Source organism: Magnolia sinica, chromosome 9, assembly GCF_029962835.1.
Source record: "Magnolia sinica isolate HGM2019 chromosome 9, MsV1, whole genome shotgun sequence".
Classification (NCBI taxonomy): Eukaryota; Viridiplantae; Streptophyta; class Magnoliopsida; order Magnoliales; family Magnoliaceae; genus Magnolia; species Magnolia sinica.
Genome location: NC_080581.1, coordinates 43989456 through 44061544, shown reverse-complemented (window position 1 = coordinate 44061544; position 72089 = coordinate 43989456). Strand labels below are relative to the sequence as shown.

At 39.4% G+C, this 72089-nt stretch overlaps 1 protein-coding gene and 2 long non-coding RNA genes across 8 annotated transcripts; all 3 read right to left on the bottom strand.

Moving 5' to 3' along the window:
• Nucleotides 1–25978: 25978 nt before the first annotated feature.
• On the bottom strand, nucleotides 25979–27045 carry LOC131256277 (uncharacterized). Its single transcript, XR_009176716.1, has 3 exons — nucleotides 26507–27045; nucleotides 26313–26410; nucleotides 25979–26154 (listed from the first exon to the last, which is right to left on the bottom strand). It is a non-coding gene; the product is annotated as an uncharacterized LOC131256277 (long non-coding RNA).
• Nucleotides 27046–41410: 14365 nt separating this feature from the next.
• Nucleotides 41411–41899, bottom strand: LOC131256275 (uncharacterized). The gene is made up of 2 exons (XR_009176715.1): nucleotides 41752–41899; nucleotides 41411–41636 (listed from the first exon to the last, which is right to left on the bottom strand). It is a non-coding gene; the product is annotated as an uncharacterized LOC131256275 (long non-coding RNA).
• Nucleotides 41900–55714: 13815 nt separating this feature from the next.
• Nucleotides 55715–58859, bottom strand: LOC131255404 (repetitive proline-rich cell wall protein 1-like). Of its 6 annotated transcripts, none has more exons than XM_058256104.1 (3): nucleotides 58244–58859; nucleotides 57734–58210; nucleotides 55715–56029 (listed from the first exon to the last, which is right to left on the bottom strand). In XM_058256104.1, exons 1-2 carry the CDS (start codon nucleotides 58839–58841, stop codon nucleotides 57744–57746), a joined length of 1065 nt encoding a protein of 354 aa, XP_058112087.1. In that variant the 5' UTR covers nucleotides 58842–58859; the 3' UTR covers nucleotides 55715–56029; nucleotides 57734–57743. The 6 variants fall into 6 exon arrangements, 5 of the variants coding, with proteins under 5 accessions (XP_058112087.1, XP_058112088.1, XP_058112089.1 ...); XM_058256105.1 differs by having other exon boundaries at nucleotides 57734–58202; nucleotides 58317–58859; XM_058256106.1 differs by having other exon boundaries at nucleotides 58358–58859.
• Nucleotides 58860–72089: the final 13230 nt, after the last annotated feature.

Below are 72089 nucleotides of genomic sequence, written 5' to 3'. Positions count from 1 at the left end.
AGTATGTGCAGAGTCCGGGGTCATCGGAATAGTAGTCGAGGTTGGCACATCCTCCTCAGTAAGAATGTCGGTCAGTGCATCAGTATCAATAGCTGAACGAGCTGACTTCATCCTTTTGATGCTGAGTTTGTTAAACTTCGGAGGAGGACGAGGACGATCAATGGTAGGGGAAAGTCAACATTCCAGTGATAATTGGCATAACACGTGGGGGAATGGGAGATATATAGACCAAGTACCATGAACGGCAAGAGCAAGCTGATGGACAATAATGGATGGAAGATACAGCCTGGTACCACGTACGATGAAATACATGATAGCGACCATAAATGGAGTCATATCTACCTGGTTTGTACCCTACAGTACACATTTGTAGTGAAGATGGTATGAAGTTGTAACGCCCTGAAATTCGGGGGTCGAGCATAACTCAGCTCCCGAGTTTCAAAACATCACTTATGCAACATATTGAATGATGGATGTATGTTGTCTGTATGAGTGCATAAAACATGGAATAGATTAAGCCAAACTGCAAACATAATTCAGGGATAAGTGAAGAACGCAAGCGAAAAACTTAAAGAAATATATGTGTACATGTGCAAATCCCTGAAATACATAAACATACCAGGTCATACTTACAAGTGTTACTATCAAAATTACAAGCATTAAATGACATCAACTATTCCCAAAAGAAATCCCAGAATCCCACGCATCAGAACAAGGCTCACTAGAACCCGCCTGAAAACTGCATGAAAGAAAATGCAGCCTCATCATCCTCGAACTCCTACTCTGCCTCAGGGGTCGCATCAATATCTACATCTAAGACAGAGTCTGGTGGGTGTTTAAACACCGCCCCAGAACGTGGGAGTGAGTGATCAACTTAGTGGAACAATAAAGCAAAGGTTAACATGTTATCAATTCAATCAAGCAGTAATGATAATGCAGAATAATCAAACATGTCCTAATTACTCTTGTTAGTGCAAGGATGTATGTAGAATGATTCATGCCCTCGCCGGTACACCCTCAGCGTCTTCATCTTACGTTACGCATGACATCACCTCAAAGTGCTCCACCTCTTCCAGGCACATGCAATGCGGTGCATGAACATGATTACTAGTTGTTATTAGTCCTTTTCATACAGCAGGATTGGGAAGCTAAGGTACCTTTCTCATATCAATTTCCAAACAGTGATCCATTCTAGGGTCGTCAGTCCTAGACATCTCATACGATCATATGGTTTTTAGGTCTCTACAAAGGGCTCGTCACCAATCAATGCACGCCTATCATACCTTTGTTACTACAATAAGACTCGTCACCTCAATGCGGTATCCAAGCATGCTCGAGGTCACTACAAAGGGTTCGTCACCAATCAATGTAGGCCGACAACACGAATATAGTGTCCCATACCACCATAATCGGCTCACGAGTTTGGTTGCTCACTGGTCACTACGGGGAGGCTCGTCACCCCAGCGTAGGCCGACAGCTCGACCACGGTGTCTCATACCACCATGTCCAACTCATGAGTCTTAACGGATCAAGGTACAATGGTTAATAGGATTTCATCGGTAAGTTTGGTACCTTAGATTCAAGCAATAGCGTCCATACATGGTGAACATACATCAGACAATCGAATTATTTGACGAACTCGACTAGCACGAGCGCACGTTGGGTTGAACGACATGGAGTGCGCAAACACTCTGTGTGGCCAAATCACTGCCGACAACTCTAATACGACTCGGGTTCGTCAAATCGCGTCCTATGTGGCGAAAGCAACCTCAGCCACGAACTCAAGGCGATTACCGATTTCCTAGACTAAATCAAAGTCCCACACACATTCCACTACAACAGATATTCATATCAACAATTTAGAATAGTAATGGAACAACAACTCAAATCATGTGTTACGTAAGCATTTGAAGAATATCAACTTAACGTGGATTTTCACATAAGTAATACTTGAAATTAAACAACAAGGAATATGACTTGCATGTGGTAAATCATACACATGAATAGGAGAGTTGAGAATCACTTCTCAACACCCACAATTAGGTTAATATGTTGCACTTTAGACCATTCAGACATTTCTACAAACACTTAGAATACATAGCACAACATACATGATGTATGTTGGAATGCACACATTTGGACAATTCCTTTTGCCAAGGAGTTGACACACATACAATTAGCATAAGTACATGACAAATAATCATGGCAAGTACATGTTCATATTTTATATGTATATGGTACTTTCTACATATACATAGTGTAAGACCCGTATTCTCGCCCGTACTGTTCCGTAAATTTTCACGGTCCTCCCAGTCGAATTTTAATGACCCGCAGGTAGCATTTGCGCACGCTCTTGAGTCACATCCTATAAACCCGAACTGACTCAAGCTGAGACCTATGTCATTGCGACCGCGCCGTTGCTGCGGTTCCGACGACGCGTCTCGTGCGTCAATGCGACGCTCAGATTATGAGATCCGGCCCGTGCATTATCTCAGCCTTTGATCGCTTGATCGCGGGACCTACCTATCCCTTTGGTTGTACTTTCCTAGAAACATAATTATTATGATGTCACCCTAGGGGTGACATCACCCTACCCTACCTTAGCCATAACTCATAAATAACCACCCATTCCCTTTTCCCCATAAGTCAACTCATTAATTACCTACAAACCATCACCTCTCTCTCTCTCTCTCTCTCTCTCTCTCTCTCTCTCTCTCTCTCTCTCTCCTATCTCTCTCCCTCCCTCTTTCTTCCTCACTCTCCATTGCAAAAGCCATGGACGTCCAACCATCCCAAAAATTCAACCACCATCTACCTTAGATCCCCACCAATCTAACCTCTAGATTGTCATCTTCACCGTTGAAAGAGCTTCATAGAAGCATTGGAGTATATGGGAAGAAGAAAAAGAGTAAAGTAGGTGATTCTCCTTCCCTCTCTCTCTCTCTCTCTCTCTCTCTCTCTCTCTCTCTCTTCTTCCTTTATTTTGTGGCCCACTCAATAAGATGTGATGTATATTTGTCCATCAGATGGACCCCATGGTAGTCCAAGCTATGTGAGCCCTATCTTGTGGGTGATGGAAAAACCACAAATATCAAGTTGATCCTGTAAGGTGGGCCACGTCAACGTGGGACCCACCTTAAAGAACTTTCATATTCACTTCGTCCGTCCAGCGTCATCCACGGACGCTGGACGTGCTTCACACAGCGTAAAAAAAAAAAGAGGAGATTTTAAGGCTTTTGGGAAGGGTTGCCTATGCAGGCCCCACCTTGATGTATCGGTCTAATCCACACCGTCAACCCCACTTCCCAGATCATTTTAGGCGTTGAACCAGAAAATGGAGTCAATCCGATAATCGAGCGGGCCATACCATAGGGAATAGTGAGGTTAACCGTTAAAACTCGCCTTGATGCTTTTACCCACCACAACACGCTGCATATTAGACTCGATGAGTCTGTCTCGAGCTATAAAATTCAATGGCTGGATTGGATTTATCTTAGGTGGGCCCCACCTACTAAAAACCGTAGAAAAATAAATATATATATATATATATTTGCATGCAGCAGCAGCGCTGCTGCTGTTAGAACGCAGCAGATGCTGCCTGCGGCTGGCGGACGGCCAGCGAGCTGGGCCTCACGGCTCCAGCTGTGGGCCCCACTGTGATGCGTGTCGACCATCAACTCCGTGCATTTGATGGGTCCCTACAAAATATATGTCCATTCCAAGAATCAGCCTTATAAGAGACTCAGGCGGGACACACCATATAAAATCATATGAAAACATGCCTAAACATATAAAATCATTTGGTGGGGCCTACCTGAGTTTTGGATGTGATTGAAACTTGGTTTGGACCTCTAACTTTATGGGACACATATAATGGACGGAGTAGATCTGGTTAATGTGGGTCCCAACTAGGATAAAAAAATAATAATAATAATAATAATATGCATGCATGTACATTGACGTCCAGACTTTCTGGACGTCCAACGTTAAGTAGGGAGGATCCCATTGGCCCCAATGGTGGACCCTACCATGATGTATGTTCTACATCCACACCATTCATTTGATAGGTCCCTTTATTTGATACGTTGGTTCTAAAAATCAGTTATAAAACGTTCTCGTATGGCCCACACCATCATCTTTCATGTGGTGGTATGTCAAGCCACATGGAATCAACTGTTGGGGTCCACATGCAGCTTGGATCCACCTGAAACTCTGTTTGGACCCTTAAATTGGTGGGACACACACAATGAATGGGTTGGATTTGTGAACTACATCATGGTGGACCCCAAGATCACATAATCATACCAAAAGTTTGGTGGACAAATAAATATTACAGTGGCTTAGTCCACGTGACTTTATAAAGAGGTTGTATGGCAAGTAAACATTGCGGTGGGCCCTTGGCCCATGTGACTTTATCAACAGATTGGATGCAAGTAAATGTTGTAGTGGGTCCAATGTTGTGTGACCCTATCAACAGGTTAAAATAATAATAATAATAATAAAATAATAAATAAATAAATATTGTAGTGGGCCCCAGGTCTATATGACCTTATTAACAGGTTGGATGCAAATAAATATTACAGTGGCCCAGGTTGAATGCAAATAAATATTACAGTGGCCTAGGTTGGATGCAAATAAATATTATAGCGGGCCCTAGGCCCATGTGACCCTATCACCAGATTAGTTTGGATGGAAAATAAACATCATGTTGGCCCCAGTTTGGATGGACAGTATGTTGGGCCCTAGGATGGGTGAAAAATAAACATTTTGGTGGGTCTTACTTAAGACCCATTTATGCATGTGTTGTGTCCACAATTGTGGACCTCCATAGCGGGATATGTGACTTATCTATGCCTTCCATCCCAATGGGACGCACCACGATGCATGTGTTTCATCCAACCGTCCAACCATTTTTGGAAAAATGATTTTAAGGTTTAGGATGAAAATAATACAGATTTATTTATCAAGTGGACCATAGTGCACGATGAGGATTGAACGGCTATCTTTGAAATCTTGAGACCTTATGATTAGATTAGATGGGAAATAAATGTTATGGCGGGCCTTGAAAATTTTAGTAGTGAAAATCATTATCACCACTTATATTTGAGTGTGGCCCATTTGATATATATGGGGCCCATTGGTGTGGCCCATTTGATGTATGTATGACCATGTTATGAGGCCTACTTTGATGTATGTTGTGGCCCATTTGTCAGGCCCACTTTGATGTATTTTTTTATCCACGCCATCCAGGGTAGGCACCCCATTATGATATATATCAGGGCTCAAGGGTCGAGGCCCATTAGTGCTGCCTATTTGATACAACCCACTTGATGTGTACGAGGCCCATTAGTGCAAGGCCTATTGTGACATGTATTGGGCCCATGACGCGTGACCCATTTGAAGCGTATAAGACCCATGGGTAGGGCCCACATATTATGTATTTGAAGCCCATGAGCAGGGCCCACCTGAGGTTTATATATGGGCCCCATTAATGTGGCCCACTTGTATTTGAGGCCCACGGGTAGCGGCCCATGGGTCGTGGCCCATTGTGATATATACTCGGCCCATACGTTGTGGCCCATTGAGATGTGTTTCCGACCCATTTAGTGAGGCCATTGTGAAATATTCCTACTCATGTGATGAAGCCCATCGAGATGTATTTCTGGCTCATTGATGCGGCCCAATGATGCCACCCACCGTGATGTGCATATTAGGCTAATGGAGCGGCCCAATGTATCGACCCACGGTGATGCGTAGGCCCACGTGCTGCGCGTGCAAGGCCCACCTGTGATGACTATTTGAGGCCACCTGTCGGATATTTGGGCCCACCTTATGTTTGACTCTACATGAGCCACTACTTGGGAGCAATGTTGGTTAAATGTCCACTTTGACGGGCGATGATGGTTGAATGTTCATATTGTGACCTTCCCATAGGCCATGTTCGACCAATCAATGAGGCTGATTATTGACCGATTCTGATTGACGTGACTGATTTGCTGATTCTGGTTATCGACTACCGATTATGATTGTTGTGGTCGATTGGCTGATTATCAACCAAGGCCATCGTGGCCGATTGTGGATTTCGATTGTGATGTATATTCTGCCCGTAGGTTGAGGTCCACTATGATGTATAAAGGCCCATGGACGTGGCCCATTGTGATGTATATGTAGCCCATGTGATGCGTATTAGCCCCATGTGACGCAGCCCATTATGATTGTACAAAGCCCATTGTGGTGTGTTTGAGGGCTAGGCTATGGAGCCATTGTGATGTATGTTAGGCCCATGTGAAAGGCCCATCGTGATATGTATTAAGCTCTTGAGTAAGGCCCATGGTGTTCTATATTTGGCCCTTGTGTGAGGTCATAGGTCCACTATATATTAGGATCCATGAGGGCCATTCCTTGGGGGGCAATGTTGGTTAAATGTCCACATTGTCGGGGTCGATTGTCGATGCCGGTTGCTGATATCGATTATGAGTATGTGACAGCATAGCATCAAGATACATGCCATACGCATCATCTGCATGTTTGTTATGAGATGTGGTTGATCATTGCATATGTCATTGAGCATGTTGTTATGAGACTCCCTGATAGGCGGAGGTTATCTCACTTGAGCACGCAGTATGCACAGGATTGATGCATGACTGGATTGTATGACTCATGCATCTTGCATTATGATTACTGTACGCCCTAGCGACACCAGGGTCGTAGCCTCCATAGGCATATCGTGGATGACCAAATGGGACACCGAAAATATTTTGTTCTAGCATACAGGCGCCATAGATGTCCCTGGGTGAAAATCCCTAAACCTCCGTGGCCAGGAGACGCCCCAACGTCGAGACCGAGTGGATACATGAGCGCCCGAGTGCCGAATACCAGGAGGCCGCGTCTCCCACTGTGTCGTGGTCGGTTGGGAGGGGGTGTGGCCTTACCCGCCCGAGGGTAGGGGGCAATACTAGGCTGAGTTTGACCAGCTCGTGAATGGGTCCACTATCGACATGCCGAATAGGTATTGGCAGACTATTGGCCAGGCGGATAGTGAGGTTTCTTACGCTCACTTGGACTGTGCGGCTGGGAGAGCGGCAGTGCCATTTGGAGTGTACTAAACCCCGGTGATGACCCCAGAGATGAACCGTACTGATATGTGGATTTAGTGAGCAGGAGTTGCATACTCATTCATGCATTCATTCATTCACTATCTACTCGGGTTGGTGGTATGCAACTAGTTGTTACGTGTGCCTTCGCAATGGCCAGGATTTCGGTTGGGGCGCGCGACTAACCTGAGATCAGGAGTTTACACATTGAGTCGACTATCCAAATTTAGGTATGGGATGGTTTGGATAGAAGTCCCTTGTGATAGACCCCATAGCACTGTGATACTACGCACTACCATCCCGACTTCACACTCCAAAGCATGGTCATTCCATTCGCACCCATATTGCATTACATCCGCGCCATATGACATTTGGGTTACTGTGCTTCTGCATTTATATGGTCTAGATATGGATGACGTATTTGTGAACAAATAAGGAATTATATACCCCATTGCATTCTCGGCATTTGATATTTGGCTCTTTATGACTCCTCGTTTGCGTAGCTGTTATATATTGCGTATTCTGATATTGATTGGCTCATGGACTTGCTCGTATTTCCGCTTACTCTGTTATCGTATGATCTATGATCTTGTGAGTATTTCTGTTTACTCTGATAATTCTTGCTCTTGTCAGTATTTCTGCTTACTCAGATAATTCATGATCTTGCTAGTATCTTTGCTTATTCCGATATTGTACGATTTATGGATTACCAGTACTTCCAGTTTTTATGATAATGACATTGTATTGAATACTTGGCACTTACCTTGTGCACACACTTACACCACCTCCTAAGCTTTCTATGAGCTTATACACGATAGATGCGTGCAGGTGTTATTAGGTTGCAGCAGCGTTGAGCTTGAAGCATGCAGTTGTATTCTGGAGCTTTGATTTTGATATATGTATTTTCCCTTTCAGCATTGTACTCAAATGATTATATTAGTGGATATGTGATGATGATGTTGCCTTTGTCAATTGGGTAATCTTGTGATTATGCTTATTACGAGTTAAATGTATATACAAAAAAAAAAATCCTCCTTGTAGGATCCCAGGATCGGAATCTGGCATATGGACGCTAGGACTCGAGAATGGGGTACTACGGAGGCTGTTGGCACCGGATTCAGTAATCGAGATTCCTGCGAATCCGATTTCTGGGTTTGGGGCGTGACACATAGAATACACAAATCTCAATATAACACATGCATATCAGGAACACAAAATAAACATAGCATTTGGCATGTGAAATCTCATCCATAACAAGAATAAACCATTCACTGGCATTAAAAGCCTTGAAAACCATAACCTATACGATTAAAGTCCGCACCTTAAACCAGAAATAGCGCACCGAACTGATTGAGATGATATGTCTTCGTCAACGGTGACTAGACAACCTATGGCAAGAATAGAAATGAGCTACAACAACACATAAACTATTCTAAGCTCTAAAACAGATTAGGGTTAGGTTAACTTACCCAAGGATGAACTTAGAATCGCCGGAATAACGATTCAAAAGTGATGGTTTAAGGATGTAGAGCAATAGGAAAGAATCTGAAGATGATTTACCAACTTCTCTCTCACTTTCTCTCTTTTCCTCTCTCTTTCTTAGCTAGGGTTAGGAAATTCGTATGGAAAAGAGAGCTAGGGTTTTAAGGTCTATATATAGTGTCACGCCCCAAACTCGGAAACCGGGCTCACAAAATTCCCGATCGCCGAATCTGGCGCCGACAGCCTCCGTAGAACCCCATTCTCGGCTCCCAGCGCCCATTCGCCAGGTTCCGATCCTGGGATGCTACAAGGAGGATTTTTAACTTCAGTTTGATTCGTAATAAGCATAACCAAAGGCATAACCCACAAACAACGACCAAAAACTCCATCACATTTCCACTATAATCAAAAACTTTACAGGTACAATGAGCATAAGGGAAATACAATGAAGATAGACCAAAACTCCAAAAGAAGATCAGCCACGCGTCCAAGCCTCAGCGCTGCTGCGATCCAACGTCACCTGCACGCAACGGTCGTGCATAAGCTTATAGAAAGCTTAGAGGGTGGTGAAAGTGTATGCTCAAGGTGATAATGTAGTCATGCAGTATCAGAGTAATGCGGAACATGCTGATGAATGCTAAGAATCCCATTAGCCGTACCAAGGCCATGCGGTGCAAAGAATGATGTCGGCCATACCAAGGCCATGCAATGCAAAATGCAAGTCAAGCATACAAATCCTCATCTAAGTCCACATGTCAATACGGCTCAAATCTGGAATATCACCGGGGTCTAGTACACTCCAAGCCAGATTGCCGCCCCATCGCGCGCAATAAGGTGAGTGGAAAAGACCTCACTATCCGCCTGCCAATATCGGGCTCGGCTCGTCAATAGCGGACCCATTCCTCGAGCTGGTCAGACTCAGCCTAGCATTGCCCCCTACTCTCGGGCGGGTAAGGCCGCACCCCCTTCCAACCGACCACGACACAGTGGAAAGCGCAACCGTCTGGTAATCGGCACTCAGCGCTCATGCATCCACTCGGTCTAGACGTTGGAGCAACCTCCTGGTACCATAAGGGTTTAGGGACTTTCACCCAGGGATATCTATCGCACCCCATGTAGAACAGTATTTCCGGTATCCAATCCTGCCAACCACGATGCGTCTGTGGAGGCTATGGCCCTGATGTCGCTAGGGCGTACAGTCACAATATCACACAATGTAAATGCATGAATCACACTATCCAGTCATACAGCAATCCTGCGCGTATCGTGCGCTCATGTAGGGCAACACCCCCTGTACGGGAGCCCCTAAATAATCTGCCCAAAGGCATATGCTATGATCAGTCATTTCTCATATCAAGCATACGTATGATGCATATGATCATGAATCATGAAATTAAACATGCTATATAGGATGGATGATGTACATAACGAAGGTGGGCCTAGACGGCCTACACATAACACGCACGAGCCTAACAATGGGCCTTAGGGAATGTCATAATGTGGACATTTAACCACACTATACTTGCAATGTGGACGTCAAACCACCATTGCTCCCAAGGCATAGCCCTGACGTAAACATCATTACATAAGTCATGCTGGGATCGTACATTGCAATGGACCTTAGGCACGTCCCATTGGGCCTTAAATATGTCAAATGGGCCATATCATATGGGCCTTGTATTCATCAAGTGGGCCACATCACTGGGCTGCACCAATGGGCCTTATGTGCATTGCAATGGACTATAAACTGTGGGCTTTAGAACGTATCAAATGGGCCTAATCTTATGGGCCTTATGTGTATCAAATAGGCCTCGACAATTGGGCTCCATATGTACATCAAATGGGTCTACTCACCTGGCCTTATATGAATCAAATGGGCCTCACCAATTGGGCCCCATGTACAAATCAAATGGGCCTCAACTCATTGGCCCCATTACGTCAAATGAACCTCGACCCATGGCCTCTAATACATTGGATGGGCCTCAACCCATGGGCCTTTTATATACATCAAAGTGGGCCTCAACCATGAGTCACAGGTACTGAGGTGGGCCTCAATCACGGGCCTCAACATTAGTAAATAAAAAATAAAAAAATAAAATAAAAATATATACATATAATATAGTATATAATATGTATATAGTATATAATATATATACATAATACATATATATAATATTATATGAAATATAATATATATATATATATATATATATATACACACACACACACACACATCACAGTGGGCCCACACACTCATCACAGTGGGCCCACACATTCATCACAGCGGCTCCACGTCCACCGTCCAGGCGGACGGTGAGACTAAAACACTTACATCACTGTGGGCTCCATGTGGGGCCCACCATAATGTTTATTTTCCATCCAAACCATTGATGAGGTCAAGCAGACCTCGATGAAGGGTGACAAGATTTTTCACCCTGATCCAAAACTCCTGTGGACCCCAAAAGAGTTTCAAAGGTAAATGTTCAATCCCCCTATTTCACACAGTGTGGGCCACCTGAGTCTTGGATCAGGCTGATTTTTGGGGTGGGCCCATGTCAGGTAGTGGCCCACCCTATGAACGGTTTAGATAACATATAAACATCAAAGTGGGGCCCATAGCTACAGCCGTGGGAGGCTGTACGGCGGCCAGGCCGTCCGCCCGCTGAAATGCGCAGGCAGCGCTGCTGCGCTACTGACACAGCAGCAGCAGCTGCGGCTGCTGTTTCCTTTTTTTCTTTTTTTTTTATTTTTGTTTTTTGATGGGTTTTGCAGGTGGGGTCCATATCCAAGCCATCCACTCCATCCAATGGCCTTCCATGGCCCTAGACAAGTTAAACGAGCCCAATATTGGACCTGTTTCGATGCATAAAACCAATAGGGAAAGTTTTAATGGTAAAGACCATCATTTGCTACGGTATGGCCCGCCTGAAAGTCTGATGGATCCCATCTTTCAGGTCAACGGCTAAAAAGAGCTTGGGAAGGGAATGGATGGTGTGGATTTAATACATGCATCAAGGTGGAGCCTACACAAGTGGGCCATCCCCAAACCAAGCAAATTCTTTTTTTTTTTTTTTTTTTTTTGGAACGTCCAGCGTCCCTGGACGCTGGACTCTGCAACTATTATAGAGGTGGGCCTTGCTTAGGTGGGCCACCTCATGGAGGATGGTGTGTATACTACACACAAGGTGGGCCCCACTCGTAGGTGAGTTGGATGGAATACATGCCCTAAGGTGGGGTCCATTCAAGTGGGCCACATAACCTCATTAACATAAAAAATAAAAATAAAAATAAAAATAAAATAATTAAAAATAAAAAGGGAGAGAGATAGAGAGTGAGACCGTGTGATGGAGGGACCCCGGCACTATGGGCCCTCCCTTGCACCAAATCATACATCAAGTGGGTCCCATTTTATGTGGCCCATTAAAAATTAAATCCAACGGTGGAGATCCCTTCTCCACCAAATTAAACGGTCTAGATGACCCTAAACATACAAGAAAATAAACATCATGATGGGGTCCATGGAGAATGGCCCCATCATGGAATGATCATGATGATCCAAGTGGGCCATCGGCCACATCTTAGGGTCCAAAGCGAGATCCAAACCATTGATCGGTTGGCCTCACTTGGCCCATCTTAAAAACATCAAAACTATCCTATCCAAACACCCACCGCTTGATCTTCTTGCTCCCTTGGCTTCCTTAGTTCCTTGAGCTCCTCTTTGATGGTGGAAGATGAGAAATGGATGGTTGAGATGAGAGATCAAGGGGTAGGAGATGGGCCACACTTGAAACTTGGGAGAGAATGGGAGAGGGTCTCATACGTATGGTGCTCTCTCTTGGATTGGATTTTTAAAAAAATGAATAAGAGAGATAGTTGTAAAGGGAGAGAGAGAGAGAGAGAGAGAGAGAGAGAGAGAAGGAGATGGGTGATGGAGTGATGGGGGATGGTTTGGGTTGAAATTTGTGAAAAGGTGTATGGTTGTTGTTGAAATTTGGAAAAGAGGAGTGGTGAGGTGGAAAGAATGGTGGACTTTTGTAAAAGGTGGTGATGGGTTGTTGTACTTGAGGTATGGGATGCTTTAATGGTTGATTGATGGGACTAATTGTAGAGATTCCCTCGAAATCCGCAACGCGCGGTGTTTCTTCAGAATAAACGCTGATCGGCATCTTCTTACCTGGGTATCGTTTCGGTGCGCAAGTCACGGCGTTGGAACCGTGGCGACGACGCGGTCGCTATGATATAACTTTCAGACCAAGCCGACGTCGGTGCGCGGGACCTGGCTTAGGATCGTACGCAAATACCGAATACGGTGCGAAGGTTGCCGGAGTTTGACAGGAAGGACCGCGGAAGCTAACGGAACAGTACGGATTAGGACACAGGTCTTACATATAGGCCTAACATTGATGAAAATAACCCCAGGGCCAAGGTATACTTAGGTTATAACCAAAACAGGCCTCTCTCGATCCAACGGAACACTTCCGATGGGCCTTTTTCCACGAGAGGTCGGACTTAAGCTCATTGACCATGGATCTAGGTCAGACAGAGCTTTCATACCGATCGGCTTTACAAATCAACCGTGGCGGACCACACTCGATTCAATGGTCACCGAAACTCGATCAGGACCACAAGCACTATGACCTGCCTGGGCCAGCTTTCCTGATCAGAGGGTGAAATTGGGTCAGAATCTAACGGTCAGATTGCTTAAAATCATCGCGCAAGCGACACGACTCAGATTTCATAAAAGCATATTTAATTTCTCACTGTTCCCACACTCTTCACTCTGGACTCAATCAAATTGACCCAGAACATCATCTAGACTTGATTTTTAAGGTGATGGTCAAGTCCAACATGGTGACCATAACTACCTAAGATCATCGCTATCGGACTTTCGACGCGCGGTCTAGGTCCGATCCAGAACTTTCAAAAATTCCCAAGAGCAACTGGATTTAGTGATGAGTCTCAGATTTCAGAGTAACATAGCGCTAATGATACTACAGGTTTTGAGTCATGCAGATCAAATTTAAAGTGATTGATGCTAATTTCACAAGTAATCGAGTTTAACGCTAAGTAACCCACAATGGCTTCTAAGGAAAATAGAGGTAGTACTCGGGTCTTGACACAAATTTTCTGGGTCATTACAGAAGTACTCTGAAATTGAATTTCATATATTTTATTTTCAGAGCATTTCCTTCATGCCAGGGAATGTCCTGTCCATTGCACAGAAACTTTGTGACAGCCACTCGAACAGGTGGGGAATCAATATCGATGTTGGTTAGGCCAATAGGAGAACATGATATACCAAGAAGATTTGTAACTAGGTCTAGAGTGATGACTATGGTTGTGTCCCCAATTGTAATGAACATAGATGGAGGATCAGCAACAGAAGAGTGATAGTAAGCCAGAAACTGATACACCATCTCTATCCTTGTCGGGCCACCAAATTCCAATATTTTCTCCCATCCAACTACGGTCAAGATATTTTCAATCCCATAAGGGCAAATGCTCTCGAGATCAACTTGGTGTTCCATTATGATTTTTTTGTCCCCGATATTTTTCCATAAGGCTGTCGCTGGGTGGCGGTACTGTTGGGATGGGTATGTCTGGTTGAGAAGTCCCACAAGGTCATGTCCTTTGCTGGGAGGTAGGAGATGGTGGAGTTGAAGATTCTACATGGGCTCTAGTTCAAGGTCTCCTCACAGTCCTCTTTAGTCTAAATGGTCTGGACGATTCCCCTTACATAGGAGCCTTGCCTTGGTCGTTGGCCATCACAGGCGGGATGTGATCAATAAGATTAACAAAGAACTCACAATCAAAGACAATCCCAAACTAATATCTTTTTCTTAAGAAGAGACCCAAAAACTCCAAAACAAAATGGAGTTGAAGATGTGATCTGCTGTGGGGTTTTCTGTGGAAGATCCACTGGAGGTAAGAAGCAAGGAGTAGCTGTTTGGAGAGGATTTGATACAAAATTAAAATGTCTGCACATGCTCGATATTTAGATTGTCAGGTTTCGTTGATGTCATCGAACCTATTCGATATCATCAGTCTTTCTCCAACGATTTTTCTCCTCTACGTACTTCGATGTCATCAGAGTGTTGTCTGATGTCATCGAAGGTAACTTCGATGTCGTCGAATGCTTCATCGAAACCTGATATAATAGCTTTTTCTATACATATCTGTTCAAAAAAAATGGGACATGTACAAGTATATATACCTAGCATGCAAGATTTGTACATGCACTATTGGTCGTGCAGGATTCACAAAATTACATGCACACACACACATACTAAAAAAGAAAAATAAGGCCAAAAGAAATCCTTAAGTATACCAATTTATCCACGGGAACCATTTAGACTACTCATTCTCAATTTACGTATATTTTTTGTGCTTAGAACAAAATTTTGTAGTTCAAAAATATTTCTTGCACACATATTCATGTGACTGACCCATTATCAAACATAAGAATTCATGATAGAAATGGGTCATGATCACTAATTGTTTTACTTGGAGCTATCACCACATGTGCCTATACAAATTTTAACATGAATCTTAGGGAAATTGTTTTTATTTGATGTCACCATTTGGTAGCCACTTCTATTAAGTATGATGTTCTTTTAGAGTGGTTATCTGGGGATGCTTTGAATTCATCAGATGATTGATCTAGATTTTCTTGTCTGAAGAATTCCCTAATTCCTGCATCATTTTTCCAGCTTGATTTGAATTTGCTTTTATAGTTCAACCCGGAAGTGAACTGAGGTTGTCTGAGTGCAGGACATTCAAATTTGTAGTGCCCCATCTTTCCACATAAATGGTAGGAAGTGCCAACCAGATTTTTCTTGTTTGAAGTAGTTAAATTGTTCATCATAGGTGGAGTAGGGAAGGAATTAGATTTATCGGTTTTATATCCTTACCCACTTATATTTTTTGAGTTCCTATCCAGGCCTAGAAGTCTTTCTAATTTCGATTAATTTGAGTAAATTTATGACTAAGTTCTGCTGTGTGATCAGATTTTTCTACTTCTAGTTTCAGATTTTTGTTTTCCTTTTTTAGTTTCTCAATTTCTGATTCTAGAAGATCAATTTTCTTGAATAGTTTTTCAACAGTAATTCTATTATCAGCAGTTTCGCCTCCATACTTGATTCTCTCAGTGTTGTAATTATCTTTCTCTTCATGGTCCTTGGGAATGACTGTAGTGTTGGAGGCCATGAGTATTTTCAATGACTTTTTGGTATCCATCACTTTCTAAGTCACTTGTTTCTGAGTTAGAGTCATCAGTGTCATCACATGTGGCTACCATAGCCTTTCCTTTTAGTCTTTTGGTGGGACATTTTGTGGATATGTGGCCATACTTCCTGTAGTTATAACATTGGGGTTCTCTGGACTTGTTGAGAGGTTTGCTTATTTGGCGCTTATTGTCCCATTGTTTCCCCATGGTGTTGTCTGTTTTGTCATGGTTCTTGTTAAAAAATATTTCGAACCATTTATGCAACAAGGAAACCTCCTCATCACCATTACCGTTCTCACTTTCTTCTTCCTCTATTGTGATTGTGTTTTTAGAGGCCTTGAGAATGTTGTTTTTGGATTTTGTGGAAGTTTTAAAGTGTAGTACAAAAGTTTGTAGAGAACCCATGATTTTTATAAGTTGCTGTCCAGATACAAAAAGGGATTACATTTAAGGGTGCGGATATAATGTTCATCATGGTGGGCCATATTGACATGGGCCACTTTGCTGACCACCATAGCCATAAATACATACACATAAGAACTCCACATCAGTGGGGCCCACACATATTAAGAGAATAAAAAGAGGAAGAAAGAGGAGGATGAGGAGGATGGGAGGAGGGGTGTAGACTCACCTCAATGGATAGATGGTTGGATGATGATGTGTGGTCCACTCCCTCAAGGTTGATGATGGGTCACACCTTGGCCCCACTTTCTCTTAAAATCTTAAAATTTTTCTAAGTATAGGAAAAGAATAAGTGCAAGAGAGCTCCTACTCTTATATAGGGAATTAGGGGTTGAGGTGGCAAGATGATGTGGCAAGTTTATGGGATCTTATTGGTGCTAAAAGTGAGTTGGAAGGTGATATATGGTATGGGTAGTGGATGGATGAGGTGGATCGTGCTAAGCATGCATTGGCCAAGGTAAAAGAAATCTAAATATGCATTGGCTAATGGATGGATAAGGGTTATGGGCTGTAGGTGATGCATGGTGGATGATGAAGTGGAGTGTTGTAATTGGTTGTTTGAAGTGATGTGGCATAAATCAAGACATGCATTGGATGCATATATAGGATGAGGTAAACATAAGCCATGATTAGTTTCTAAGGCATGGGGAGAGAGCTAATGATGAGTTTTGGGATAGAATCCAATTTTGTCTTATAGTGCTTGTCTTATTTGTGCTAGCTTCTTATTTTGTCATGTAGTAATTGTCTTATTTGTTGTTAATTTCCATGTTCTAAACGTGGGCTATAGGCCCACATGGGCTTAAGTCTAATGGGCCTAGTATAATAAAGGTTGCTTGTGCTACAGGATACATAATTTGGGCCTTACATTTAATAGGTCATATCTCATAACGGAGCGTCGGATTGATGCGCGGTTTTCACCATTACGATCGCAACGACGACGTGGTCCACATGATAGAGGTCTCAAGATCATCTGGAATAAATCACTTGGGTGAGTTTTCTAGGTGCACTAGGGTGCAGTGTATGGTCTTTTAATAGTGCGAGTTGGAACACGTGTGCACACGAGCGATGCTGCAAAAGACAGATCCCACAGCCTGCCCAAAAGGGCAACAAGATGGTCAGCAAAGTGGGCCCTGGTTAGACAACGGGTGCGTCCCACTTGGTGGACGACATGAATAAAAATACATACATCATAGGTGGGCCATCATATAAGGAAAGAAAGAAAGAAAGAAAGAAAGAGAGAGATAGAGAGAGAGAGAGAACAACGGGTGATGGAGGGAGGAGCTCCGCCACTATGAGCTCCCCTCATGCATGCACATGTACATTAAGTGGGCCTTACACAGATGGCCATACATTAGAAAATCTAGTAGGGAAATGTCATTTCCACCACATAAATTAGGCCTATGTGGCCATACCCTATCGAATAACATAGAAGCCTCATGGTGGGATCCATGGAGAATGGTCCCACCATGGGTAGATATATACAAGATCTGATGGGCCTTAGGCCACATCTAGGGACCAAGATGGGATCTCCACCATTGATTGGTGGGTCCCACTTGCCCCATACTAAAGAAAATAAAGATCCATGGAGAATATGAAATAAATAAGCCTTAGGAAGCACCCACCTTCAAATCTTGAACTTCTTCTTCTTCCCTAGAGCTTCAATGCTCTTAAGATGATCTTTTAATGGTGTAGATTGACTTTTGATGGTTGGATTGATGGGGAATATGGGTGAAAGGGGCTGGATCTTTGGGAGCTCTCTCTTGCAATGGAGGATGAAAATGAGGAAGAAAGGGAGGGAGAGAGAGATGAGAGAGACAGAGAGAAATGATTGTTGTAAGGTAATGATGATAGGTGTAAGAAGGCATGGCTAGTAAGCCATTATTGCTTGTAAGAGGCATGGGGCTATGGGCTAGGGTAGGGTGATGTCACCCTAAGGGGGACATCATCCTAATGATGGTTTTTAAGAAAATGTGCAATCTGGAATAGGTGGGTCCAGCAACATGCGGTCCGTGGCCATGATAATGCACGGTCAACATCTTATGATTTAAGCATTGGATTTTCTCACAAGACATGACGTTAGAACCGCGGCAACGACACGGTCGCAATGGCATAGGTCTCGGGTTGAGTCGACTCGGGTTGATAGGATGTGACTTAGGGTCTCGCGCAAATGCAATCTACAGGTCGTGGGTCGTTGAAATTCGACTGAGAGGATCGCAGGATCCTACGGAACAAAATGGTCACTAGGACATGGGCTTGACAGCTCTCCCCTCCTAATAAAAATTTTGTCATCAAAATTTACTATTATGTAGAACAAAGCAAGAAGAAGAAGAGAACATGGCATCATAAGCATATGTGTGTGTGTGTATCAAAACAATCAATGCAATACAAAGCATAATCAATCTACAAACAAATTGGGATATCACTCTCTAATCTCAGCCTTGTGCTCCTAAGATGCCTCTTCAACAAAATGATGACCCCACTGAACCTTCACCAAAGGAATGACTTTGGTCCGGAGGACTTGCTCCTTCCAATCAAGGATGCGAATCGGCTACTCAATGTATGAAGCATCCTCACGGACCTCAAGAGGTTGCTAATCAATCACGGGAATGGTATCTGACCCACACTTCCGTAACATAGAAATGTGAAAAACGTTGTGGATGCCAGACAACTGAGAAGGTAAGGCAAGCCTATAAGACACGGCACCAATGCGCGAAAGGTCTAATAAACCTTAGGGCGAGCTTGCCCTTCACTCCAAATCGAACCATGCCCTTCATGGGTGAGACCTGGAGATACACTCTGTCCCCAACGGTGAACTCCAAGTGATGACACTGATAATCAGCAAAACTCTTCTACTGGCTCTGAGCTGTGCGCATCCTTTACTTGATGATGTCAATAACCTTTGATGTCTGCTGCACAAGCTCGGGACCTAGGAGACGGTGCTCTCCAACCTCGGCCCAACAACTGGGGGATCTACATGACCTGTCAAACAAAGCCTCGAAGGGAGCCATATTAATAGTTGCCTAATAGCTGTTATTATACAAGAACTCAGTCAGGCGCAAATGCTCATCCTAGCTACCTGAGAAGTTGATCACACAAGCACGAAGCATATCCTAAGGATTTGGTTGACCCTCTCTATCTGCCCATCAATCTACGGGTGATACACAATGCTGAACTGCAAGGCAGACCCCATAGCCTTGTAGAAGCTCCTCCAAAACTGAGATGTGAACCTCAAGTCTTGGTCAGAAATGATCGAAATTGGAACATCATGTAGTCTCACAATCTCATTAAAAAACTATCTTGTAAGCTGGTCCAAAGACTAAGTTGTACGAATCGCAAGAAAATATGCCGACTTCATCAGACGATCCACGACAACTTAAATGGTGTCTTGACTGCGCTGAGTCCTTGGTAAGTCGATAATAAAATCGGCGGATACGTGATCCCACTTCCACATCAGCACGCTTAACAGCTACAATGGACATGGGGCTTACTGATGATCGGCCTTGACACGCTGGCAAGTGTCACACTTGACCATAAAACTGCCTATCAGGGGCTTCATCCTTACCTAAAAATATTACCTCCTCATATCATAATACATCTTCGTCGAGCCAGGGTGGATAGAAAACCACGATCGATGTCCCTCGGTCATAAGATCTCTACGCAACTCTAGAATATCCAGGACACATAATCGGCCTTTGAAGTAAAGTCCACTATTAGAACCAATCTGCCAATCTGACTGACTCTCAAATGTTACCTCTACCGGATAACACTGCAACGACTCATCTGCCTGCTAAGCCTCGATCACACTTGCGATAAGAGAGGGTTGAATCAACAGGCTCGATAACTAACTACATAATAGAAGACTGCAAGTCGATCTCGAAGTCAAATGCTGACACATCCTCAAGCATCTTCCACTCCTCAATTATCATATGCACCACCAGTTCTCGTGGCAGACGGCTAAGGGCATCTACCACCATGTTCGCCTTGACTGGGTGGTATTAAAGATCAAAATCATAGTCCTTCAGGAGCTCCATCCAATATATATGCCTCATGTTCAACTCGGACTATGAGAAGAGATACTTCAAGCTCTTGTGATCAGAGAAAAGCTCGAACTTGACCCCATAAAGATAGTGCCTCCACACCTTCACTACGAAGACAACTGCTGCTAGCTCCAAATCATGCATGGGGTAGTTTAGCTCATGAACCTTGAGCTGGCTAGACGCGTAAGCCACCAGTTTCCCGTGCTGTATCAGGACAACACCCAAACCAATATGCGAAGTATCAGAATAAACAACAAAGCCTTCACTCCCAGAGGAAAGACCGAGGACAGGAGTGGACGTGAGGGGGTCCTTTAGCTCCACAAATCTCACTCATAGGCATCACTCCAAAAAAACTCTATGCCCTTCCAGTTAAACGTGGTCAGCAGTGCTGCAATACGAGAGAATCCCTCGATAAATCGTCGGTAATATCCCGCCAAACCAAGAAAACTGTGGATCTTAGACGCATTCGTGGGCTAGCCCCACTGAAGCAATGCATCAATCTTCGAGGGCTCCACTGTGACACCCTCTTTCGTCACCACGTGACCAAGGAACTTCACCTCCTCCTGCCAAAACTCGCACTTCTCTAGCTTCACATATAGTTGGTGGGCACGAAGGGTCTACAACACAATCTCCAAACGCTACTCATGGTCTTCGCGAGTCATCGAATATATTAGAATGTCGTAGATGAAGACCACAACAAACTAATCGAGATAAGGACGAAAGACCTCGTTCATCAACTGTATGAAGACCGTGGGCGAATTAGTCAGTCCGAAGGACATGACCTGAAACTTAAAATGACCATAGCACATCCTGAAAGCCATCCTCAAGATGTCCTCCTCTAGGACTCGAATCTAATGATAACTGAACTGTTGTAATGACCCAAAAAATTTCATGCCAAGACCTGAGTACTACCTGTATTTTTCCCCAGAAGTTATGTGTGGGTTAATTAGCGCTTAACTCGATTGCTTGTGAAATTTACATCAATCACTTAAAATTTGATCTGCAGGACTTAAAACCTGTAGAATCATTAATGCTATGTTACCCTGAAATCTAAGATTCAACTCTAAATCCAATTGCTCTTGAAAATTTTTAGAAATTTTGGATCGGACCTGGACAGCACGTCGAAAGTCCGATAGCGATGATCCTAAGCAGTTATGGTCACCATGTTGGGCTTGACCATCACCTCAAAAACCAAGTCCAGATGATGTCCTGGGTCGATTTGCTTGAGTCCGGAGTAAAGAGTGTGAGAAAGCTGAGAAATTAAATATAATTTATGAAATCTGAGTCGCGTCGCTTGCGCGACTATTTTAAACACTCTGATCGTTGGATTTTGATCAAATTTCACCCTTGGATCAGGGAAGATGGCCCAGGCATGTCCTAGTGCCGGTGGACCTGATCGATTTTTTATGACCGTTGAATTGAGAGTGGTCTGCCACGGCTGATCTGTAAATCCGATCGGTACGAAAACTCAATCTGACCTAGATCCATGGTCAGTGAGCTTAAGTCCGACCGCACGTGGAAAAGGACCACCAGAAGTGCTCCGTTGGATCGAAATAGACCCGATTTGGTTATAACCTAACTATACCTTCGCCCTGGGGCTATTTTCATCCATTTTAGGCCTATATAAAGACCTTAAAACCCTCACTCTCTTTTCCATACGAATTTCCTAACCCTATCTAAGAAAGAGAGAGGAAAAGAGAGAGAAAGTGAGAGAGAAGTTGGTGAATCATCTTAAGATTCTTTCCTGCTACTCTACATCCTTAAACCATCACTTTTGAATCGTTATTCCGGCGATTCTAAGTTCTTTCTTGGGTAAGTTAATCAAACCCTAGCCTGTGTTAGAGCTTAGACTTGTCTAAGTGTTGATGTAGCTCATTTCTATTCTTGCCTTAGGTTATCTAGTCGCCGTTGACAAAGACTTATCGTCTGAATCAGATCTATTGTGCTTTTCTGGTTTAAGGTGCGGACTATATTCATATAAGTTATGGTTTTCAAGGCTTTCAATGTTGGGTAATGGTTTATTATTGTTATGGATGCAATTTCACATGCCAACTGTGATGTTTATTTTGCGTTCCTGATATATATGAGTTATATTGAGATTTGTGTATTCTATGTATATATAGGAAGTATCGTATACGTATAAAATATGAACATGTGTTTGCCATGATTAATTGTTGTGTACTTGTACTAATTGTATGTGTGTCAACTCCTTGGCAAAAGGAATTGTCCAAAAGTGTGTTATCACCAACATACGTCATGTATGTGGGGACTTTGTAGCCTAAGTGTTTGTAGAAATGTCTGAATGGTTAAGTGTGTAATATATTAACCTATTATGGGCATAGAGAAGAGTTTCTCAACTATCCTAGTGGTGTGTATAATTTCCTACATTCAATTTACATTCTTTGTTATTTACATTCAAGCACTACTTATGTTGAAATCCATGTTAAGTTGATATTTTTCAAATGCTCACATATTGTATGATTAGAATTGTTGTTCCATTACTGTTCTAAATTGTTATTATGAATATCTGTTATAATTAAATGTGTTTGGGACTATGGAATAGTCCAGGAAATCGGTAACAATCCTTGAGTTCGTGGTCGAGGTTGTTTTCACCATGTGGGACGTGTTTGACGAAACCGAGTCATATTAGGGTTGTCAACAGTGGTTTGGCCGCACACAGTGTTTGTGCACTCTATGTCGTTCAACTCAACGTGCGCTCGTGCTAGTCGAGTTCGTCAAGTAACCCGAATGTCGATGTATGTTCACCATGTATGGACGTTATTGTTTGAATCTAGGGTACCAAACTTACCGATGTAATTTTGTTAACCGTTATACCTTGATCCTCTAAGACTCATGAGTTGGGCATGGTGGTATGGGATACCGTGCTCGAGCTGTCAGCCTACGCTGGGGTGACAAGCCTCCCCGTAGTGATCAGTGAGCACACCAGACTCGTGAGCCAATTATGGTGGTATGGGACACTATATTCATGCTGTCGGCTTACATTGATTGGTGACGAGCCCTTTGTAGTGACCTCGAGCATACCTTGATACTGCATTGAGGTGACGAGCCTTAGGATAGTAACTAAGGTATGATAGGCATGCATTGATTGGTGACGAGCCCTTTGCAGCGACCTAAAACCATATGATCATATGAGATTGTCTAGGACTGACGACCCTAGAATGGATCACTGTTTGGAAATTGATATGAGGAAGGTACCTTAGCTTCCCAATCCTGTTGTATGAAAAGGACTAATAACAACTTGGTAATCATCTTCATACACCGCATTGCATGTGCGTAGGAGTTGTTGGCACTGTGGGAGGTTGTCATGTGTACCGTAAGATGAAGACGCTGAGGGAGTGCAGGCGAGAGCATGCATCATTCCTACATTCATCCTTGCATTAACAAGAGTACTTAGACGTGTTGATTGTATTGCCTTATCATTACTGCTTGATTGATTTGATATCATGTTAACTTTTACTGTATAGTTCCACTGAGTTGATCACTCACTCCCACGTTCTGGGACAGTGTTTCAACACTAACTAGACCCTATTTTAGATGCAGATGTTGACGCGATCCCTGAGGCAGAGAAGGATTACGAGGATGATAAGGACGCGTTTTCTTTCATGCAGTTCTCAGGCGGGTTCATGTGAGTCATGTCCTGATATGCGGGAATTCTGGCTTTTCATTGTAATTGTACTAGATGATGTCATTTGATACTCATATTTTATGAAAGCAACACTTGTTATTATGACCTGGCATGTATACGTATTTCAAGGACTTGCACATGTACACATCTATTTCTTTAAGTCTTCCGCTTGCGTCTTTCACTTATCCCTGAATTATGTTTGCAGTTTGGCTTAATCTATTCCATGTTTTATGAACTCATATAGACAACATACATCCATCATTCAATATGTTGCATAAGTGATGTTTTGAAACTCGGGAGCTGAGTTATGCTCGACCCCCGAATTTTAGGGCGTTACAACTGTAGGTCAATCTTCAAAAAGAACTATGCGCCCTGTAGCTGATCAAACAAATCATCAATCATCAGGAGCGGATACTTGTTCTTGATTATAACCTAGTTGAGCTCGTGGTAATCCACGTAGAGTCTCAACGAGACATCCTTCTTCTTAACGAATAGTACCGGTGCTCCCCATGGCAAACTGCTCGGACGAATAAAACTCAACTCACGGAACTCGTCCAACTACTGCTGCAGCTCTCGCAACTTCATCAGTGCCATTACTATATGGGGCCTTCGAGATAGGCACAATACCAAGCACAAGATCAGTTTGTAACTTAATATGCCAACGCAGCGTCAATCCTGGAATCTCCTGGAATACATTGGGAAAATTGTAAACCATTGGCAATTGGTCAACACTCACTGTCACAGGCTCCTTTATTGCATACGACATCAAACATGACAACGGCTCTCCTCTGGGCTTAGCTACAAACTGGAACTACAGCAAGCCTAGTATACAAAACGTGACTGTCTTCGTGGAACAGTCTAAGATGGCATGGTACTTGGCAAGCCAATCTATTCCCAGGATGACGTCGAACTCCGACATCAGCAACATGAATAGATCAGCGGGCAAGAAAGTCTCCTCAACCAAGACGGGGCAAGATAAACAACATTGGCCTAGCACTATAGTCTTCCCCAAGGGTGTCGATACGGTCAACCCCTCGCGGGCAGACTCTAACGGTAATTCAGACAAATGGAAAAAATCCTCAGATATGAATGAGTGTGAAGTACCAGAATCAAACAACACTCGGGCAATGCATGTAGAGACTAGAAGAATACCCTCAATGACTCCTCCAAAAGACTGTTGGTCCTGCTGAGCTGCGTAAAACCTAGCCTGAGTTGGCTGGGGAGGTGCTTGTCCCCTCTAAAGGTATTGTTGTCGTTGCGGCGGCCTATACTGCTGTCTTGACTGCAGCTGGGGACTCTGCAGTAAGGGTGGCTGCGGTCGCTACTGCTGCGGTCGTTGCTGCTACTGAGGTGCTCTCGGTTATTGCTGCTGCTGAGGGCAAGGGCACTCCTATATACAGTGTCCAACTCCACTGCACCCAAAATAAGTCCCTGCGAATGGCCTCTAGGGTGGTGGTGGAGGTGCCATTGGTGCTCGGCGGGTCATGCGCCTCTGCTGCTGTCGACACTGCTGCTGTTAAGGGCCACCGGAGGGGGCCTGCCTCTTTTGGTCTCTCCTCCAAACTGAATTGGCCAACTCATCATTTCATGGTATAAGATTTAATTGTTGTAGCTAACAAGATGGAAAGATAATATCAAACACATCTTCAAATTATGGCACATGCCTGCTCATGGATGTGAAGGGCTCCCACAAGTGCTCAGAGCTAGAAAACCTCAATTCCTACAGTTGGTTGTATGTGATATTTCTCATAATAAAATTACTAGATTTTTAAGGGCCTTGTAAAGAGAATCATCGCTCATTAAGTTATTGGATAAAGAAAACCGTCCCTTTACCCATGGAAGATTACCTCTCTCCTTGTACCATAACTTCTTCAACTCCTTAAAAAAGAGGGGCTTGTCGCTATTTTCCATGCTTTTGTATCCTGGTGGAGCAACGCATTCTCTCTGGTTCTGGAAAACCAAGTTACAAAATATAAGAACATTTGTAGTAGAAAAAAAAAATCTTTACTACTCGGGTATAGCCTCACTAATAGCCTCTAATTAGAAACATTGGGCCCGACAAATAAAATTAATGTCAAACAGACTGCTGGTATAACAACCTTACCTTGCGAATGATAATTCCCCTGGTCAACAAACTGTGATTTATGTGGCAATCTTGTTTCAACCTTGTACCAATTGATAATGCCTGAGATGCACACTCACTCCTTGCTAGATCAACAAAATTTTGTACCAAAAGAAGCAAAAGAAAACCATTTATTATGTTTTTTCCACTCTCTTTATGGGTAGTATTTTCATACATGCCATGTAGAAAAGAAAAAAATAATTGTTCATTGAACTACCAACTCAAGACTGAATTAATGCTATACCATGCTGGAAGCAAGGATGCTTGAATTTTCTCCTTATAGAAGCCTCAAATCAGACAACTGACGGTCTCGAGATCTCCCGCAACACTAAACTCCATCATCTTGCCATACAATTCCCACACTAGATTAGTTTTTCTAGCCAGGAGAGAAGCCAGCAAGACCGTATTCCAGACCTTAAGATTCAGTAGAGATCGAACCTTCTTCCATTCTAAAAACATGTATGAGGCTTATTCAATCTCCGCCTCTTCACAAAGACAATTTTCGTAAGTTTCTCAGGAAGCAGGCTTAGCCTGGCATTTTGTCGAACACAAGAGGGTCATTGCAGTATTAGGGACCCTAGTACTGATAAGAGCAATGAAAATGATACGATACCTTGATTCAACAAGTTTTTAAACTATGGTTAAAGAAAGAAGGAATTCGAGAGAAATCAATGAAATGGCTTTAACCATTAAAAAGCTCAAGAGATCTCTGCCATGAAATTTCAAACAAACCTCAATATATTACTTCCAAGTTGACTCACTAATTAAGTGGAGGAAAAAAAACTCAAATCATCAAACTTCTGCAAAACTAATCAGTAGAAGATAGATTTTTAAATGAAATAGTCCATTACTAGATAGAAACAAAGAACCACTAATTGTAGTTTTGGAGGTTGCCAAAGAGGGCAGAGATGGGGTCGGGGAGTTTGGGGCATTAGGGTTTGGGGGAGGGGTAGTTTGGTGAGGTTTGGGGGGTGGGGGGGGGGGGGAGTCGATGTGGAGGCGACGCTTATGACGACGGTGCCCAGTAGCGGCTTCTTTAGGAGAGGCAAAGGAGAGGTGGTTGAGGAACAAGAAGAAGGGAGAGATGTGGTAGGGTTTTAGATGGAAGAGGGGTTTTGAGAAAGAAATTTGGAGAGAAAGAGAGAGAGAGAGAGAGAGAGAGAGAGAGAGAGTTGGGAGCAGGGAGAGTGATCAAAAGTAGGGTATGGTATTTTTATTTTCTATTTAAAGGGATTCTTTGCTAGCGCTCAGTTTTTACTTAGCGCAAGCAAAGGATTCCGCAAGTGTCGACTCTACTACATTTTCTTATAGTGGTCCTAGTTGTGGTTTTATAAGAAATGTCTTGCCTTGCAAGTCTGCTGCAGCTATTGCTTAGTTTGAGTAATTGTTTATCAAAATTTGATATATGGATAGTTATGCTTTTAATACCATCAGTGGTTGCTGGTGAGTTTATGAGTGACTGTGTTTGGTTTTACCTGGCATTGGCCGATCCTTACTTTAAATGTCTGGCCAAAGTAGAGAGAGAGCCATTTTGTCAGCCATGGCTTTATACATTTTCTTGGACTTTGTATTCCAGATTCTAAGGGCATGTTTGGTTTTTCCATGGCTTTATACATTTTCTTGGACTTTGTATTCCATATTCTAAGGGCTTATTTGGTTTATCCACAGCTTTATACATTTTCTTGGACTTTGTATTCCAGATTCTAAGGGCCTATTTAGTTGCCACTTAAAGATTTGTTTATCTCATTTTATTCAATCATGATTATGTATTAGATATCTTATTCAATTGTAATTATGTATTAGAGATCAATTCTTTGGTAGGGATTAATTTTTTTAAAAAAAAAACCCAACAACTTAGAACTATGATGTCTAATACACAATCAAAAATCAAACCACAATCCTGTAAATGTCTTTGGACTTGCTCCAATGGCTAGTGATGTATCTTCTTTCGGTTGTTTCCAATTTGTGTTCTCCTATGAAAAATTGGCAATTCGATGCCCTATATCCTATGGACCTTCAAATCCTATGGTTAAGGAATTCCACTCCCACATTGGAATATTACATGGAACTTTGTTGATAATTTTTACATTGAAGTTCTCATTGTGTAATATAGTCTTTTAATCTGAAATAACAAATTACTAAATGCAGGGGACTCAATAACATAGTACGGCTACATGTAAAAAAGGTCAATTGCTCAGAATAGGAGCAGATTTGAGTTCCTCTAAGGCAAGTTTTAATCATCTCTTATTTCTTTCCATCCTTTGCCTAAGATATTTTAAAGTTTAATTGAAGCATTTTCTTAGTGTAAACTTTGATAGGTCAGATCTGGGATTGCATGCTTATCATTTAGTCTATCGTAGCAATTGTACCATTCTTGAAAACAGTAAGGTGCATGTTGTCTTGCCTATAAAACATATATTGCTCTTACTAGTATTTGTATAGAACAATTAGGATCAAACAAAATATCATAATTAGTAATATCTTCTATTGAAAATAGATGCATGCTTTTTATTATTTATGTACTTCTAAAATTTTAGTCTGTGCATATTTTATATTTGATATATACTAAGTGATTGCTTTCTATCATTGTTTTGAATGATCCTGCAAAACAGGCTTCTTGATGATCCTAGGCATAATGTTTGTGAATGATCTTGCAAAACGGGCTTCTTGATGATCGTAGGCATAATGTTTGTGGATGATCTTGCAGGGATGATGTGTTAATTTAGTACATTCATTTAATTGCCTCTGTTGTTGATTAAAATTATTAGAATCAATTGTAGTTGTGAATTTTTCTTTACATGGTTGGTGGCTAGGGGAGAAGAGCTTTGCTTAATATGTTGAATTATGTCCGCAACTCCATTAAGATCAATATTCTCTTTACAATACAATCCCTTCTCCTAAATCTATTTCATTAACCGTCACTGTAGATGTTTAATTTCGTTTGACTTACTTTTTGACATGTTTGTTCTCTTAAACATGTAGATGGAGACTTTGGCAGTGACTATTGCAGATGGGTACAAATACTGCTCGGTTGCAATGATATGCGGACAAGTGGCTGGAGATAGTTAGTTGTATTGGCCAAGCAAAGAGTGGATGAAATGGAGGATTTTTTTAATGTATTTGGACAATTTTAACTTATTATTGTAAATATTATATATATTTTATTATAAAGCCGTATAATATTTATTTAATATTCACTTTTTTTTTGTATTGTGTAAGTACTATGGTTTCATACTCCTTTGATTGTCAAATTTTGTAGTGCCAAAACCTCAATCAAGAACTACAAGATCAAGTACATTGTTCTCTTCTGTAAGCTTTAAAGCTTAGTGCTTTAAAACTACATCAAAAGATGAGATCTTGTTCAAGACTAAAGGTGAAGTACAACTCAAGAACTATGAATTCAAGCTTCCAAAAATCTCAAGTTCAAGCTTCATCTTGTGTCGAGATCTCAAGCTTCATGGATGTCAAAGATCATCCATCATTTGAAGAAAAGAAGGTTCAATGTTCATACATCATGTTCAAGGTATGAAAAACCTTATATTAACCTTAGGATAGGTCATTTCGGATACATAAGTCAATTGCTTATTTTATAAGTGTTTTAGTCTATTCTTCGACTAGTCCTGGACTCTGTTCGACTAGTCCTAGCACTGACTCGACCAGTTCAAGAAATTCCAAGACCAGCTCTAAGTTGTTGTAAATTTTCAGAATTTTTTTGTTAAGCCACGACCAGTCCTAGAGTCTGCTCGATTGGTCATGTGAATAGTGCACGACTCGTTCATGATCAGTCCAACAGCTACGACTCAAACTCCAACAACTATTCCTGGCTCCGCACGACCAGTCGTGGACAGGTCACGACCAATCGTGGAGGCCTCACGACCGGTCGTGAAGGACCTACGACCAGTCGTGGAACAATTTTATCCGATCGTACTCAAAATTTTAAAAATTAGTTCGTCCTACGACCAATCGTAGTGTCCACAGGACCAGTCGTAGACGTGATTTCTACAACTATAAATAGAGCATGATTTTCAGAGTTTGATATCTAATTCAAGTAAAATCAAGGCATCACTCTAATAAATAAGTTTGTAATCTTCTTAAGCTAGATTGTGCATATTTAATATTCTCTTTTTATTAGATTTTTATATTTAATTTTGTTTCTGCATTTCAATCTGATTTGATAAAGGAATTGTGATATTCTACTTCTTGGAATCAAAATCAAATAGAGCTAGCCCCAACTTGATTTAATTTAAAATCAATTAGAACTTAGAACTATTTCAAAGTGAGTGTGGACATTAAACTTCTATATTCAAACTTCTACTCCATTTTGGTTCTTTCGGGCTCAACAAAAGGAGAAATCCAGGTATTTTACATTATTATAATTTTCATTGTGTTGGTTTCTTTTGAGATTAAGCCAGAAAAATCTCATTCTTTTTGGTTATCTAAGGAGAGCCAGAAAACTCAGAGAGTGTTGTTTTTGAATTGTGTAAGCCCACTTTAAAGACACAATTGTGAGGGTTTTAGGTGAACCTGAGAAAAACCTATTTTCATAGTGAACGCTAATATCCACTGTGTGATGATATTAGGAGTGAAGTAGTTGTGTGGATGTTGTTGAACAGTTGGTGTACACACAGGCGATCCACTATAATTCTTTGTGTTTGAATGTGTGGTTTAATTTCTATATTTTTTATCATTCAATCTTGTGGAATGTATTTGTGAATGTGAATGTTGTAATCTTTTACATTTCAAGCATTGTGGGGAATGTTGTAATACTGTAGATTTCATTTCCTTGCCATTTATTTATTCCTCTGTATCAAGTTTGAGTTTTTGATGCAATGACCTTTCTAGGAATCAGGTTGTCCTACCATAAACCTTGGTTTTTATTGTAAGGTTGTCCTTAGAACAACATTTGTATCAATCTCTCAATACTCATACATTTGAGGTTGCTTTACATTTTAGTATTGTGAATTGATTATAGAGCTATCTTTCCTTTATTTAATTAAATTCCCCCCCCCCCCCCCCCCCCCCCCCCAAGGACATATAGCTTAGCCTTTTCAAGTGGTATCAGATCCTAATAGCTCGTTCTAATTGTTATATTTTTGGATTTATTTCCTAAGCTAATCGATCTAAGCTATTTATAAGATGTCAAATTTTGATAGCCTTTCAGTCACTAGGCCTCCACCATTTGATGGCTCCAATTATGCCTATTGGAAAGCCAGGATGAAAATTTTCTTAAAATCCATGGATGATTGCATGTGGCAAGCCATAATGACTGAATGGACCCTCCTACCACTGAAGTGAATGGTATCGATGGATCAAAATCTATGAGAGTAATACCTTATTTCTCATGGACCACTCTTCAGAAAAATGAGAGTAGTGCCATGCAAAAGCACTAAATACAATCACTTGTACACTATCACCAGATGAATTCAAAAGAATTATATCCTGTGATGCTGCAAAGCAAGCTTGGGATATTTTAGAAATGACACACGAGGGTACATCAATTGTCAAGAAATCTAAAGTCTAAATCCTCACAACCAAATTTGAGGAAATACATATGAAAGAAAATGAAATGTTCATGGACTTTTATACAAGATTAAATGACATTGTGAACTCTATGTGGGGTCTTGGTGATAAAATCGCCAAAAGTAAAGTGTGTGCAAAGATACTATGCTCACTACCTGAACGGTTCAATTCTAAGGTAACTGCGATCCAGGAACTTCGTGATACGGATAATATGAGAGTAGAAGAATTAGTTGGCTCTTTACAGACTTATAAGTTAACTTTTAAAGCTCCTAAAGGTAAAGTTATCACCCTTAAATCTTCTAAAAATGTTTTTCAAGAAAATAATAGCAATTTTGATTTAGAAAACTCTGAAGATGATATGGCTCTTTTAGCTAAAAAGTTTTACAAAATTTTCAAAAGTAAAAAGAGGGTTGATTTTCAAAAATCTAATGATAAGAAAAGATCCAAATCTAAAACTTGAAAATCTTTAAAAGACGGTCAGTGTTATAACTTCCATGAATATGGGCATCTAGCAAACTAGTGTCCTAAAAAGGACAAACCTAAAAAGAAAGGAATGTTGGCTACTTGGGATGAATCCTCTGACTCTGAAGCCTCTTCTAAATCAGAAGATTCTGAAACTGAGTCGGGCAGTGAAGTTAATGCCCTTATGACTCTATCCAAATTCTCTTTTTCAGATAATGATGATTCAACTAGTGAAGAAAATCTAAATAGTGATCATGAAAATGAAGATGATCTTCAAGATGCTTATAATGCCCTTTACAAGGAGAGTCGTAAAATTATTGTTAAACTTTAACTTCAAAAAGAAAAGTTTTCAAAGCTTAAAGAAAATTTTGATTCTCTTGTTTTAGAAAAATCCTACATTTCAGATTGTTTCGAAAAATGCAAATGCGATTTATAATTTAAAACCTCCCTTATTGAAAATCTAAAATCTGAAAATGAAAAACTTAAACTTGAAGTCTGTTCACTTTTGAGTTTAAAGGATACATGGAGGTATGCCCAAGGTGATCCAAAGTTAGAAAAACTTTTATCTGGATCAAGGAAATCTGGCGACCAATCTAGTTTGTGCTACGATAGAAATATTCCTCCTAAACAGAAGAATACTCCTCCTAAATTTGTGAAAGGAGATTCCTTAAACTCAAAAGGGAATAGTTCAAATCAAAATTTTTCTAAAAATGCTAAAACTTTTCAATCTTACAAACCTAAAAGTAATCATATCAACTATAAAAATCATAATTGAAACCCATTAGCTGAAAAAATAGTTGATTTTCTTAAGGAGCTCTTAAAATCTAACTCAGTAAGTCATTCTTACAACAACTACAAGCATAAGAAGACCAACTATACTCCTAAACCCAAAACAGTTATGAAATGGGTTCCTAAGGTTACTTGCTTGGTTGCCCACACGGCTTTCAAAGCTACAAGTCATTCAAAATGGTACTTAGACAATAGATGCTCAAGGCATATGACTAGTGATAAAGGTCTATTCATCGATCTTAAAGACATGGCTGATGGTTCAGTCACATTTGGTGATGGTAGCAGCTGCAAGATTATTGGCCAAGGTATGGTTCAACTCTTTAACCTTCCCTTATTTGAAAATGTTTTATACGTTGAAGGGTTAAAACATAATCTGTTAAGCGTATCTCAAATATGCAATAATAATCATAGCATAAAATTTACTAACCAAGGATATGAAATTTTAAACAAAAAGGGTTCTGTAATATTAACTGGTCGTAGAACTTTTGAAAACTACTATATTGTTAGTGATTCTAGCTCATCTAGTCAATCGTGTTACATGGTCCATACCGATGAAACCGAGTTATGGCATAAACGCCTTGGACATGTACACTATCGTAATTTGTATAGATTGAGCAAAAGAGAACTAATAAGAGGACTACCTAAATTATAGAAAGTAGACAAAATATGTGGTGAATGCCAAATTGGTAAATAAATTAGGAGTGCTCACAAAAAGGTGGACTCTAATGCCACATCCAAACCACTCAAGCTTCTCCATACGGATCTTATAGGACCAACCAGGACGGAGAGTCGAGAAGGCAAAAAATATAAACTGGTAATCGTGGATGATTTTACCAGATTCACCTAGGTAGCCTTCTTAAGGGATAAATCAGAAACCCTTGATGAAGTAAAAAGAGTTTTCAAATGAATCCAATGGAAAAAGGTCTCAAGTCTGTAAGATCCTTAGTGATCATGGATCAGAATTTGAGAATAGCAGTTTTGAGAAATTCTGTTGCGATCAGGGAATACTACATGAATTCTTTGCACCGAAAACACCATAACAAAATGAAATTGTTGAAAGAAAAAATAGAATGCTTCAAGAAATGGCAAATGTAATGTTGAATAATTTGAAGCTCCCTAAAAATCTTTAGGCTGAAGCTGTAAATACTGCATGCTATATAATCAACAGGGTTTATACAAGTAAAAATTATAATTAAACGGCTTATGAAATATGGTTCAATAAGAAGTCTACTATCAAATACTTTCGAGTTTTTGGCAGCAAGTGCTATATTTTACGTGACCGTGAAAATCTGGGCAAGTTTAACACTAAAAGTGATGAAGGGATCTTTTTAGGATATTCTTTAAACAGTCGATCATATCGAGTGTTGAATAAGAGGACCGGTGTTATTCAAGAGTCCATTAATGTGGTCATTGACGATCACTCAAATACACGTGCCTTAAATTCAGATAATGATGAAGTTCTTTTAATTGATAAACCAGATACTTCATCAAATCAAACTAACTCTGAACTGAGGACTATTAAAGATCATCCAACCACTCAAATTCTAGGAAACCCTCTCACTAGTGTGCGCACTCGTAGACAACTAGAAGATATATGTAATTACGTGTGCTTTACATCCCAGATAGAACCGGTTAACATAAAAGAAGCTCTTACTGACGAACACTGGATTGTTGCAATGCAAGAAGAGCTTAACCAATTTATGAGAAATGATATTTGGTATCTTTTTCCAAGACCTAAAGATAAACATATTATCAGAACTGAGTGGATTTTTAAAAATAAGTCTGATGAACTTAGTAATATAATTCGAAACAAGGCTGGACTGGTTATACAAGGGTACACTCAAATTGAAGGCATTGATTATGATGAAACCTTTGCCCCAGTAGCTCATCTTGAATCAATCAGACTATTTATATCCATTGCTTACTTTAGAAAATTCAAAATTTTCAAATGGTTGTAAAGAGTAATTTATTAAATGGCGATTTACATGAAGAAGTGTATGTTGAACAACCGACGGGTTTTGAAGACCCTAAGAACGCTGATCATGTTTATCACTTAAAAAAGGCTCTCTACGGTTTGAAACAAGCTCCCAGGGCATGGTACAAAAAATTGACTAAGTTTCTACTAAGTCATAATTTTCTAATGAGAAGTGTTGATAAGACTCTTTTTGTTAAGAAACATAATGATCATATCTTAATAGTGTAGATCTATGTCGATGATATTATTTATGGATCTACCTATACTAACATAACTGTTGAGTTTGCAGATTTAATGAAATCTAAGTTTGAAATGAGCATGGTTGGGGAATTGAATTATTTCCTAGGGTTGCAAGTAAAACAACAACCTAATGGTATTTTTTTTTTTGAAACAAATATGCTTTGAACTTAATTTAAAAGTTCAGATTTGAGAATGAGAAAATTTTTGATTCTCCTATTAGTAGAACATTAAGACTCTCAAAAGACTCTACAGGTAAAAGTGTCGATTCTAAATTATATCGTAGTATGATTGGCAGTTTACTTTATTTAACTACAAGTAGACCTGATATTTCTTTTAGTGTTGGTATTTGCGATAGATATCAATCTGACCCTAAAGAGTCCCATCTAACTGTTGTTAAGTGGATTATGCAATATGTCACAAGTTCAGCTAATTTGGGTCTTCAGTATCCATATGATACTAGTGTTTAATTAGCTGGTTACACAGATTTTGATTGGGCTAGTAATATCGATGATAGGAAATCAACCAGTGGTGGTTGTTTCTATATTGGAAATTGTTTAGTTTCTTGGTTTAATAAGAAGCAAAGTTCCGTATCGCTCTCAACTGTTGAGGCTGAATAAATCGCAGCTAGAAATGCATGTACTCAACTTGTATGGATGAATAGAATGTTATGCGATTATGGAATTGTACAGGATTCAATGGTTTTATATTATGATAATTCCAGTGCAATAAATATATCTAAAAATCCAATTCAGCATTCACAAACCAAGCACATTGACATTAGATATCACTACATTCGTGAATTAGTGGAAGAAAAAACAATCTCTTTAGATTACATTCCAACTGAGACTCAACTTGCTGACATTTTCACTAAACCGCTCGACAAAAGCAGGTTTAATAAATTGAAATTTGATCTTGGTAAGTGCAATTTAAATTGATTATTCATGTATTTCTGTATTATAGTTTATATATTTATTAAATTATAATTTTAAATTTTATAATTATGTAAAGAATACATGTTTTTGTCTTTGCATGACCAGTCAAGGACGTACTCGACCAGTCATGTAGCGCGCTGGATCTTTTAATTTGGAGAAAAACCCTTTCTTCCTCATTTTCTCTTTTTTCTCCAACGGGCCGCAGCATGACTAGTCGTACCCAACTTCTTGATTCATCAAGGTTAGTGCATTATTTCAGTTTTTCTTATAGATTCAATCTCTAATCACTTCATTTTCTTCCTTGGAGTGCTTGATTTCAAGTTTCCTTGAAGTTTTTGGGGTTTTCTTCTCCAAAATCTGATTTTGAAGAAACCCACTCTTCATCTTTTACAACCTCTTGATTTCTTCATTTCTTAGTTGTAAATGGATGTTAGAGGTAAAAAGAAAACTTCCCGTGGTGTTTTCTCATCTAGATCGATACCTTTAATAAGGCGCCATCTTTGGTCACCTGAAGATAATCCCTCTTTTGTGCAGGATTTAAATTGCGTAATGTTATTATTGAGTGACCTGTGCATATTGAACACATTGCTCCTTTTGGTCTCCTTCCACTTCTTCAAGCTGTAGAATGGGCTAACATTCTACATTGGGGTGGGCCAGCATACCGGTCTATTATGCATGCTATGTTTGCTTGCATTTCTGATTTTTCGATTGAGAAATTAACGTTACTACAAGAAAAACCACTTTTACCTACGAAAATTTTTGTAGGTAAAAGCCTTTTTTCGTAGGCAAAAACTTTTGCCGACGAAAATTTTCGTCGGCAAGTTCATCACTAAAAGACTGTGGGGAAACACTTTTACCAACAAAAAAAAAATTCATTGGTAAAGGTAAGACTTTTCCCGACGAAATTTTTCGTTGGTAAAAACCTTTACCAATGCTAATTTTCATAGGTAAAAATATTGACAAAACTTTTTACAAGACTTTACCTATGAATAGTTTCGTAGCTAAAAATATTTACAACACTTTTACCTATGAATTTTTCATAGGTGAAAAGTATTACATATCTTTTACCTACAAATATTTTCGTAACTAAAAATATTTACAAAACTTTTACCTAACAAGATTTTCATAGCTAAAAAGTATTATAAGACTTTTACCCATGAATATATTCGTAGCTAAAAATACTTAGAAAACTTTTACCTTCAAATATTTTCGTAGTTAAAAATTTTACAAAACTTTTACCTCCGAATTGTTTCATAGGTAAAAATATTTACAAAACATATACCTACAAATATTTTCGTAGCTAAAAATATTTACAAAAGTTTTATATTTACAAAACTTCTAACTACGAAAATATTGTAGGTAAAAGTACTAACAAAACTTATACCTACGAATATTTTCGTAGCTAAAAATACTAACAGAACTTTTACCTACGAAAGTTTTCGTAGGTAAAAACATGAATGAGCCTTTTACCTATAAAAAGTTTCATAGGTAAAAAGTTCTTTTTTTTTTTCCCCAACATTCCAGCGCAAAATTCTTCATATAGACCTGATATACACCTACTACAATATATTTGATCATATTCTTCCTGATATACACCTGTTATGTAATATATTTTATCATTCTGATGAAGGTCATAGAAAATAAGGCAAAAATGTGATGCTGGCCTAAGAAATTTGTTCAGGGACAACCTTACGTGTTTAAGGCATGTTTATGATTTATCAATCTCCTTATTAATGGAAACCAATATACAACAATTAGTAACCGTACCTTCACTTATACCCATGATCAAGTTTTGACTCATCGGTCAACCAAGGTGAATCTGCATTCCTAGTTTTCAAACAATTTGTCAAAAGCCTATTCTAGCCATATGTTTAAAGTAAATGCTTATAGTGCTGGGTACGGAGGTTTTGATATCATTACCTCAACCAAGGGCTTTTTACCATGGAGCAACATATCAACACTCCTTTCAGTCTGCATAGAATAAAAGAATAATATAAGATGAATAGATTAAAAGAATCATATAAGATGCAAGGATTATCACCCATGACAAACATATTCTGAACAAATGTGTGCAATGAGCCAATGACAAACATATAACATGAGTTCTTTTACTTTTAGATAGGAAAAGACCTATATCTGGAGCTAATAATTCATAAATAGAGTGCAAATGAATGAAATGTAAATAGAGTACATAGATGCTAAGAATATCAAAGTTTGAAGGCATGTTTTCTTTATGGGCTACACAACTGTATTTTCCACCATTTGCTTCAAATGGTGGAGAAGACTGATCCACTATACATGCGGCATGAATAGATGTCACTCCAGGCCATCCAAATTGTGGTCCCAATTGTTGACATACCCGATGCGTGACCCAATATTTCCTTTCCCTCATTTCAACTAGAAAATGAAAGGTTGGAGGAGCTTTTCTCTCAAGAATGCTTTTCTGACAACCTCTAACACAGGCTTCATCATCTCCAAGAGTAAGTCTCAACTCCCCCAACCTGGATATAAATTGACTCAAGTCAAACTGAATAAATTGTAGAAATCGTTGTCTCAAGCTTGCAGCCCAAAAGCTATATTCATTGAACAAATCCAACATCAGACTTGATACAAGTGTGTGCATAATCAGAATGGCTAATCAGTCGATCCCCAAACGAGGTTTCTCACCTGTCGGATGTTCAGATTCCATTGCTGACTCAAGTCCAGTCCCAGATTTGCTCTTTGTTTTTGTGCCGCCATAGACAAAACTCTCAACTATTAAATGTACAAGACCAATAACCATCTGGTTTTGTTAAAAAATATAAGCACTTCTCTAATCAATGCTAAAGATTCACATTTTTTAGTAACAAAGTTACTATTCATATAAAAAAAATGCTCCAGATAACCAAACTGCATCAAAATGTGATTAACCATTGCCTTGATAACCAAGTTGCATTAAAATGTGATGTGTCGATCTGTGCATGTGTTATATAACTACAGCATGTGTTTTTCCTGACTTCATTGTGTTCAACACGCATGATCCTTGTTAGCATCACCCACCTGTAACCAAAAATAAAAAACTCGCATTGCTCTGTTTTTCTGCTTCTGTTTCTTTCAAGCCCTCTAAAAATCCCAAAAACCATTTTCATTGTTTAAAATCTTCAACAACCAAAAAAAAAAAACCAGCTTTTTGTCTCTTATTCCTCTTTTCTTCTAAAAAAAACTCCAAAACGTTATAAGAACCAGAAACCAACATTCCAATAACGGCTGGAAAAACCTAGCAAAGAAATCCAAAAAAAAAGTTAATCCCAAACAAATGGAAACTACAAATTAAACAGCTTTTTTCTGAAAAGAAACAGAGATCCCACATGAGGAAAAAGAAAAAGAAAGCAAATCCAACCCGAAAAAGAATAAGAGAAAAAGAAAAAGAAACCTGCACATATATGGTGTTTAGATGAGCAGTAGCTTTGAGAAGATAATCAATACCCCAACGAATAGCTTCCTACAACGAATATCATCATACAGAAAAGTTATGCAGCAAAATTGAAGAACTAAAAGTATAGAAAAAGATAAGGATGAGATGTCATAAAAAAGAGAGAGAGACAATACTTTAAGAGCACATGCTCATCTTCTCAATTATAAACTCTGAAAAACTAAGCAAAATCTGCATTATCTAAAAACCAAATAAACATCCAACAATTCATGGGCTGAAGTGAATGCTTCCCCATACTTTTGTTCAAATATTAATCTTTCCCACTGTTTCTTTAGATCTATAGGTGCCTCAAACCTATTGGACAGTCATGGCCTGAATAAAATCAGCAATACATAGCCTCCAAATTAGAGAGTATTCAATTATCAACTTTCTTTCAGAAAGTTTTAAATCTCAAGTTTGTAACGCTGGAGTAAAATGCGAAATATGGCATGGACATTTCAAACATAAGAATTATCTTCAAATTACCCCACATTATGATCCCAACCATTGAATGAGTGGGCCTTTGTAAAACTTGTTGTCCAACTATTTTTGGGCACTCAGAAACATCCAACCAGTAAGATATTACAATGTGTGACCCATAGATTGGTAGATTTGTAAAAACCAAACAAATGCACCAAATGGACAGAAAAGATAGCTTATGTGTTCAATGTCTTGTGCATCTATTTTTATTTCATGTTGGGAAAACACTACTTTTGCAATTGGTGCAATATTTGAATGGAAAGTTCTGTTCTCGCACCTTATGTTATATTGGTACATGCAGCTATATGTTGTTGCAGAAGGCTCTACCCATGTGTGGGCTTAGCAAACTTCACCTAGAAAATATGCCCAGGTCCAAGAATCAGGTTGGTGTCAAACTAGGTGAGCTAAATGTATGCTAAAGAAATGGACAGTCAACATTTAATCTATATATATGGCTTATCAAATGATAAGAATTAGACTGACCTGAATTTTAGGTAGGGAAGGCGGGATTGTGACCTGCACCTGCACCTGTTGGGCAGCTTTGATCATGGACCCATGTAAACTCCCCAGTGAAGCATTGTTAACCTCCTTCCGAGCCTACACTCTAAATAACTGTTTCACTTTGAATGAGCATATTACATCTAAACATAGATAAAGTATTAATACATCTCAAGCATTACAGAAACAACTTATTGTATTGAAGTACTGAACATTAGTAGCCAAACCAAACCACAAAAGAAAAAAAAAAGAACACATAAATGCCTATCCTTAAAGCATTATTCCACTTTTTAGGCTAAAAATTCAAATAAGGGTGCCTAAATGCCCATCCTTACAGTGTTTTGCCTACTTTTCAAGATAAAAATCATGGTAAAGCCACAGGCTATTCTTGAGGCATTTTGCTCTCTATTCAAGTTAAAAATTCTGGCAAGGGCATGTAAAATGCCTATCCTTGAGGCATTTAACCCACTGTTCAGGATAAAAAATTTACGTAAGGGAACCTAAGTGCCCATCCTTGATGAAAATGTCACATCTTTTCAAGATAAAAATCATGTAAGAGAAGCTAAATGCATTTCCTTGATGCATTTTCGTCACTTTTCAGGCTAAAAATCAATATGCCTGCATGTAAATTTGTATCCTTGTGGCATATTCCCACTTGTCAAGGTAAATAGCACCAGATATAAAACTTTCAAAAAGATGTAAGTGCATTACCTGTAATCTGAAATAATATTAACACTGATTTCAAATCCTTGTAATTAAAACTCCACAAACTGTCAATACTAATTAAATGGAAGACCTAAAAATGGCACTTCCCTTTTCTCACTAGCTGTGCATTTGATTGCACCTAATCATGAAATTTCATGATATTTAATGCAACCAAATGCACTTTAAACCATAAACTGATAAAAAAGAAACTTCATATGATAAAATAAGAATTCAGAATTACAGACAGAATCACATATAAAAACAGGAAATTTAGAACATAGAACCCATACCATGAAGGACCTGAGCTCATTCTTCATGTTAGCAATGCCATTCGGAATCTCAATCTTTTGGACATGACCAAGTTTGCTGAGAAAATTTAACTCCACTCCTTCCTGTTGCTCCAATTTCTCCTTCCTCTTTTCCTTTGCCACCTTTTCATATTCCTCAATTGAGTCCTCATCAATTAGACAGTCTGTCATGCTCTGCTGGACATAGAATTTTGTGCAAGCATTACACCTGCAAAGAAGATTTCTCCATATCTTAGAAAGAAACATGGGTTTTTTCTTCTCTGAAACAAATGAGGTTTGACGTGGATCCACTCCAAATATACAGTTGGGATTTGAAATGGTACCGTGGGCTACATCCTACTTTAAAGCCACATTTTTCTCCAAATTCACTCTAAGCAGAGGATCCTTCTCACTCGACACAGTATTTGCAAATAACCTGATTTATCAAAGGGAAACAATCATAGTTAAAAGCTTAGTACAAGTATTATAACAAGCAAAACTTACTCAAATGAAATAAAAAAAGAAAATGTATGCATTTTCCCTTCAAAAATTTTGATCTGACAATGAAGACTGATCTTAATGATGTTGCCAACTAAGGGAGCTGTTTGTTGAGTTTAATCTTTTCCTGATTTGTTGAGTTCAACAGAGAACAATGTGCATCGTATGCTCCAATGAAAGGGACTTTACGAGGGAAGGTGCAAAATCCTAACTGTGGCTGCACCACCACACTAGAGCAACAATGCTGAGCAGAAAAACTACAACAACTAGCATAACGTAAACAGTCCCTCCTAAGATTTTACAGCACATGCAAAGGGATATTACTAACTTGTAGATATCTCATATGGCATGATATTACTCACTAACCTATGACCAATAGTTCCCGCTTACTATCAGTTCTAAAGTCAAACAAGTAGGAGAGCAAATATCAGCCTGCAACTTATCTATAGTATATAGTTAGTCATGTCATAACACTGTCAATATCAGCATGTTGCATTGCAGAATGTATAAAATGCACCTAATGAAATGAGATATAGTTAAAAATTAGGGCACATATATTGGTGATCCTAGAAGAACTGGACTTTGAAGAGGCTTCAAATCTATGCCGAGTGAATATGTTGCCACAAGCAGAAGCATTAACAGCATACTCTTTCTTATCATGAACTATAACACAAGCTAGCAGCCAAATGATCAGTGCCATCACATTCACAAGTACCTTGGGAGTTAATGTGGCCTGTTAGCACTTAAATGAAAGACAAAAATGCTAAGTAGGATACATTATTCAGCCGAATCATATCACCACCAGTCATAAACAGGTATTTAGACCACCATATTGAAATGAGGTTGCCAGATGTGGGAAGTTAGGGAAAATTGACATCCAAGGAGTTGCCTTTCCTCAGACCTTAACCATTAAACAATCTGTATTAAGACATTGAGAAGGTCATGGATTTATATAAAGGCATCAAGTACCTTCCAAGGGATGACATTCCTCTTGCTAACCCCAAAAGAACACCATTGAGGGTGTATCCCTTGATGATTGAACCATAACCCTATGAGACAGAAAGGTGCATCTCAAACACATCTAAAGTGACTTGGACTAAGCCACTGTAATCATTTCCTCAAGGGTGCCTATATGAAGAAGTAAAACCAGCCAACAAGAATGGCATTAAACACTCTCATAACTGCCATGCCTATGTATTATCGATTTCACTTTTTCAAGTTTAAATATCTAAAATTTCAATTACAGTTGAAAGAAAAAAGAACTTTTAAGATCTCTGAAAAAAAAAAAAAAAAAAAAAAAAGGAAAAAAAGAAGAAGAAGAAGAGTTTTAAGCTTCTTCTTTTTCCAGGACATCAACAGGATTTTGTAAGTGAATAGGCTCAGTGACCACTTGATGCATATAGGTAAATTATCTCCATCACTAATTTTTGTGAGGTAAGCTTTTATTGAATGCATTTTCTGTCTCAAAGGCCTTTTTCCTAAAAAGATGTCCCAAATTTTATCGAGTCCATTTTTTTTTGTAGGTCAATCTAGGTTTGTTAGGACCCAATCATTGCCACTTGATTCAAGTGTTATAGGACAGTCCACACTTCGAAATATGAAGTATTTGTGAAGCATCCAATGAACCAAGCCTTCAAAGTGAAAATTCAACAACTATTCAGCAAGTGGGGATCAATATCCAGTAGTTAGAAATGATTTACAGCAAATAGCTAGAATTTTCCAGCAAGTTGGAATTGATCTCAGCATTAAAGAAAAAAGTTCCAGCAGTCAATGTAAGATTCCAGTAATCAGAGAAACTGTTCAACACATACAAGATGCACTTGCCAGCACTAACAAGAGAAGAAACTTCTACTTAAGAAAATGAATGTTTACAAGCCCCAAATTTCCAATTCCGTACATTTATCTTGAAAAGGAAAAAAAAGATAAAAAATCAGCTATTGTTCTTCCGATCTCTCCAAAGACCTAACATGAGAACAATTTACACCACTGATAACCCAAGGATCTAAACTAAATTTCAGCCCTTGATTTGAAACTAATCTCAATCATTTATACTACTTATTCTAGAATTCCTAATGAAAGGAACAATAAGCCTTGCAGAAGTCCCTGACTAAGACATACATGGCAGCCCACAAGTGGACCAAGAAAGGATTGAAAAATTGTCCCTTATTGGCTGATATGGGCATTTCTAGACGACACCTTCCTGCCCAGGGACACGATACGGGCTTGTGCCAGTCCCGATACGCTCCTACATGTCACCTATTAGAGGCTACAGTTCAATTATTTTTACTTTTTTCTTGTGAGTTTCATGTAGCATATAGGAAGGCTAGGACTCACTTTTGGTACATCTCTGCCTATTTTAGAGATGACAACACAAGTGTTGTGTGTGATTTGATGAATCGAAGCAGAAGAACTAATTAATGTGACTTTTGGTTAAAATGTGTAACTAAATGCGTTATAGCAAGAATTGACAATCAACTGGGGTGGCATGTATTGACTTTTCACCTGATGGTTAGTTAAATCTGGCTAACTAAAGCTTCTCTCTGTCTCGATTTGTTAATTCATCTTTGTTGTGCAGTTGACACTTCCAGTTGAAACTCTGATTGATATTGGTGTAGTTCAAGAACTTTGAATAGATTTACCGATTTTCTATTTTGGATGCTTTTCTAGGAAAGCATTTGGTGTCTATTGGATTTCCTAATGATGGGTACCTTAGTCTCTGGGACTGACGAATTGGAAGGCTGGTAACCAAGCTTAAAGCAAGTACATCTTGCACTGCAATTTCATCTGTTTACTTCTCATCAGATGGAAGCTCTTTTGTAACTGCTGGGAAAAAGCACTTGAAGCTCTGGACATTGGGGTTATCTACAAAGCCTCGCTCACACGCAGGAGCGCGTTGATGAAACAAAATGACGGCTAGCATATTAACTGTAGAAATGCCTATCTACATAAAAACAAAATGAAAGAAAATATGAAATTTTCAACATTAGTTTAGTGAAGAAAAGGCTGATTTGTCATGCCAGCATCAGAACATCAGCGGCAACATCATAGAGATCTTTACTACAAATGATTTCTCTCAGCAAGAGAGAATGAGAGATTCATCATCTGCTATAAAAATGCATAAAGGCCGATTTGTCATACAAGCATCAAAATATCAGTGGCAACATCACAGAGATCATAACTACAAATGATTTCTCTTATCAAGAGAGAATGAGAGATTCATCGATCTGCTACAAAAATGCATTAGTAAGACCATCATGATAACCACAAGTGATGCAAACATGCCTGTGTGGAGAAATCTGCAACGTTATATACAACATGTGATCCCTGGCTTTTAAAGTTATCACCCAAGAAACCCTGACAAAGCATGGCACAGTACACAGCTGCTGCAATGGAGAGGAGCTTCACGGCTTGAGTTTCTTCGGGTAGGAGATTCATGGCTGCTGCAATGGAGAGAGAGAGAGAGAGAGAGAGAGAGAGAGAGAGAGAGAGAGAAGAGGGCGTTCACGGCCTGTGTTTCTTCACGGCTGAGGCATTGGAGAGAGAGGGAGGAGAAAGAGAGATGGAGCAAAGATCGGGAGGGAGACAGAGGATTAGGGGAAGAAGGGTTTAGGGAATGCAACAGAGAGAATGAGAGAGAAGAGAGAGAGACTGTATGAAATCCATAATCTTGGGCGCGGCTCTGTTTTGAGTGCGTGTCCAAAGTTGGGAGGCGGATTGGCTACTGGTGGTGGGTGCTCTGTGAGCCCTACCATGATGTATATGTTTCATCCATTCTGTTCATCTATTTTTAGAGATTATTTTAGGGATTAGCACAAAAATGATAGGTATATAAATCTCAAGTGGACTACACCATAGGAAATCAATAATGGTTGGATATCCACTATTAAAATCCTCCTAAGGCCCACTGTAATGTTTATTTGAAATGTAATATGTTGATTAGGTCATAAAGACCTAGGTGAAGGGAAACAATAAATATCAGCTTGATCCAAAACTTTTATGGCCCCCAAAACGTTTTTAATGGTCAACATTCATCCACCAGTTTTTTCTGTAACGTGGACAGCGTGGATGAAACACATACATCATGGTGGGGCCCACAGAGCACCGACCACCAACCATTGCATGTAAATAGATGTGAGGTCGACCACACGACATAAAAACAATAATAATTGGTTATCCATCATTAAAACCCTCCTAAGGCCCACTTTACTTTTTATTTGACATTCAATCTGTTGATTAGGTCATACAGCCTAGATAAAGGGGAAAAACAAAAATCATCTCGTTCCATGACTTTTATGGCCTCCGAAATGTTTTAAATGGTTGACGCTCATTTAACACTATTTCCTATTAATGTGGTCCATTTCATATTGGGATATGCCTCATTTTTTGTCTCGTGTCATAAGATGATTTTTAAAAATAGATGGACAACATGGATTAAACACATACGTCAGGGAAGGGCCCACAGAGCATCAAGCACAAGCCATTGGATGGTGTCAGGGGGAGCAGCTAATTTGTTCCCCTTATTTGTGGTGTGGTTCATTTAATTAATCTTTGGATATGAATAATTTTTTGGATAGTTCTCTAAAATGATATCGAAAAATGGATGAACAAGCCAATGATCCCAAATTTTTGGTAAATCCAAAACTCAAATGGACCATGCCACACGAAACAGTGTGGAATAATGATTTCCACCATTGATACCTTCCTTAGGCGCATAGTAATGTTTATTTGACATCCAACATGTTCATAATATCAAGAAGATATGAATGCAGATAAAACACAAAAAGATATGAATTAATGTGGGCCAACTACGATGACAGTGTAAAATATACTCCGTCCATCATTTTCTCCGAACCATGATAGAATGAGATCTAAAAAATGAGATAGATCCATTATCGAAGTGGCCCATACTATGGGAAAACAGTGAGACCCGAACTTTAAGGGAACATTAGGCTATATGGTCCGGGCTGGATTGGTTCATCTAGCCCATCCCATTGGTTATTTATATGGCTGGGTTGGGTTAGGTCGGATATGGTTCAACCCTACTCAGACCCATACCCATTTGGCTTACTCCAACCTTCATTAGGAACAGCTCGGTTCTGTTAACCTGCTAGCTGACCTAATACATTGTCACCTGTAGTTTAAAACATGAGAACATAGTAACCGAGTCAGGGCCCTTGGACAGCCCTAATTGATGGTTATGCTTGAAGCCATCCAGGTCCATTGCCAATTATGGATAGGGGCACCATGTGAATTATGGCTCGCAAAAAATGGATGGTTGTTAGCAAATTGACTCCATTCAAAGGGCTATGATCATCCGATTGGTGTGATTATTATACCATGGCTTGTTCCTAATTGTATGAATGAGTGAATGGTTAAGGTAGTGGCATCTATCCAAAAATGTTGTAACTTGCCAGGTCCTTGTTCTAGTGCTAAATGTGCATGTGGTGATCCAGTCTGTCCATCTAGTGGGCCATGCCAATTGGCAAAAATGTACGTAGTCATCTCATCATGAGATATTGGAAATTTTAGGAGATAACAACTTGCAAGATATTATCATTTCCCAACTTCGGTGGGCCCTAAAGGTTGGTGGCTGTCTATATCACTACTTTTAAATTATTGTAAGTGTACCATTGTTTATGTACCTAGACAGGAAGGGAGTTTTTTCAGTTTTTATTTTTTATTTTATTTTTAATATCCTTTCATGCAAAGGTCGGCAAGTCAAGCGAAGAACGCGTCCTTTCGGCCAACCATACTACAAGAAAATCATCGGCAACTTCCTCAAAGAAAAAGATGCACAAAGAATGGACACGGATTAGGTGGATCCTTGAATGTGGGGCCCACCACGCCCCATAGTTAAGGATCCACCAAAGCCTCGTTCACATAGAATGAGATTTTGTAAAGATCATCAGGTCAAGTCAATCCATGGCCCAACACCTGAGATGAACCATACATGTCTATGGTGGTATCTCAAATTGTGTCCCTCACCAAATTCATGGCAAGAAAGCCTAACCAGATGACCCCATCAACTAATTAGTTGCGATCAAGATTGTACACATGTCTATGGTGGAGATTGGATTGAACACAATTTGTGAAAGAGCTTCCTAGAAATGTAAACCTGATTAATGGAGTTGATTAAATATATACCACATGGTGGCCCACACACAAACAAACCTATATATGGTTGACATCCCATTTACATCATTTCATGTGGTGTGGCCCATTTAATTTGTGGATCTAGTTGATTTTTTTAACCTCAAGACCTAACATCGAGTATAAAATTTGATTAGCAGAGTGAATTTTGTAATTAAAACTATGGTGGGGCTCCTAGACTTGGTCACTGGTGTCGAATCTACCGCATCAGTCAAATGTACCATTCCATGATGGGCTTGAGGCTTAAATATCAAGACAATCCATGACTTTTTTAGGCCACAACACATACAAAAGTTGAGAGGGGTTACCCACCATTAAAATATTCATAATCATTTGTTGGGCCCACCGAGATGTGGTTCACAAATCCTGACCATCCATTATGTGTGTCCCACTTGGACGAGGAGTTAGACTAAGTTTCATATGCATCAAAATTTTAGGTGGGCACCACCAAGTGCTTTTTTATGTTTAAGCCATTTCTTCACATGATTTTAGATAGTATGGCCCACCTAAGTTCCATATACGGCTGATTTTTGGGATATCCCATAATTTAAAGAGGGCCCATCAAATGCACGGTGTTGATTGTCGACAGGTATCACAGTGGGGCCCATTTAACTTTGACATTCTTTAAACCGTTCATACAACTCGGAGCTCCAGGAGCGTTAGCGCATAAACGCTCTCCTGACCCCCTCTCTCTCTATTCCTCTCTATCCCCCGTTCTCTCTCTCTCTCTCTCTCTCTCTCTCTCTCTCTCTCTCTCGTGCCCTAGTCCTCTCCATCCTCTCTCTCTCTCGGGTGCCCTCATCAGGTCCAATCATCTCTCTCTCTCTCTCTCTCTCTCTCTCTCTCTCTCTCTCTCTCTCTCTCTTTGATCCAAAAAAGGGAGGGACCCGAACCGATCTGCACATCGGCGGCCATTTCAGCAGCGAGGGGCCATTGCAGCAGGTATTTCTTTCCTCTCTCTTCAACGTCGAATATCCAAACCCTAATTAGGGTTTTCCAATGGTGTATGTATTTGGGGATTTCCATTTTTTAATCCTTAATTAGGGTTTTCCAATGTTGCATGTTTTTGGGGATTTCCATTTTTTAATCCCTAATTAAGGATAATTCATTGGATTGTTATTTTCCAGTTATTGGATTGTTATTTTCTATTTATTGTTACAAATGGTTGTCACTGTATCCTTCTATGCTCATTGCTCACGGAATGATTGCTTTCCAACGGATCTACTATTGGATATAAAAGTTATTTGATGCTCCAGTGGAGGGTCATGTTCCATATGCATGCACTTGGAATTGCATGCGTGGCATGCATATAACTCAAGTTAAACCATTCAAATCATGGTAACCACTGTAGATATGTTGTATCCCCAGAATAAGATTGTTTGGGCGATCTTGACCACTGATTAATGAGTATATTTGCTAGTTGAATTCAAACCATTGGCCACTTTTCATTTTAACCATTGATTTAAATGCCTGACTATCTGCGAACTAGGACATCAGACCAGTGGAAAATTTGTTATTCATAGCCCAATTAAAGTGGGGTCCCATAATTTCAACCGCTAAAAGCTTGAGCCACACGAATTCCACATGTACCGAGTGCAAGTGTAGGGACCATTGCACTAGCTTTTCACAATGAGATTAATGGTTGATAGAAATTCAAGAAGCAAAAGGCAGAGCTATCCAATCAATTTGATTTTGTGACAATGATTCATCAAGATGATGACAAGTAGGATTTACATAGTTTGGGTTTAGATGGATGTGAATGTTAATGTGATGAAATATATTATATAACAGGTGTATATCATGAAGAATATGATGAACTATATTGTAACAGGTGTATATAATGAATTTTGAGCTAGAAAATTTTTAAAAGAAAAAAGACTTTTACCTACAAAATATTTTGTAGGTAAAATTCTCAGAGACGTTTTTACCTACGACAATTTTCGTAGGCAAAAGTCTTAACGTATTTTTACCTACGGAACATTTCGTAGGGAAAAGTCTGATACACGTTTTTTTACCTACGAACATTTCTGTAGGTAAAAGTTTTTTACCTACGAAAATTTTCGTAGGTAAAGGTCTCAACTACGTTTGAAAAAATAAGTTAGAGATTATATTTTTACCTACGAACCATTGCGTAGGTCAAAGTCTCATACATGTTTTTTAGCTACGAAATATTGCGTAGGTAAAAGTCTCGCAATTTAAGTTAAATATTATATTTTTACCTATGAAATATTTCATACGCAAAAGTCTTTTATATGTTTTTACCTATGAAAATAGTCACAGGTAAAAGCCTCATACATGTTTTTTACCTACGAAACCGTTGGTGGGTAAAAGTAAACTTTTTGATTTTTGGTTTTTTCAAAAGTTCAAAACACCTTTACCTACGAAAATTTGTTCATAGGTAAAGATGACTTTTAAGTAAACTTTTTATTTTTTTTATTTTTTTATTTTTTGAAAAATTCAAAACACACTTTACCAATGAAGATTTTTCGTAGGTAAAGATGACTTTTACCTACGAAATCAGATTTCATAGGTAAAAGTAAACTTTTCATTTTTTTGCATTTAGAAAAATTGAAAACACTCTTTACCTACAAAAAGTTTCGTAGGTGAAGATAGCTTTTACCTACTCGGTAAAAGTAAATTTTTCAATTTTTGATTGTTATGAAAAATTCAAAACATCCTTTACCTACGAAAATTTGCATAGGTAAAGATGTCTTTTACCTAGGCAAAAGTAAACTTTTCAATTTGAAAATACCCTTTACCTACGAAAATTTTCGTAGGTAAAGATGACTTTTACCTACGAAATTTAATTTCGTTGGTAAAAGTTTACTTTTACCTACGAAAATAATTTTTGTCGGTAAAAGTCATCTTTACCTATGAAAATTAATTTCGTCGGTAAAAACCATATTTCTTGTAGTGCGTTTAAAATAGCAACTAAAAAAGGTCCATTTGAAATTGACCGTCATCTAATTTTGGCTCTAATGGACATACGTGTTAATGACAAGCGTATTTCTATTCACACTTTAGTTGAGAAACCCTTAGAATCAGAAAAACGCGTGCTTACTAGAGCATTATCCAACATAGACACGCAATGGAGTCAAAATGGGAATGCGCTTGCTTCCAAGTATTTGTTACCCAGATAAAGGGTTCTTCATTGAATATTTATTTTAAATTTGTATCCACGTTTTGGTAACAAAATAGAATTGACTTCCTTGATGGTTCGAATTTTGCATTCCATCATTTCAGGCACAAATATCTATCTTCCTTCTTTGATCTGTCATTCTATCATTCAATTTCATCTCCATCCTAGACACAATGATATTCCATTTGCATATCTTATGACTGTGTTAGCTACTCACATACTAGTTACTATGCCTGTTGGAGAGGCTCCTATTCATCTCCTTATTTTCAATAACTCAAATATAAACAAGAAGAAATTGGGATTGGCTCCTGGCCAAGTGGATGTGGGTGGTGGTGGAGCTAAAGTAGTGAATGAAGAAGAAGCTAGCGATTTACCTCCAGATGATATAAATATGGATGATATCTTCAATGAGATTGAATCAAATTCTAAAGCTGACCCAGACTATCAGCCTTCTAATTTTGTTGAGCGATTATAATCTCTTGAGAAATAGGTGGCTCAGATTCGTGTAACCCAAGATTCTCAATTTACTTATATACGTAAATATATGAGGCGCTTAAATAAGAGTTTACACCAAATTGATCCATCTATTCCTGCACCATCTTCTAGATTTGATTAAGTTTTTTTTTTTTTTTTTTTTTAGGGCTGTAATAACTCTTTTGATACTTAACTCTTTTCTTTCAGTTTTTGAGACTGACTTTAGATGAATTTAGTTTATACTGGTTAAAGATATGTGATCTTTGAATTTGCTTATATCTTTCATAACATGAATAGTTTGCTTCCTTATTCCTCTTTTCTTTTCCTCTTCCATATCTTAGTTGCTTCCTTTGTCATATTGCGACAAAAAGGGAGAGAATTATTTTGTTATGCTTGTATGGATATGGATTGGGATTGGATAGTAGTGTGTGCTGCTTAGGGGGAGTAAGTAAGGAGGTGTTTTGACTAGTTCATGATGATGTGTGCTAAGTTGATGATAATGTGTGTTAAGTTGATGATAACCAGTGCATGATTCTTTTACCAAGTTGGAACAGATTTTCTTTTATAACTGGTACATGATTCTTTATTGAGATGCTTCTCTTATTTTTCAAGTGAGTTTTGTCATATATTTGACAAAGGGGGAGATTGTAAGTAGTATGGTTTCATGCTCCTTTGATTGTTAAATTTTGTAGTGCCAAAACCTCAATCTGTGTCTTGTGTAACACATTAGTATATATGTTCAAGGCAATGCATCACATGTACAAGGACAATGCTTCAAGTCAAGAACAAAGATCTGCTTTAAGAACTGCAAGATCAAGTACATTGTTCTCTTCTGTAAGCTTCAAAGCTCAGTGTTTTAGAACTACATCGAAAGACGAGATCTTGTTCAAGACTCAAGGAAAAGTACAACTCAAGAACTATGAATTCAAGCTTCTAAAATTCTCAAGTTTAAGCTTCATCATGTGTCGAGATCCCAAGCTTCATAAACGTCAAAGATCATCCATCATCTGAAGAAAAGAAGGTTCAATGTTCATACATCACGTTCAAGGTATAAAAGACCTTAGATTGACCTTAGGGTAGGTCATTTTGGATATATAAGTCAATTGCTTATTTTATAAGTGTTTAGGTTTGTTCTTCGACTAGTCCTGAACTCTATTCGACTAGTCCTAGTACTGGCTCGATCAGTCCAAGAAATTTCAAGACCAGTCCTAAGTTGTTGCAAATTTTTAGAATTTTTTGTTAAGCCACGACCAGTCCTGGAGTCTGCTCGACCGGTCGTGTGAACAGTGCACGACTCGTTCATGACCAGTCTAGCAGCTACGACTCAAACTCCAGCAACTATTCCTGGCTCCGCACGACCAGTCGTGGAGACCTCGTGATCGGTCGTGAAGGACCTACAGCCAGTCGTGGAACAGTTTTATCTGATCACGCTCAAAATTTCAAAAATCAGTCCGTCATACGACTAGTTGTTGTGTCCACAAGACCAGTCGTAAACGTGATTTCTACAACTATAAATAGAGCACGATTTTCAGAGTTTGATATCCAATTCAAGTAAAATCAAGGTATCACTCTGAGAGATAAGTTTGTAATATTTTTAAGCTAAATTGTGCATATTTAATATTCTCTTTTTATTAGCTTTTTATATTTGATTTTATTTTTGCATTCCAATCTGATTTGAAAGAGGAATTGTGATATTCCCCTTCTTGGAATCAAAATCAAATAGAGCTAGCCCCAACTTGATTTAATTTAAAATCAATTAGAACCTAGAACCATTTCAAAGTGAGTGTGGACATTGAACTTCTATATTCGAACTTCTACTCTGTCTTGGTTCTTCCGGGCTGCAACAAAAGGAGAAATCCAGGTATTTTACATTATTGTAATTTCGATTGTGTTGGTTTCTTTTGAGGTTAAGCTAGAAAAATCTCATTCTTTTTGGTTATCTGAGGAGAGCCAGAAAACTCAGAGATTGTGGTTTTTGAATTGTGTAAGCCCACTGGAAAGACACAATTGTGAGGATTTTAGGTGAACTTGAGAAAAACCTATTTTCATAGTGAACGCTAATATCCACTGTGTGAGGATATTAGGAGTGGAATAGTTGTGTGGCTGTTGTTGAGCAATTGATGTACACATAGGTGAACCACTATAATTCTTTATATTTGGATGTGTGGTTTAATTTCTATATTTTTTATCATTCAATCTTATGGAATGTATTTGTGGATGTGAATGTTGTAATCTTTTACATTTCAAGTATTGTGGGGAATGTTGTAATAGTGTAGATTTTATTTCCTTGCTATTTATTTATTCCTTTTTATCAAGTTTAAGTTTTTGATACAAAGACCTTTCTAGGAATCATGTTGTCCTACCATAAACCTTGGTTTTTGGTGTAAGATTGTCCCTAGAACAACATTTATATCAATTTCTTAATACTCATACATTTGAGGTTGTTTTACATTTCAGTATTGTGAATTGATTATAGTGCTATCTTTCATTTATTTAATTAAATTCCGTTGTTATGGCCTTTTCATACTACAACATTGTTTGAATTTCAAATATTAAAAAAGAATATAGGTTCCAATTGGAAATATATATATATATAGGTTTTTGTTAGTGGTCGCAAGGCTTTTAACTGGCCCTTCCTAAATAAGGGTTCAAAACCGTTCCTAAATAAAGAAAAATATTGTTCTAAGAAAACCATTCCCAAAATTAAAGTGGATTTAGAATCGTTCCAAAATTTAAAATTTGCAACAATTTTCAACCGTTCCTAAATTGAAATTTTGCGACGGTTTAAACTGATCCTAAGTTCTTTGTTGTTGTTTTTTTTTTTTTTTTTTTGGTGACGCCATATTTAGAAATGGTTTAAAACTATCCTAAATGGTTCAGTAATGGTTTTCAACCGTTCCCAATTAGAGATTTTGGTGTAGAGGTTGGTTACATATTTAGTTTTTTTTAAAAAATAAATAAATAAATAAATTTTTTTAAGGTTAGCATGTTAGTACACACCCATGTCAGTACACACACTCCTTTGGTTATTTATGGTTACATATTTAGTTATTTACCTCTTATATGTGGTTATCTGCGTTTTACTCTATTTAGTTGTGAATGCTACTTGATTATGTATGACATGATTACCTATGTTATATTCTAATCCAGTTGTGTTATTCCTTTGAGTTGGTTATGTTATGCCATATGATAGAACTAGACACTAAGCTTTCATAGCTCATCCCATTGCTTCCTCTTGTACTTACAGGGAGGACTCGTTAGTGAAGACAAGTAGGCGTATCTTCCTTTGGTTTTCTATTTCAGTAGTGTATTGTTATTTTGAAACATCGAGGAGTGTAATATTTAGGATAGATGGAACAATACTCTACAGTGGACAGTTGTATATATGGGTATCATGTTCTTTGATTATTACCAATTTCGTGCTTAGGTACCATTTTAAAAAAAAAAGTCAGGCATCGGATTCAGAGTTCAAAAAGTTGGAGAGAACATTCGCCGAGTTCAGGGCACGACACTCTTGCACTATCGAATGTGTGAATAATGGTCTCTCTGATAATAGATACAGCACAGTCATTCCCTATCTAGAATATTAATGTGATAAGCATACATCCATTTATGTTGAATCTCATGAATAACCATAGATTCGTGCTATAAAGGAGAATATCAATAAGAGCCCTAGCCCTGATATCTCACCATGTGAGGGGTCACAAGAAAATATAAATGATGGGTAGTTGAACTGATTAATACACCATTTGGAACCCTCGTATATTATCAAGTATATCAGCGAGCATCTAGTATTAAAATTGATAGTATGATAATATGGCAATGTTTTCAAAAACTTGGTAGATTTTAATTTTATGTGATTTTATCACAAATTTAGCAACAAAAGAATTGTTGGAGTTAAAATAATTCATTTTTCACTTAGATATTTAAATTTTAAATTTGTTTTATTAATCTAAAAAATTATTATTTTCAGCAAGATTTTTCTATTAATATTATAAGAAAAATTGCGGAATCTTGCAAGAAATATTAATACCCAAGCTGAGAAATTGCCGAGAAGGAGATTTCAATAATATTGCTAAAGAAATTAATCAGCACCGAACATCGTTTGATAATCCTTTGTCTTCTTAAGTGCAACAAGTAACAATAAAAGGCAAACTTTATTTCATCGGCTTTCACAACCAGCTGAAAAAGATCCCAACAAACCAAGACAGAAAAAGGCACCGTGTCATGCGACAAAACACAGAAAGCAAAGGAAAACAGTAGGAGACATCAGCGATTAGACATCCTTTCATGTCTTTATCATCAATCCACCCTCTTTCTCTCTCTCTCTCTCTCATTTTCAGGAAATAAATCTACCCCATCTGCAATCACAACATCATTGCCCCTGGTAAGAACATGTCCGGTTTTGTGAGAGTAATTGTCAATAAATAAAATGAAAAATGCAAATAAATATACGATTCATAAAGCAATGCAATCATCGGCCTACAGTGTTTCCACGCATGTTTTAGTAGAATGCTTACACAGTGTACCCTGATGAATAGTCTCCAACATGACTATCATCCAATGGTGGGAACCAGCCCTACCTTCCATCGTAACAAAAACTCACAGAGGCCATTCATGTCCACACACACACACACACACACACACACACACACATCCGAGAAGGTTCTATACGGTCCACACACACACACACACACACACATCCCAGAAGGTTCTATACGGTCGAGCTCATGGGAACTCCCCCTGAGGTCGAGCTGCGTGGTCCCCACCATGAAGTATGTCAAACATCAACACTGTGCATTTGATGGGTCCTATTTAAATTATGGGATATCCCAAAAATTAGACGTATACGGAACTCAGGTTGGCCATGCCATCTAAAATCATGTGAAGACATGCCTAAAACATATAAAAACACTTGGTGGGGCCCACCCAAAAATTGGATGCATCTGAAACTTTGTCTAACTCCTCATCCAAGTGGGACACACATAATGGATGGGCTGGATTTGTGAACCACATCTCGGTGGGCCCAAAAAATGATTATGAATGTTTTAATGGAGGGTAACCCCTCCGAACTTTTGTATATGGTGTGGCCCACACAAGTCATGGATTGTGTTGATTTTTAAGCCCTAGGCCCACTATTGAATGGTGCATCTGACTAATAGGATAGATGTTCGAAATACATCATGGTGGGGTCCACACAGTTTGACCTCATGGGGAGTTCCCATGAGCTCGACCGTGTGTGTGTGTGTAAGATTTGGATCTGTTTCATTTTCGAGCTTATGCCCTAAAATGTTCCAAAAAGGATCGGAGTGGATATAGAATGGATAGATGAAGGTCGGCTGCACCGTCTTGGGTGAGGCTGGGGCCGCACATAGTCCCCTCTTTCATTTATTTATATAAAAATTTGATTTCTCAAGGGCTTTCAGAGTGTACACTGACTGATGAATAGTCTGGATCTCTAACATGGGTATCATCCAATGGTGGGAACGAGGCCCTACCTTGTTTTAGAACAAAAACTAACAGATCCAGGCCATTCATCAGTTAGTTTTGCCCGTGTACATGACATGTACGAAATACACACACTGATCTGGCGGATCACGCTTGTATGAGAAAACGGATGGTTAGAAAGAGTTGGTATTCCCATAATAAATGTACTTGTGGCTCACTTTATGTACACTAACAGGCGAATGGCCTGAATCTGTCTGAGATGCAAGCCATGGGACGGTGGGAACCAGACCCGTCATGGTAGCCGTGACGCGGGAAGCACCCAGGTTCTATCGAAACTCTCTCTCTCTCTCTCTCTCTCTCTCTCTCTCTCTCTCTCTCTCGCATGAACACATGCAGACGCATGGACGGTATTTACATTGGATGTGGAAGAATGAGAAAGGAGAAGAGGAGCACCCCCCACCCCGCACCCCCAACAAAAAAAATAAAAAAACATGATGAAATGCGATTTGAGTAAACTAGCAAAGGAAATTTTATCATTTAAAGAAATCACCATGTGAACGGATGAAGGCATGGAAAACACTTCTAGGGTTAGGGTTAGAGATGAGAAGGTAGGATACTTGACTAAATTTAAAGCGAGCATGTGAAACCCGGAGGAGGTGTCTTTCCACAAGTAACTAGAAGTTGAAGAGCAAGTGGCACGAGGATTTTGAGGTTTAGGAGCTTGAGCTTGATGGTGGTGCACAAGCAAACTGCAGCTTCGACTTCTACGAGCCCTTGAAGCAATGGGCAGCAACTATTGGCCACTGGGTCTCCGAGACCAATATGCACCAACCCCCCAAGAAGGTCGACGCAGGCTCCAAGCTTGAGTGTGTCGATGGGGCAGGTTTCCTCCTTCGGAGGTGGGCTGCAACCACACCCGGGGGGGTTCGTAGTGGGTGGGGTTCCAGTCACAGGTGGGAGAACTGGTGGAAGCGTAATTGGAGGGACCGTGATTGGTGGCTTTCCAATGATGGGAGGGAGTGTTATAGGGGGCTTTCCGATAACAGGAGGAAGTGTTATGGGTGGCTTCCCGATGACAGGAGGGAGTGTTATGGGTGGCTTCCCGACAACGGGAGGGAGAGTTACAGGAGGGAGTGTTATGGGTGGCTTCCCCACAACGGGAGGGAGTGTTATGGGTGGCTTCCCGACAACGGGAGGGAGAGTTACAGGAGGGAGTGTTATGGGTGGCTTCCCCACGACAGGAGGGAGTGTTATGGGTGGCTTCCCGACAACGGGAGGGATTGTTATGGGCGGCTTCCCGATTACAGGAGGGAGTGTTATGGGTGGCTTCCCCACGACAGGAGGGAGTGTTATGGGTGGCTTCCCGACGACGGGAGGGAGTGTTATGGGTGGCTTCCCCACGACGGGAGGGAGTGTTATGGGCGGCTTCCCGATTACAGGAGGGAGCGTTACGGGCGGCTTCCCGACCACGGGAGGGAGTGTCACGGGTGGCTTTCCAATGACTGGAGGAAGAGTTATAGGCGGTTTTCCAGTGACCGGTGGGGGCGGTTTCACAATTTCAGGAGGAAGATTGATGGGCCCCTTGGGAGGTTTTCCTTTGGGAGACTTGTGTTTAGGTGGGTTCTTGCAATAAGGACAGGCCAGAACGGGAGAGGTTGAGGAAATGAAGAGCGTGAAAATGAAAAGCAGGGCTGAAATCTTGGAGGAGTCCATGGCCATGGCCATTCTCCACCACTACCACTACCACTATTGAGTATTGCAAGTACTGCAGTGGATAGGTTGACCTATATAGAGAATCTGACGGTGAATGATACCCTAAAACAGATCACGTGAACATGGGAAGGCTAGTTGGGTAGCTGCCAATCTTGCTAGTTGGCAATATCCTCTTATAAAACGAAGCTAGCCTATCTCAATATTATTTCCATTTTATATTTTACTATTATGAACATCGTAACTTCTGATTGTTACCGCTGAGTAAAAAATAAATTTCAAGTGCTACCCACATTCAAGCCTCAAATTTCCAACACGACTTCCATGCTCATCTTTGTTTCGTTTCCAATCACTAATGGACACGTGGGACCGAGATTAGAATTTGTGCCATCCATCTAGTAGGGTACACCTGAGGCCAGTAAGCCACACTGATTGAACTACCCTAGCTTTACCTTGCGACTTCACCGTACAAATTTTGACCGTTGACTGTCTTAGGTTTTGACCATACGGATTATTTGCTTAAGGGCTGTTATTTGATATCCTGGAATGGAATATATGATGGTTGATACGCAGGCACTCAGAATTATACATGACACGTTAACTAAAATGTACGAAATCAAATGGTGGGATTTACCATGGATAGGTCTCCCAAGATCCGATGGGGTGATTAAGCCTAGATAACGATTAATATGGACATTTGACCGGGGAGTTTAGGCCTTTGGACCGTGTAACTTTTTGTTAGTACTAGTTTGGCTGGGATCATTTGAGTTATTTCTGTTTACACCTAATCTGTTAACAGCTAAGAACCCAACACGTGGTAACACCGTCGCAAGGTAAATCAGGACGAGATCGTTACAACTGATGTAATTTCCAGGAGTTCGCAGGAGACACGTATAACACAAGTTTAAAAGAATTTGAGTAAAAGTTGTTAATAAGATGAGTGTGGATCTGGTGTTTCCTAGAGTCAGGAACTCCCTGACTCCAGCGTTTTCATTGGTCCACGTCACTGTAAGTGCCACATCATTAGTTTTTAATATATTAAAAAAATTACATTTAATAAGTATAACGGAGACGTTGGACAAGGTGACCCGGATTTCCTGCCAAAGCCTGTTGCAGTAAGTTCCTGCGCAAGGATTCTGGATGGGGCCCACTGCGACGTTTGTCATAAATCCAACCCGTTCATCCATTTTTAGATATCATTTTAGGACATTATATTAAAACAAAGGTGTATACAAAACTCAAATGGGCCACACGAGAGGAAACAGTGGGGATTTAGTGACCACCGTTGAAATATTTATATGGCCACAAAAGTTTTGCATCAGTCTAATTTTTTGGTGTTTTCACTTCATCCCAGTAAAATTGACCATATAAACGATTTGGATGGCATATAAACATCAAGACGCCTAGGAAGGTTTCAACAGTAGGGATTTCTTTCTCCACAGTTTCATCTTGTATGGCCCAGTTGAGTTTTCGATCATCCTAATTTTTGGCTTTTTTTATTTTTTATTTTTAATTTTGGGTTGGGTTGTTAGTACACACCTATGTCAGTACACACACTTTATGTTAGCCACCCCACTAGGGATCGATACCAAGACCATCCTAATTTTTGGTTACATGTCCTAAAATGAGCTCTAAAAATGGATGAATGAATTGGATTTCTTATAGACATCACGGAGGACCTTACCTAACATCCCAGTGCTAGAACTTCCTGCAAAAGGCTTTCCCCTATGAATCCGCATCTGTTAGACGGTTTCCATTGGAAACGGATTGGCTACTCCCCTGCCACTCGGTGCTATGTTGGCCCACCATGATGTATGTTTTTCATCCATGCCGTCCGTCTATTTTTCTAGATCATTTTATGGTATGAGACCAAAAATGAGGTATAACACAATCTCAAGTGGACCACATTACATGAAACAGTGTTGAATGAACGTCGACCATTAAAAACTTTTTGAGGGCCATAAAAGTTTTAGTTCAAGCAGATCTTTTTTTTTTTCCCCCTTCTTTGGGTCTTTACTACCAAATCAATAGATTGGATGTCAAATAAATAGTATGGTGGGCCTTAGGAGGACTTTAATGATGGATATCCAATCACCACTGTTTTCCTGTGGTGTGGTCCATATGAGATTTATATCCCTCTCATTTTTAAGATTAAGCCCTTAAATTATATGTAAAAATAGATTAACAGAATGGTTGAAACACATACATCATGGTGGGGCCCACAGAGCACCGACCGCCACCACCGGGCCGGTGGTAGCAGGAGTAGCCAATCCGCTTCCGTTTTCATTTGGGATTCAACACACACATTGAGTAGTGAGACTCGCAACTAAAGTGATGTCACTTATTTATGTGGGTCCTACTATGATGTATGTTTTGTATCCACACCGTCCATCCATTTGGAGAAATCATTTTAGGGCATGAGCCAAAGAATGAATCAAATCCAAAACTAGAGTGGACCCCACCATAGAAAATAGTGGAGTGAGCCACATCCTCCATTAAAAACTTCTAAGGGCCACAAAAGTTTTCGATCAAGCTGATATTTGTGTTTTCCCTTCTTTAATGTCTGTGTTAACTTATGAAGAGGTTGGATCTCAAATAAAAATCACGATGGACCTTAGTAAGGCTTCAACGATGAACGTCACTCTCCTCACTGTTTTCTGTCGTAGGGTCCACTCCAACGTTAGATCTGCCTCATTCTTTTAATCATGCCCTAAAATGATCTCTCCAAATGGATGGACAGTGTGGATACAACACATACATCATGGTGGGCCCCACAAAACTTGGTGGCATCACTTTAGTAGCAAGTCTAGCTATTCAACCCGTTGGTAGCTAATCGACCTCCAATTTCTTTCTTCTAAAATCTAATTAGGCCACGTCATCTCACAACAATTTTATAAGATAAAAATATATATATATTTATAAAATCTACTTGATTAGCAAGGAATATTAGCTGCAACCCAAGATGAGTGATGTCCGTAAGATCTTCACCGTGGGCCCACCTTGATCTATGCGTTTTGTATCTACCCCATCCATCCATTTTCTCATATTATTTTAGAGAATTATACAAAAAATGAAGCAAATACAAATCTCCAGTGGACCACACTATAGGAAACAATGGTCATTGAATGCCGACCATTGAAAACTTCATTGTCCATCGTAATGTTTATTTGTCATCCAATCTATTGTTGATAAGTTCACAAGGCTCAGACGAAGGAAAAATACAAATATAAAATCTCTTTACAATTGAAGAATATGGGGGATTGAATTTTTGGCGGGGGCCCACCATGATGTGTATGCAAAATCCACTCTGACAATTAGATGTGTAATCATTTACGCCCGAATCCAAAAAAATTAGGTTAATATGAGATTCATTGAGCCACGCCAAAGAAAATATTTGGAAGAAAGACATCCACCCTTGAAACTTATAGGACCCACCATGATGATTATATAAAATGAACACATTAGTTTATCTAATGGAACCCCATCATTTTGTCTAACGAAACCATATCACTTTGTCAAATGAACCCGTCACTTTAAACCCTGTCATTTTATTTGACAAGCCGCCACTTTATCTAGTGAAATTCTGTCACTTTGCGGAATAACATCGTCACTTTGTCTAGTGGAACTAAGTCACTTAATTTATTCGAAAACTCATCATTTTATCAAGCGAAACCCTATCAATCTATCTAGCAACCCCATCACTTTATCTAGTGGAACATTGTCACTTTGTCTAATGGAACCCCGTTACTTTAACCAATAATCACGTCTATAACACCCTAATTCGCAAACCCGAGTACACTACTTGTTTTCCAAAAATCCAAGTGAACACCAACATGCTCATCATCTACGTCTCCTGCACACTGAATATGGTTTGATAGCATCAATGGCTATCCTAGTAAGGTACAACCCCCAAGATTTACCAAACATCAAGATAATTAAGCATAGTTTTTAGGAACAATATATAATGAATAGTTTTCATGGTAGTAAGATAATTCAACGTGGGCCTTAAATCATGTCGGGCCACCGACAATATAGACCATCCATTATCGATAATTTTTCGTTAGTCATTAAACAAAGTGACGGGGTTATTAGATGAAGTGACAGAGTTATACTAAATAAAGTGATGAGGTTGCCCGATAGAGCAACATGATTCCACTAAATAAAGTAATAAGGTTAAACGAGATAAATCAAATAGGGTTCCAATAGACAAAGTTATAGATTGTCAGAAAAATCGATGGGTTGCCGGACAAAGTGACCTGGTTCCACTAAACGAAGTGACGAGGCTGGAAGACAAAGTGACTGGGTTTCTCTAGACAAAGTGATGAGGTTGCTAGACAAAGTGACGAGGTTATTGGACGAAGTGACAAGGTTCACTAGACAAAGTGATGAGGTTTTACTAGATAAAGAGACTATGTAGTAGGACAAAGTGACAATTTTCTACTGTATCAAGTGATGGGGTTCTACTAGACAGAAAGTGACGAGGTTGCTAGACAAAGTGACGGGATTTCATCAGATAAAGTGAAACGAGTGCTAGACAAAGTGACAAGTTTCTAATAGACAAAGTGACGTGATTATTGGACAAATTAATGGGGTTCCATTATACAAAGTGATGATGTGCCACTAGATAAAGTAATAGGGTTGCCAGACAAATTGATAGGGTTTTGCTTGATAAAATGCTGAGTTTTCGAATAAAGCAATTTGGTTCCACTAGAGAAAGTGACGATGTTATTGTGCAAAGTGACATGATTTCACTAGATAAAGTAGCGGCTTGTCAAATAAAATGACGGCGTTTCAATAGACAAAGTAACGGGTTCATTTGACAAAGTGATAGGGTTCCATTAGACAAAATAATAGGGTTTTATTAAATAAACAAATGTGTCCATTTTATATAATCATCATGGTGGGTCCTATAAATTTCAAGGGTAGATATCTCTCTTCTAAATATTTTCTTTGGTGTGCTTACCATGAATCTCGTGTTAACCTTTTTTTTTTTTTTTTAGATTCGGGCCTAAATGATTACACATTTAATTGTCATAATGGATTTTGCATACACATCATGGTGGGCCCCCGCTAAAAGTTCAATGCCCCATATTTCTCCAATTGTAAAGAGAGTTTATATATATATATATATATATATATATATATATATAATATTGTATGGGGCATGACTCTTGATTTTTTCGGGGCCCACTGCGGTGTTTATGTAATATATATTATAACCATTAGTTATTAAGTCTCATATTGAGCCTAGAGATACGCATTAAAGGAAATAGTTGGGAGAGAGATGTCTACCCTTTATTTTAAAGGGTTAAATATTATACTTACATCAAAATCCACTTCAACTAAATTATTTAAAAAAAAAAAAAAAAACATTCTGCCGAAAATCATACCGATACATGAATCACTTGGGACAAACTAATGGACACAATTTAGAAGGTGAGGATTGTATATACACTGTTTACAATCATGTGGTCAACTTGAATTATAGATAGAAGTGATTTTTTCGGCCTGTGACCTAAAATGGGGTGACGCGCCTTCTGGTCCAAGTTGATTTTTTAGAAAATATCATAGTATGGCCCACCTAAGCCACTGACTATTTGCTCATACAAGTGGCTATGATAAAGGGGACACTGGTAACATATACCACCAACTGCAGTACTGTGTGTTATTGGAAAAGATTTATTGACTCCACCATGATGCATGTATTTTATCCGTGCCATCCATCCATTTTTACAGATTATTGTAGTTCATGAGCACAAAATTGAGGAAGATCCAAATCTCAGGTAGACCACACCACAAGAAACGTGGATGATTAGAAGATTAAAAGCTTATTGGGGGCTACAAAAGTTTTGGATTAAGATGGTATTTGTATTTTCTCTTCATCCATGTCTTTATGACATTATCAGTTGGTTGGATGGAAAATAAACATTACATTGGGCTCTACGAAGTTTACAGTGGTATGTGTTAAATCATCACTTTTCCTATGGTGTGGTCTACTTGAGATATCGATCTATATATTTTTAAACTCATGCCCTGATGTAAGTGGACAAAATGGATAAACAGTGTGGATAAAAAAAAAAAAAAAAACAATCATCATGGTTAAAGGTGGGCATCGAGTCAATTCGAATCGGGTTAGGGTTGACCCGACTCGATTCAGTTTTGAAATAGGCCTGACCCAAACTCGACCTGACTCGGTACCGAGTCCAGCATGCCTAACCCAATCCAAGTCTGGGTCTGACTTGGACTAATCCGGACTGAGTCTGACCCGATCACAAGTACTGATTCGGGTCGAGTCTTAAAATAATGTGAGAAAACGGATAGATGGAGTAGATATACAACGCATAGATCAAGGTGGGCCCACGGTGAGGATCTTATGGACATCACTCATCCTGGGTTGCAGCTAATATTCCTTGCTAATCAGGTAGATTTTCTCTCTCTCTCTCTCTCTCTATATATATATATATTATCTTATTTGTTGTGAGATGACGTGGCCTAATTAAATTTCAGAAGAAAGAAATTGGAGGTCGATTAGCTACCAACGGGTTGAATAGCTAGACTTGCTATTGAAGTGACACCATCAAGTTTTGTCGGGCCCACCATGATGTATGTGTTGTATCCACACTGTCCATCCATTTGGAGAGATCATTTAGGGCATGATTAAAGAATGAGGCAGATCTAACGCTAGAGTGGACCCTACCACAGAAAACAGTGAGGAGAGTGACGTCCATCGTTGAAGCCTTCCTAAGGTCCACCGTGATTTTTATTTGAGAACCAACCTCTACATAAGTTACCACAGACATTAAAGAAGGGAAAACACAAATATCATCTTGATTGAAAACTTTTGTGGCCCTTAGAAGTTTTTAATGGTGGGCGTGTCTCTCTCCACTGTTTTCTGTGGTGGGGTCTACTCGAGTTTTGGATCTGATTCATTCTTTGGCTCATGCCCTAAAATGTTCTCTCTAAATGGATGGATGGTGTAGATACAAAACATACATCATAGTAGGACCCACATAAATAGGTGACATCACTTTATTAGAGAGTCTCACTACTCAACGTGTGCGCTGAATCGCAAATGGAAACGGAAGTGGATTGGCTACTCACCCTACCACCAGCCCGGTGGTGGTGGTGGTCGGTGCTCTGTGGGCCCCACCACGATGTATATGTTTGATCCATTTTGTTAATATATTTTTACATATAATTTTAAAGCTTGATCCTAAAAATGAGAGGGATATAAATCTCATATGGACCACACCATAGGAAAACAATGGTGATTGGATATCCATCATTAAAGTCCTCCTAAGGCCCAACGTACCGTTTATTTGACATCCAATCTGTTGATTTGCTCATAAAGACCTAGATAAAGGGAAAAAACAAAGATCAACTTGATCCAAAACTTTTATGGCCCCTAAAAAGTTTTTGATGGTTGACGTTCATTCAACACTGTTTCATGTAATGTGGTCCACTTAAGATTGGGTTGTACCTCATTTTTGGTCTCATACCATAAAATGATCTAGAAAAAATAGATGGACGGCATGGATGAAACACAAACATCATGGTGGGCCCACATAGCACCAAGTGGCAGGGGAGTAGCCAATCCGTTTCCAATGAAAACCGTCTAACGGACACAAATTCACTGGGGAAAGCCTTTGCGGGAAGTTCTAGTACTGGGATGTAAGGTGGGGTCCACCATGATGTTTATAAGAAATCTAATCCATTCATCTATTTTTAGAGCTCATTTTAGGACATGTAACCAAAAACTAGGATGATCGAGAACTCAACTGGGCCATACAGGATGAAACAGTGGAGAAAGAAATTCCTACCGTCGAAACCTTCCTAGGCGTCTTGATGTTTATATGCCATCCAAGCCATTTATAAGGTCATTTTTACTAGGGTGAAGTGAAAACACCAAAAAATTAGACGGATACAAAACTTTTGTGGCCATATAAATATTTCAACGGTGGTCACTAAATCCCCATTATTTCCTCTCGTGTGGCTCATTTGAGTTTTGTATACACCTTAGTTTTGGTATAATGTCTTAAAATGACATCTAAAAACAGATGAATGGGTTGGATTTATCACAAACGTCGCAGTGGGCCCCATCTAGAATCCTTGCGCAGGAACTTACTGCAAAAGGCTTTGGTAGGAAATCCACGTCCCCATGTTTAACATCTCCATTATACTTCTTATTAAATGTAAATTTTTTAATATATTAAAAAAACTGGTGATGTGGCACTTACAATGACGTGGACCAATGAATACGCTAGAGTCAGGGAGTTCCTGACTCCAGGAAACACCGGATCCACACTCTACAAAGATACATGGTAAAGCAACAGAGCTTGTAAGCTCCGTAATAACCTAAAGAAAATGCATAATATCAATTTTTCTGCAAGCCATGATCATTTGAATGACACATGGCAGAAAACAAGTGGTTAAACCTACATGGAGGTAAGATTGTAATGCCTATAAATGTATGATCAGCTACGGTGGTGATCTATGGCAACATGTAGCAGAACATGACTGGCCATGCATTTTTAAAAGTAGGTTAATTATACAAAGATCATGTAAACTGGTCTTGAAATAGAAATATAAACAACAGCGATTGCGAGATTATTGGTTCTCGAAGAATGATCAATAAAAATCGTCTTAAGTTAGAAGTATAATCGGTCACATTTACAAATTGGCCAGTTAATCCAAAGAATATCTTGATGATTGATTCTGAATACAATTCTATTACTACTGCTTTACATTGTTATAAATTTAGCAGAGAATGAAGAGCTCCGGGCCCACACCACTCCAACATGATACTACTCTTTTAGCACAATACTACCTATCCTTCGTTCACCACAGAAACTTATTATAGTTTTTATTCACTCTAACTCCATCATTATCCAACTCAATGATGAAATTTCGGTAATGACCGCACTAGTAGAAGTAGGAATAGGTCAATGTGTCCTAGAGGGGGGTGAATAGGACTTTTATAAAATTTTATGACAATTTAAAATCCTATTACCATTATCTTGATCTAATATGCAAATGTCAAGATATCATCAATTTAACTCTAATGGTTAAATAATCATGTCATCATACATCATGTGAACATTAAAAGTAAACACCATAAGAGAGTATGCAAATAACAATCCCAAACACAATCATTTTATAGTGGTTCAGCTTATGCTTACTCCACTCCTGGCGGATGCACTCAACCCTTGAGTGTACGGGATTTCACTAACAGAGGTTTCAAATCAGGTTTACCTCAAACCAGTACAACCTACAGAAGGCTAACTCTAGGACCTATACAAGGTACCTAACATGTCTCCACGAAACACAAGTTTATGCCTGTAACGCCCTGAAAATCGAGGGTCGAGCACAAACTCGACTCCCGAGTTCCAACGCATCACTTATGCAACATAGATAATGATGATTAAATGTTGTTCATATTAGTGCATTAAACATGAATGAGATTATACCAAAATAGCATATCATACTCTAGAGACAAATGAATTTTGTAAGCGAAAAACTGTATTAGATGTATAAGATATATAAACTGTAGTAAGTCTCCGAAGTATGATCAGGTTACTAGGTTAAACGTGTACATGTATACCCCAAAAATGTACAAAATAAATATACATGTGTGCTCCAAAATACAATCATAACGAGTGTAATGATATCTAGTCACCATCCCTGTAAGCCCCGTCGATCAGAACACGGTCTATATAGACACGCCTAATAGCTGCATATAGGAGAAACACTCCTCATCATCCTCAAAGTCCGGCTCTGCCTCGCAGGCTATACCATCATCTAAACCTACAACAGGGTCTGGTTGGTGTGTACAATACCGTCCCGTAACGTGGGAGTGAGTGATCAACTCAGTGGAATAATAAAGCAAAGGTTAACATGTTATCAATTCAGTCAAGCAGTAATGATAACGCAATACAATTAAACATCTCTAAGTACTGTGATTAATGCAAAAATGATATGAAATAATGATGCATGCCCTCGCCTGCGCTCCCTTAGCGACTTCATCTCACGATCGCGCATGAAACACTTCCTCAGTGCTTGACCTGCTACGCCAAACGCACACGTAATGCGGTGCATGAGCATGATTACCAAGTTCTTATTAGTCCTTTTCATAAAGCAAGATTGGGAAGCTAAGGTACCTCCCTTATATCAATTCCCAAATAATGATCCATTCTAGGGTCGTCAGTCCTAGCAATTCTCATACGATGTTGCGGTTCTAGGTCACTGTAAAGGGCTTGTCACCTTATCAGTGCAGGCCTAGTATGTACTCTTGTTGCTACATAAAGGCTTGTCGCCTCAACGCAATCTCAGAGTACACTCGAGGTCACTACCACCTACACCTTACCAACTGGCAGTCTATTTTCAAAGGCTCATCACCAACCCGACTGGGGACCACAGCCAGGCTGCGAAAGGGTAGGCCGATTGCTCGAATAAAGTATCTCATACCACCGTATTCGGCTCACGAGTTTGGGTTGCTCACTGGTTACTACGGAGAGGCTCGTCACCCCAACGTAGGCCAACAGCTCGACTACGGTGTCCCATAACACCATACCCGACTCATGAGTCTTAGCGGATCGAGGTACCGAGGTTAAAGGGACCTTTCACTGGTGAGTTTGGTACCTTAGGTTCAAGCAGTAGTGTCCATACATGGTGAACATACATCGGGTCAATCGAGTTACTTGATGAGCTTGACTGGTACGAGCGTACGCTGAATTAATCGACAAGGTACCATTGTCGACAATCATCGTACGATTCGAATTCACCAAACGCATCAATTGTGGCAAGACTACTGCGGCCACTCAAATAGGAATTGTTACCGATTGTCTGGACTACATAGTAGTCCCAATCATATTCAAATAAAGCATATGGAGACATGTGATAATCATATAAGTATTTAGCGAACATTTTCAACATGAATCTCATTCGAGCATTTCATCAAACACATTGCACATATTGCCATATATTGCATTTCATCCATAAATTTGCATAATCGAAATTTAGGTTAGATGAAGGAAACTATACATATAAATAAGGTAGCTGAGAATTCTATCTCAACACCCTTATTAAATACAGTTCAACGAACAATACCTCATTCAGACATTTTATCAATCACATAGAACATGTTATTATACATGTGCATTTTATACATAAACCACGTAGTTGAAATTAAGACTACATGGAGGAAATTATATACCTAGGTAAGGCGGTTGGAAAATCCTATCTCAATGCTATAAATAAATACAATTCATTGGACCATTTCTCATTCAAACATTTCATCAAACACTTAGTCTACACATTCCATCATATATGAAATAAATTAGTTATAACCTATATTATAGCAAATCCTTCCACCAAGGAGTTGCCACCCATACAACAAGCATGTATTCTCAAACAATAATCATGGCAAGTAGAAATCATAATTTCATATTCATTGAAGCATTTCAACAAACACATAGAAGGTATTAAAATTAACATAGATTACATATATGTGTAATATACGGAAAACATCGCATCTAATCACATGTGACAGTAATCAAGTCAGTCATAAACCATTATTGACATTGAAGGCCTTGAAAACCATAACCTAAATGTTTATAATCCGCACCTTTCACCGGTAAACGCGTAACGAACTCAGTTTAAATACTGAGTCCTTGTTTACGGCACAACGACAACCTATAGCATGAAGCAGGTCAGTTATTTCACCATTTACTCTACCTGAATCCCTAAAAAAAATTAGGGTTAGGATTTCTTACCCAAAATGGAATCAGAATCGCCAGTATAGCGATACAGATAGGTTGATTCAGCACGTGGAGCGATGGGCTCGGATACTAGGAACTCTCTCCCACTTTCTCTCTCACTTTCTCTCTCTTTCTTCTCTTTGCTCTCTTCTCTCTCCTAAGGTTGCAAAATCGTATGGAATGAGAGAGAGAGGGTTTAAGGCCCTTATATAGGCCCAAAACTAATGGGAATGGCCCCAGGGCCAAGGTATACTTAGGTTATAGCCAAATAATGGCTATTTTAGTCCAACGGAGCACTTTTGGAGGCCCTTTCTGCATGCGGTCGAAATTAAGCTCCCTGACATTAGATCTAGGTCAAACTAAGTTTTCGATCCAATCGAATTTACAGATCGACCGTGGCGGATCAGTTTCAATTCAACGGTCACCAGTACTCGATCAGGGCCACAAGTACACTGACATGTGTTAGAAATTTTCCCTGATCCGAGGGTGTAATTGGGTTTAAATCTAACGGTTTGAATCCTTATATTTGGCCTGCAAGTGAAACGACTCAATTCACTTAAGTCCTAGTTTATTTTCTAAAGGTATTCGCGTTTCTTACACACTTCGCTCCGGGCTCAAGTTGTACATTTCTAGACACAATTAAGACTTGATTTCTGAGAAAGTTGTCAAGTCTAGTAATGCAATCATAACTATCTAGTTTTACAGTTATCGGACTTTCGACGTGCTGTCAAGGTCCGATACGAAGTTTCAAGGTGCTCCCGAGAGCAACTGGGTTTACAGATTGATTCTTAGTTTTAGGGTATTGTAGCGGTATCGATTCTACTTATTTTGGATCTTGCAGTTTGTATTTAAAGTGATTAGGGCCTATTGTATAGAGAATCTAGTTTTTAAAGGATTTGGTCCTATTTGATTTCTACTTGAGGTGGTACTTGGGCCTTTGTAGTTTGTATAGAAAGTAATCCAAGCTAATAATACTTAACTAAATTTCATCCTAATTACAACAGAATAAGGTCCTAGGGCAGTTCTACGTCTAAGGACATCCATTACCAAGTTGAAAAAAATTCGGTATGTTACAATGCCCCACACAGGAGAAAGGGTCAACACACAATACCTAGGTTTTATGCCCTACACAAGAGCAAAGGATCCACATAAGGAACCTAGGGTTTTAAGACACACAGGCCAAGGATCCACATAAGGACCCTAGAGTTTATGCCATACACAAGAGCAAAGGTCAACACACAACACCTAAGTTTTATGCCCTACACAAGAGCAAAGGATCCACACAAGGAACCTAACTTTTAGGCCACACAGGCCAATGACCTACACTAAGGACCTAAGTTTATACCCTACACAAGCGCAAGCGTCAACACACAACACCCAAGTCTTAGACCACATAGGTCAAGGACCTACACTAAGGACCTAAGTTTATGCCCTACACAAGAGCAAGGATCAACACCAACACCCAGGTTTTAGACCACAGAGGTTAAGGACCTACACTAAGGACCTA

Excerpts from the sequence above, each read along its gene's own strand:
- LOC131255404 (XM_058256103.1), bottom strand. The coding sequence starts at position 58,841 with ATGGCCATGGCCATGGACTCCTCCAAGATTTCAGCCCTGCTTTTCATT.